At 44.0% G+C, this 72,089-nt stretch overlaps 1 protein-coding gene across 1 annotated transcript; it reads left to right on the plus strand.

The window, feature by feature from the left end:
• Positions 1-29,597: 29,597 nt before the first annotated feature.
• Positions 29,598-51,226, plus strand: LOC310795020 (methyltransferase-like protein 27; the record flags this gene model as incomplete). Its single annotated transcript, XM_083657042.1, has 4 exons — positions 29,598-29,714; positions 35,775-35,910; positions 40,337-40,429; positions 51,006-51,226. 4 exons carry the CDS (start codon positions 29,598-29,600, stop codon positions 51,224-51,226), a joined length of 567 nt encoding a protein of 188 aa, XP_083513168.1.
• Positions 51,227-72,089: the final 20,863 nt, after the last annotated feature.

The following is a 72,089-nucleotide window of genomic DNA, read 5'->3' on the forward strand; positions in this document are numbered from 1 at the left end:
ACACCGCTGTAGCCATGGAGGCTGTGCCACAGCCCGGTGAAGCTAGCCGGAGAACCGGAGACAAAGACGGGACACGGGTCGAGGAGACGAAGGACGGCGGGCGGCGAGGAAGAAAGGAAATCACCCCGCCTAAATTCAACGGTAAAGGCGAATGGGAGCCATTTTGCACAATGTTCAACGTAGCAGCGGGAATGAATGGCTGGTCGAGGGGAGAGAGAGCCAGTCATCTGGTAATGTCACTCGAGGGTGAAGCTATAACATGTGTAGCAGCAATGGCAGATACCAAAGACTTAGACGTGGTGATGGCGGCCCTGAGGAGGCGTTTCGGACGATGCAAAGAAGAAGGCATTATGGTCGCAGAACTGTGTAACAGGCGTAGACGACCAGGGGAGTCGCTGCGGGCGCTAGCCACAGACATTGAGATCCTCAGCCGGCGTGTATACAGCCGGCTGCCGCCAGAAGCACTGGACGAGCTAGCCCGAAACTACTTCGTCCAGGCTATCGCGCCGCGAGGGCTACGAGAGCAAGTAATGCTGCAACGGCCAAAGACACTAGAAATAGCGCTAGAGCTGGCGTTTGAAAGAGAGACAGTAGAGGGCTGGGCCATGAACAGCGAAGAGGGGAGAGCTGTCCCCGTAGTGAGAATGGCAGCGGAAAGCCCGATACAAGAAGAGCCAGCGTGGAAGACGGCTTTGGCAGAACAAGGCAACATGGTGAAAGAACTGTCCGAGTCAGTACAACAGCTCAAAGAACAACTGCTCCGCAGAGCGACCCTGCAGCCCAACCCCGCTCGACAGCCCACCCAGCGGAACAACAGCTGGGCTAGAGGGAGCATGATCTGCTGGGGATGTGGGCGTCCCGGTCATCGGGAAGCAGACTGCCGCCGGAGAACGTGGAACCAGGGAAACGGTACGGGGCCCGTCCAGATGGGGCGAGACGGGTCTACGATGCCACAGTCCCCGTAGCCACAGCGTCGCAGGAGGGAGCCCACCGACAGCAACAGAGAGGTGGGGCTCCGCCGTGCCCCGAAGTAGACGACATCGCCGGAGCTGTCAACATGCAGAGCGGGCCGCGCGCGATGAACGGCTGCCATGTTCCAGCCTACCTACAGGGGAGATACTGCGCCGCCCTGGTGGACACGGGGTGTACGGCGACGCTGGTGAACGTCAACATGATGCCCGAGGGGATGCGCCTGGAGCAGCCAGCAGCACAGCTGCTAAGAACAGTGTCCGGTGAGTTAATGCCAATGAGGGGGAGGGGACACGTAATGATAACAGTGGGGGGACAGACAGTGGACTTTCCGGTGTGGGTGGTAGAAATGGCGGAGCCTTGCATCCTGGGGGAAGACTACTTAACGATGAACAAATGCACAGTAGACCTAGGAAAAAGCACATTGACATTTGCAGAAGGAACGGTAGTCCAAATGAGCCACCCGCCCACCGTTCCAAGGGAACGGCCTAACGTTAACAACATCACCGTGTACCGCGTCACCGTAGAGCATGAACCCCACCTAGCAGGCCCAGCCCCCCCCCAAAACCACGCCCCTAGCCCACCTCCAAACACTTGCCCTCAGCCAATGCAACAGGCAGAGGGAGAGAGAGAGAGGTTAGAAATGCTCAGGACACTACACCAACGTCAGAGCGAGGGGTTAGAACCACAACAGAGCGACGAACTGTGGAGAGTACTAGAAGAGTACAAAGACATTTTCGCGATGACGGACGATGAACTAGGCTGCACTCACCTGGTAGAACACCAAATAGACACTGAAGGGGCGCGGCCCATCAGATCATATCCCCGTCGAATTCCAGCAGCAAGAAGAGATATAGCGAACGAAGCTGTAGAAAACATGCTGAGGGCAGGGATCATCGAGCCGTCAGTGAGCCCATGGGCATCGGGAGTAGTGCTGGTAAAAAAGAAAAATAGCGCAAAGATGCGATTTTGCGTAGACTATAGAGGGTTGAACAAAGTGACAAAAAAAGACGCGTACCCGATGCCCGTCATCGAGGAGCTACTAGACATAGTGGGGGAGTCAGCCTGGTTCTCCTCCCTAGACCTCCGCAGTGGGTACTGGCAGGTGCCCCTCTGCGACGATGCCAAGCCAAAGACCGCCTTCCGCACCGAGAGAGGACTGTGGCAGTTTCGAGTACTCAGTTTCGGGCTGTGTAACGCACCCGCAACGTTCGAGCGGTTAATGGAGAAACTGCTGGGGGACATTCCCCAAACAGAATGCGTCGTATACTTAGATGACATCTTGACACACGGGGGCTCGTTTCAGGCAGCGGTGGGAGCATTACGAAAGGTCCTACAGAAAATAGCAGCGGCGGGTCTAAAGCTACACCCAGATAAGTGCCACTTCCTGAAGAAGAGGGTAGAGTTCTTGGGACATGGCATCGGCGAGGGGGGCATCCGCACTCTAGAGGAAAAAACACGGGCAGTCTCAGAATGGCCCACCCCCAGAGACAAAAGTGAACTCGAGAGCTTCGTAGGGTTAGCATCCTACTACAGGAAGTTTGTAAAAGGATTTTCTGACATCGCAGAGCCACTGTTCCGGCTTAAAGAAAAGAACACAGACTTCGACTGGACAGCAAAATGCCACCTAGCGTTCGAAACCCTCAAGAAAGCGCTGACCGAGACCCCCGTGCTTAGAGCACCAGACCCCGCACTGCCGTTCCTACTAGACACTGATGCCAGCAATGGAGGTATGGGGGCCGTGCTGTCCCAGGCAGGGCCGGAGGGGGAGCAGGTGGTGGGGTATTTCAGTAAGACGTTTGATAAGACAGAAAGAAACTACTGCGTCACACGCCGGGAGCTCCTAGCAGTCGTAGAAGCACTGAGACACTTTAGATACTACCTCCTGGGACAGCCTCAGTTCACCATACGGACCGACCACTCAGCGCTGCAGTGGTTATGGTCCTTCCGGGAGCCGGAGGGACAGGTGTGCCGCTGGTTAGAGAGAATGGCGGACTATAACTTCACCATAGAGCACAGAGCAGGGAGACACCACGTAAATGCAGATGCCCTGTCACGACGACCCTGCGCGGAAAGGGGGTGTGTGTACTGTGAGAAGAGAGAGGGGAGAGAGAGGGAGCTCCAAGAAGACGCTAGAGTCTGCCCTAACCACACGGGAGATGGGCCAGTGTGCAAGACACTGCGGATGGCAGAAGCAGCAGATTGGAAGGGCCACCAGGAAAACGACAGGGAGCTGTCACCAGTGCTGCAGTGGGTAGAAGCGGGCCAGAAGCCGCAATGGGAGGAGGTGGCGGGGGCCACCGACACAACCAAAGGGCTGTGGGCAGGGTTTGACACCCTGAGATTGAACAGTGGAGTGCTGATGAAGTGCTGGAAAGAGCCAGCAACGGGAGAAAACAAGTGGCGAAAAGTAGTGCCAACGACACTGAGAGATGAGGTGTGCAGGAGCTGCCATGGGACAGTAGGGGCGGGCCACTTTGGGGTGAGCAAAACCCTCCGTCGCATCAGACAAGGCTTTTATTGGGGGAGGATGAGGAGAGACGTACAGGACTTCTGTCGGCGCTGCAACCTCTGCGCGGCGTACAAAGGGCCATTAGACCAGTCTCGCGCCCCGCTCCAACAGCTAGCAGCAGGAGCCCCCATGGAGAGGGTAGGGGTAGACGTGATGGGGCCGTTTCCACGCTCAGAGAGTGGAAATCGATACGTCCTAGTAGCTATGGACTACTTTACAAAATGGCCAGAGGCATACGCGCTGCCCGACCAGGAGGCGGGGACGGTGGTCGACGCACTAGTCACAGGCATGTTCAGTAGGTTCGGAGCACCAGAGACCCTACACAGTGACCAAGGAAGAAACTTCGAGTCACGAGTGTTCGCCACCATGTGCGAGAAACTGAACATTAGAAAGACACGGACCACAGCATTGCACCCCCAGAGCGATGGCCTAGTAGAAAGATTCAATAGGACACTGAAAAAGCAGTTGGCCATCCTCACGGAGGAGCACCAGAGGGACTGGGACACGCACCTGCCTCTTATCCTCATGGCCTACAGATCCGCAACACACGAGTCCACCTCCTGCACACCCGCCCTGCTCATGTTAGGTCGAGAACTGCGGACACCAGCAGAAATGGCGTTCGGCAAGCCACCGGATGCACTGGACGCTCCCCCGGGGAGAGAGTACGCCAGGAGGCTACAAGATCGATTAGAGTCCGCTCACAACTTCGCTCGGGACCAGCTAGAGAAAGCGGGCATGAGACAAAAAAGGAACTATGATGTGAGGGCAAAGGGAAACCATTTCCAGGGGGGGGAGTTGGTGTGGGTGTACACACCCCGGAGAAAAAAAGGGCGTAGCCCTAAACTGGACTGTCACTGGACAGGCCCATGCAGGGTGATGGAGAGAATGGGGGAGGTGGTGTACCGAGTGCAGATGCCACTTGGTGGCAAGAAGGTACTCCACAGAGACAGGTTGGCCCCATACCGGGGGGGGTGCACCCTTCCCCCAGATCTCGGCCGCCCAGCGGTTTCACTTAGACAGAGTGAAAGAAGGAATCTGTTTCCACAGAGAGGGGCGTCCGGCCATGACCGGGCGGGCCCCACTCAGAGACTTGAAGCACCAGAGACACTGCAGGTGGGGTCAGGCCCACCGGCAGATTCACAGAGACTAACACGGCCACGGAGAGAGCCAAGGGCTCCAGGACATTTGAGCAACTTCGAGTTGTACTAAAAAAAAAAAAAAAAAAAAAAAAGGAGGAGATGGTGGTTGGAAGTGTTATAATGGAAAGTGAATGATGTGTATGGCATGAGATATTGTGGGGAGGAGACGTGGGAAAAGCCTGAGATGGAAACATAAAAATGTGGTTAAAAAACAAAGAACTGTTAAAAAGAAAAAAAGATGCTGGGAGTGTTGGTACAGGGGAGGTGTGATGTGGTGTCAACGTGGGCGTTGACCTTATTGTTGGGCGGGGAGTATGTAGCGAATCAGCAGTACACACATAGTGGTGAGCAATGGTAGTGTCTCCACTACAGATAGGAACTGTGTGGGGGAGTGTTATGTTGGGGAGCACTATGCTGTGGGACCACTTCCTGACGGAGACTGAGCATGTGCATCAGTCTCCGCGCACTGCCTAAGGGGAAGCTGCTATCTATGAGCATGACAACAGCGGAGAGTTGTGAATATGAATAACTGTGAATAAAGAAGCTGTACCAGCAAGAAGCCTCTGCCTCGTGAAGTATCAGGAACGCTACAATAGTAAGCTGGTTGGGAATGGTACAGAGGTAGGGGAGAGCCGGGATGAACGGGGCGTTTTTTTCTATTTTCCTCTCTGCACAGAGAGGAACCCGCCTTCCGTAACGAGACTTAATTGTGAACAAGATACACTTGTCCTCTCCCACTAGCAACCTGTTTTTCTATTTTCGTTAAACGAGTCGGGCGCAATCAGGAAGTAAACTGATCTTGCGCGGATCTCCTCACAGCGCTGTCTGTCGGGGTGAACGATGCAGACGCGAGGGATGAACGGGGTGGCTTGATAAATCGTCCCTAAACCGATTACATAGGCTAAGCTACCTCATTTTTCTTGCATCTAACGATCATTTATGCTTCAGTTGAGCTCTCCGAGCAAATGACCATGCTTAGTGTCAAATCAATGTATCACGTTAATGTCAACTTTGTAATTAATTGAAATTGTTCTTAGTTAGTCTAATGCTCCAAACTCACCTTTGTGCAGGCCAGGGTTCCACATCACGTCCACTCCATCTCCAAATCATGCTGGAGCTAAGTTGATTCATTATCCTATCCATGTCAGTTGTAGCCTAGGATTCAATGGTTTTCAACATGAGGTCGGGGACCAGGAGGAGGCTCCAGCAAATTGATAATTAAACATCCTTATCTTAGTTAGAATAGCTTAAGTTAACACAATTAGACAAAGTAGGCCTAGGCTAGATTAGCATGACAGCTTTGATAATAGTTCTCTCTCTACCTACAATAGGCTAAAGGTAGGCTGGTCATTGACTTCTGGACAAAATCATATAGCCTAACAATAAAACATTCTCATAGGCTATTTGGGTCAGAGACAAAATGTAGGCTAATCAAATGGGGGTCCATGGCCTGAGGCTACTAGACTAATTTAGGGGTCATTGATATGGAAAAGGGAGAGAATCACTGCCCTAGGCCTAAACACAAAGGTGATCAATTAAAGAAATAGACCAGAAAGGCTTCACTTAAAGCACATTATTTCAGATACATTTTTTTAACCATTAACCTATTAATGTCAGTGGTATGCCTATAGACACAAAGACAATCAATTAAGTAGCCTAAAACTGATCAAGGGCATTTTCATTCAGTCACTTGTTTAGAACATCAGTCCATATTAAAGGCTACTGAAAGATGGTGCACAAATATTTATTTACAGTGTGATGTATTTGATTCAAAATCAGTGCAATAGCTCACGCCTGGAAGGCTTTAGATTAACTTTTCCTCTTGCATAGAGAACATGTAAACAGAAACACATGAAAACAAAACAATACCAGGCTGAAACTAATGTCTGTGGGAAATGTTTTGGTCTTCTAGCAGCATAACTTAGCCTTGGCCTATAGGCTATATTCAAGTTTCAAGTCGGCTATGAAAGGCGATAAAGAAAACATTTTCATAAACATTGTAAACATTTTAAAAGGTGCAACCATAAACTGGGAAGTTTCAAGTGGTAAAGGCGATTTGGAAAACATTCTTGTAAACATTGAGAACTTTCAAATATCAAAAATCAAGTGCAATTACAAACAGCTTATCAAAAATAAAGTGCAACCATAAACTGTAGAGTTTCAAGTGTGAAAGGCGATCCAGAAAACATTTTTATGAAAATTGTAGGTCTACAAATTTCAAACAGCTTATCAAAAATAAAGTGCAACCATAAACTGGAACGTTTCAAGTCTGAAAGGCGATTCAGAAAACATTCTTATAAACATTGGACATTTTTTCAAATATTACAAAGTGCAACCATAAACTGGAAAGTGTAACTACAATAGGCTACAGTTATGAGTTCTGGACATTCGAAAAACAACTAGGCTAGGCCTAATAACAATAACAATATCAGAATAGCGTTGATAAAAAAAAAAAATAGAGGGCATGACTCCTGCAGCTTATTCGGAATCATAACAGATGTGGCAGATATAACGCTGCTCTCCATCTGTGCATGCTTCATGTGCCCACTGCTGACAGAGAATGCACTGTACCCAACATTCACCAGGCCTGGTGAAATAGTCACTTTCACCACAGATGGGGCATTCTGTTTCCTCCTCATCACTGGCAGACTTGTTGGCAGGCTTGGATGCCCCGGCAGACTTGTTTGCAGGCTTGGATGCCCCGGCAGACTTGTTGGCAGGCTTGGATGCCCCGGCAGACTTGTTTGCAGGCTTGGATGCCCCGGCAGACTTGTTGGCAGGCTTGCTGGATTTTACAGACTTGTTGGCAGGCCCTACAGGTAACTTTCTTTTTACCTTTGACATCGACACCCTCTTTTCCTCTTCCAAGGCTTCTTTTACAGGGGTGTCCGTTAGGATGGCGGTTGATCTTATTCTCCCCCTTCTCTCTTGCTTCCTAGGTTCAGCCTTCGGGAAAGGCCGGAGCACCTCCGGACTGAAATCATCAGTGGCTTTAGGAGCAACGTGGGGTTGATCGGTGGCGCCCTGAGGAGTAGCGTGGAGTTGAGCGGTGGCGCCCTGAGGAGTAGCGTGGAGTTGAGCGGTGGCGGCCTGAAGAGTAGCGTGGAGTTGAGCGGTGATGGCCTGAAGAGTAGCGTGGAGTTGAGCAGTGGCGCCCTGAAGAGTAGCGTGGAGTTGAGCGGTGGCGTTGGCCTGCATATCGTCTGGTTGAGCGGTGGTGGCCTGAAGAGTAGCGTGGAGTTGAGCGGTGATGGCCTGCAGAGTAGCGTGGAGTTGAGCGGTGGCGTTGGCCTGCATATCGTGTGGTTGAGCGGTGGCGGCCTGAAGAGTAGCGTGGAGTTGAGCGGTGGCGTTGGCCTGCATATCGTGTGGTTGAGCGGTGGCGGCCTGCAGAGTAGCGTGGAGTTGAGCGGTGGCGTTGGCCTGCATATCGTGTGGTTGAGCGGTGGTGGCCTGAAGAGTAGCGTGGAGTTGAGCGGTGGCGTTGGCCTGCATATCGTGTGGTTGAGCGGTGATGGCCTGCAGAGTAGCGTGGAGTTGAGCGGTGGCGTTGGCCTGCATATCGTGTGGTTGAGCGGTGATGGCCTGCAGAGTAGCGTGGAGTTGAGCGGTGGCGTTGGCCTGCATATCGTGTGGTTGAGCGGTGGTGGCCTGCAGAGTAGCGTGGAGTTGAGCGGTGGCGTTGGCCTGCATATCGTGTGGTTGAGCGGTGGCGGCCTGCAGAGTAGCGTGGAGTTGAGCGGTGGCGTTGGCCTGCATATCGTGTGGTTGAGCGGTGGCGGCCTGCAGAGTAGCGTGGAGTTGAGCGGTGGCGTTGGCCTGCATATCGTGTGGTTGAGCGGTGGCGGCCTGAAGAGTAGCGTGGAGTTGAGCGGTGGCGTTGGCCTGCATATCGTGTGGTTGAGCGGTGGCGGCCTGCAGAGTAGCGTGGAGTTGAGCGGTGGCGTTGGCCTGCATATCGTGTGGTTGAGCGGTGGCGGCCTGAAGAGTAGCGTGGAGTTGAGCGGTGGCGTTGGCCTGCATATCGTGTGGTTGAGCGGTGGCGGCCTGAAGAGTAGCGTGGAGTTGAGCGGTGGCGTTGGCCTGCATATCGTGTGGTTGAGCGGTGGCGGCCTGCAGAGTAGCGTGGAGTTGAGCGGTGGCGTTGGCCTGCATATCGTGTGGTTGAGCGGTGGTGGCCTGCAGAGTAGCGTGGAGTTGAGCGGTGGCGTTGGCCTGCATATCGTGTGGTTGAGCGGTGGTGGCCTGAAGAGTAGCGTGGAGTTGAGCGGTGGCGTTGGCCTGCATATCGTGTGGTTGAGCGGTGGCGGCCTGCAGAGTAGCGTGGAGTTGAGCGGTGGCGTTGGCCTGCATATCGTGTGGTTGAGCGGTGGCGGCCTGCAGAGTAGCGTGGAGTTGAGCGGTGGCGTTGGCCTGCATATCGTGTGGTTGAGCGGTGGCGGCCTGAAGAGTAGCGTGGAGTTGAGCGGTGGCGTTGGCCTGCATATCGTGTGGTTGAGCGGTGGTGGCCTGCAGAGTAGCGTGGAGTTGAGCGGTGGCGTTGGCCTGCATATCGTGTGGTTGAGCGGTGGCGGCCTGAAGAGTAGCGTGGAGTTGAGCGGTGGCGTTGGCCTGCATATCGTGTGGTTGAGCGGTGGCGGCCTGCAGAGTAGCGTGGAGTTGAGCGGTGGCGTTGGCCTGCATATCGTGTGGTTGAGCGGTGGCGGCCTGAAGAGTAGCGTGGAGTTGAGCGGTGGCGTTGGCCTGCATATCGTGTGGTTGAGCGGTGGTGGCCTGAAGAGTAGCGTGGAGTTGAGCGGTGGCGTTGGCCTGCATATCGTGTGGTTGAGCGGTGGTGGCCTGCAGAGTAGCGTGGAGTTGAGCGGTGGCGTTGGCCTGCATATCGTGTGGTTGAGCGGTGGTGGCCTGAAGAGTAGCGTGGAGTTGAGCGGTGGCGTTGGCCTGCATATCGTGTGGTTGAGCGGTGGCGGCCTGAAGAGTAGCGTGGAGTTGAGCGGTGGCGTTGGCCTGCATATCGTGTGGTTGAGCGGTGGCGGCCTGAAGAGTAGCGTGGAGTTGAGCGGTGGCGTTGGCCTGCATATCGTGTGGTTGAGCGGTGGTGGCCTGCAGAGTAGCGTGGAGTTGAGCTGTGGCGCCCTGAAGAGTAGCGTGGAGTTGAGCGGTGGCGCCCTGAAGAGTAGCGTGGAGTTGAGTGGTGGCGGCATCAGGAGCAGCGTGGTCTTGAGCGGTGACGGTCCGAGCAGTAGCGTGGGGTTGAGCGGTGGCGTGGGCCTCAGCAGTGGAGTGGGAAGGACTGGCGGTTGGTGCAGACTCCTCTGGGGCAGGTGGTGCTGGTCTGTCTGTCACATAGGCAGGTGCAAAATCCCTCTCACCAAAGATGTTTGGGTTGTACGGCCAAACACCGGTGCACCTGAAGCCGCCAGTGATGTTTGACGGGGTAGCAGCAGATGGAAGAGCTGTTTTTACAATACCTAGGACAACATACAAACATACAGACAAAGAGAACAAAATTAGCATGGTGGCTACATCCGGCATATTTACATTTTACATGGCCCACTTCTTGGTAAGAGTGCAAATGTGTTGATATTTTTGAATAAATAAATCTTAAAAAATCCTACCTGGCAAATCATAAATGGACATAGTTTTCCCAGGATTTCCCATCATCCAGCGATCCATAGCGGTATTTATGTACCTTTTCAGGGGGCCGTAGACGCTCCGATCTAGAGGCTGGAGCTTGTGGGAGCAGTGGGGGGGGGGAAGACAGCAGCACAACACCGTTTGCTCTGCAGTAATCAATACCTTCCAGCGAGAGGTGAGAGACATGATTATCCAGCAGCAAAAGCACTTTTGATTGGCGGGATGCTCTGGTGTGATGTACAAAGTGCCTTAGGAAAACAACAAAGTCCTTCTCCTGCATCCACCCTGACCCGCTACAGGTGCCGATACAGCCTGTGGGCCCGTCCCGCACAAAGTGATCCTTGTAATTCTTTCGGGGAAAGACAAATTGTGGTGGGATACTGTTCCCTTGGGCATTAACCGCCAAAGCCATGGTGACCAAAGTCCCTCTCTCTGCAGACGTCATTGCTCCAACCTGCTTCCTTCCTCGGCTGGCAAGGATTTTATCTGGAACTTGGACAGTGACGGTGCTTGTCTCGTCGACATTCCAGATATCTTTGGCTTCGAAACGGTGATTGGCGAGGACTTTGGACAGGTTGGAGTAGAAATGTCCTACATTTGTAGGATTAAAGCTGGTGGCTCTGGAAAGGCTGGTGGCCTGAGGATGCCGGATGGACAGCGCCGGATTCCACTCCAGGAAACTGGTGAACCAGTCTTTCCCAGCCATCTCGCTGGCATCGCTGGGTTTGGGATAACCACACCCATGCATCTTGGCCAGCTGGAAGGCAAGCCTACGGACCTGGTGACATCAAAGGGCCATAAGAATTATTTAAAATATTAATCAATTAACTATATAGCCTAATATATCTAGCAGACATAGTTTTTAACACAATTATCTTTTAACTTATTTATGAATATATGAATATGAATAATATATGAATATGCTAAATTTTAACTCATGAACTGTAGCCTTATATCTCTATCATTAGCCTATATTAAATTATGCACTTTTGCAATTATGCAACTTTTAACATTTTTGTCTTGTGAACAGTTTTTTCTTTTTTACCTGATAAACTTACACCTATTATTTATTTATGAATAATTTATTTCATTTCATTTCTTCTTCTTTGAACATCATCTAATCTTACCACTTTAGGACTGAGACCATAATAAATCTCTGAAGCCTTAAGTAGGTAATCCCTCAGGACAGCCTCTTGTTCTGCAGAGAAGACCTTGTTGTGGCCCCTGTAGCCTGGTAATGCTGCATTGCTGTCGGTGGCTTTCCTTTGTATGTATCTCTCCAGAGTTGTTGGAGGAACACCGTGAGCTTTTGCAGCCCCACGAACGGATTGCCCACCTAGCACAGCCTGGTATGCTAAGGGAAAGGCATCAGGAGGGTAGAGACCTCTTGAGGTCGTTCTGATCCTCACCCTTGGTATTCTCTGCAAACAGCAGCAAAATAAATACATCTTTAATAACAGCAACAGACAGCCACAATGCCCCGTTCTCCCTCAACGTTTTGCTAGCTAACACAAAGGAGAAGTCTCCATTTGCCATGAAACCACCACTGGTAGATAGCCAACAGATTAGCCTAGCAGATGAAATACATTTACAATCGGTAACGAATAAACATAGCCGTACAAACGGAAATCAACAGAAAACACAATGTTTTACTTACCAAGTGAAAAAGCGTAAAAACGAAGTAAATTGAGGATATCTCCGTCAATACGGATCTGAATTGGGAAATAATTCAACTGTGTCGTTTTGGCGGCGTGATGGTGATGATGACGTCGCCGGAAATTCCGGAATACGTTGCGTAACGCGATAAAGGGTCCGTGCTGCAACCATCCCGCTGCCCCGTTGGTACCGGCTGTCCCCTACAGTGGAAACTATATACCTGGTGTGTTAAATGCTATAAAAGGTTAATGTAACTAAATGCTTTGTGTTGAATGCTATAATGTATTGATCTATAAGACTGATATTTGGAGACTATTTTATTTGGTTGTTTATTATTTAATTGACATGTTTATGTTGTGAATTCCTGTTTTTATACTGAATCACCGTGACAAGACGCAGCTCGGTTGAAAGCACACAGTAAAAGAGTATAAACCATATTTTCCAGATGTTGTGTCTTCATTGACCTTCGGACGGGCAACAGATAGTTAGGTTAAGTTAGTTAGTGCCTGGGTAGCAAGCAGACAGCGGTATTTGACAATTTAGCAGCTAAATCATAGATTATTGAAAGATATTCCATATTCCAACCCGTTCTCACTCCGAGCGCGCGTTGAGTTTAGTCCGGAAAGCCCAAGTCGTTTCATGGGTCGCTCAAGGGTACAATGTTAGTAACAAGTGACGCACAAGGGACGGGACAAAGCGTCAATATGCTACGTGCTCAGAGTGAGAACGTGTTGCATATTCCAGACTGAAATACTATAACAGAAGTGGAGTATTGGCCAGAATGACATGAACATTTGGACACTTATTCATCTTGCATGTTGCGTTCAGGTTTCCTGATTTTTTTTTTCATTTTTTTTTTCAATTCCATCACGGGCCACGCAGCCGCGGGCGGGCCGCGGGCTGGGCCGCAAGTTTGAGTATCACTGGTATAGAGGTAAGAATGAAACTATAACGAAAATAGCCATTCTTCTACATTGTCTAATTATTAGCTTCTTGTAAATGAATCATTTTCCCATCATTTGTTGGGGACCCCTTCTAAGCCCCTCAAAGACCCCTGTGGTCACCAGACCCCCGGATCATCTCTCCCCAAAGTCTATACACCCAGGTGCAAATAGCTTCTGCCTTATTAGTTTCTGACTCTGGAGATGTTGGGAAAATGTCCCCTACACTACTGTAGGCTATCTCGGAAGTCTGAACTATCTCTTTAACCAAATCACACACATACTGTAGACTATTCGGAATCTCATTTGTATACCTAATGTAATAATGTAATATGTTTTCACTTCCATTCACTTCAACTGTAGATCTTTCTCTGCTTAACCTGTTTCTGCTCCTTCAGCCAACCAGCATTCAGCAGCTCATCTCTCCTCCTCCTGTCTGCCTTATTTATCGGTTTGGTCAGGACATCTCTTCTACTTCTACTGAAGTCCTTCAGCAGTCACATACAGGTGAGTCCCAACAACTTTAATATGGTTATTTCCATCTACAGTAGTTATAGTAGTACACAGATTCAGTGAAGTGATAGAAATAGTTAGAAAATGTGGATGATAAACAGAGAAGCAAATTACTAACATGCAATTAATGCAAATTACTATGTGTGCAGGTGAGATACCTGAATGCATGTCTCTAGTAGACGAGTCAGCCCTCTGGCTGGGTGTCTCTAGTAGACGAGTCAGCCCTCTGGCTGTCTCTAGTAGACGAGTCAGCCCTCTGGCTGTGTCTCTAGTAGACCAACTGTATGTGTGTGCGGGCTGAACTGTGGGTTGAACGGACAGCCTCTCTTTCACTCTGGGGAGGGCTCGGTCGGTAGGTCGACCCCTTTCTCTCAAAACACCAGCTGCCGGTGAGGGCTAGTCTCAACACCAGACCCATGAGAGTTCTTACGCTGAAACACTATGTTTCTGCATGCTGCAGCGATTCAATGTAATATTTGAGTCTGGAGAGAAATAGGTGAAGGCTGATCTGAGGCCAGTGCTTAGTCACTTAGGGCTCGTCGCAAAGGCGGTAATTTTGCGTTAGGGGGCGTTCACACCGAGATATTTATTTTTCGCTCTGTCGCTCAAGTCAACCCTTTGGAATCGCTCTGTCGCTCTGTTTAAATCGCTCATCAACAGGCACACGAAATGACGGACATGTGGGGGATATAACGTTACGCAATGTCATGCTGTTTGTCCACTACGAGCCACCATCATTGTTTACAAGCTAAGCCTATCAGCGTGCTCCTAATGCGAGCTGCATACCGGTAGTACAGACTTCACTTCATGTCAGCTGTCAGCCTGTCAATGTGGTTTGTTGCCACACAATAAACCAGCGGTTTGTTCCAAGCCAGTGTGATCCTTGACTCGCTCTCACACGGCAGCCAATCAGCATTGAACAGCGAGCGACTGATGCCAGCGTATTTTCGCTCGAGTTGGGATATTTCATCTTGAGCGACGAGCGTATTTTCTCCCTGTCGCTCTGTCTCTGCCGCTCGGACGCCCAGCGATTATTCTCCCAGGCGAATATACGCTCAATCGCTCGTTTGCATTGACTTTGTATGTAAACTCGACGCCAGCGACACACTTTAATAGGTCGGTGTGAACGCAGCTTTAGCGACCGTTTTGCGCTGGAATAGCACCGTGTAAAGCCCTAATTGTGGGCGTGTCGGCCTGCTGTGCTTGGCGTCAACTCCTGCAAACCACCATATAAGCGTGTTCATGCCCAAAACAGTATTCACAGGTCATGGATCATATCCACCCGCCTTAAAAGCCACAGCATCAGCGTCACGTCTGTGACAGTAGCTTATTTCAAGATTCAAGATTCAAGATTTTTATTGTCACTCCATGGTACAAGTATCACGTGTGAAATTCTTGTGCTGTGGACTCTGTTTACAACATAGTACAAATGTGACAGGGCATATGAGTGCAAAAACAACAAGAGACACAACAAGCAATAAGGCAGTAGAGTGATAAGACAAGTCAGAGACAGTGGCATATTCACTGCACATAGGTGCACATGTCCTGTGCATACTTTAGCCGTGCTTAAACATTTTAAATTCGGCGTATTTGACATACAGGTGCAAATAGCATATTCCTTATTAAACATACAATTAAACTCGGCGTTTTAAATTCGGCGTATTTGACATATTTATTGCTGAGTGGGCAAGCAGAGGGACAGAGTGAGAGAGAGAGAGAAAGAGCAAGGGCGAGAGAGAAAAGAGAGATGGGGAGAGCAAGAGAGGGTGAGAGAACGAGAGAGGGGGGAGAGAGGGAGATAATTGGAGGATGAACCAGTTCGGATTCAGATAAACCATTAGAAACGAACGAAAATTGGTGCTGATGGAACGTTGCATTTGAAACACACCAAAGGCTGCCGCACAGTTACGCAGTGAATATCCACATGGTGTTATTATGTCCCAAAGCATGCGCTTACTGTAATTAGTCGTTTCGTTCATATATGCTATAACATACACATTTAAAAATATTTGTTTGTAGGGTAGGGATGTGTGAAATTTTAATTCTAGCCTATTTCAATAGCCTATCTCAGAATTGTCCACTTGGGTTAAGACCTGCTATTAGGTGGCGTTAAAATTGAGAGCACCCAAGGACATTTTTCCTAAGACATTGCGCCAGAACGCCTATTTTTGGCACGGGCAACGCCCAAACCTGTGTTTATGCTCAGAACATGGCGATGGTATCTTCGCCAGAGTGCAAAATGACACTTGCGGGAGGCAGATGATAGGCTAAGAGGCACGCAAAGGTCAGTATTTAGAATGGACACACCTGGACCACACCTACACCTGTGTCTGCGCTTAGATTCCAGTGCAAAACTGGATGGTGGTGGGAGACGATAGCTTAAGACGCAGGGAAGATAGCATAAGAGGTGCGCAAATGGCTGCAAATGATAGTGCCGTACGACGATAGGGCCCTTAGAGGTCTGCACTAGTGCTCTACTGAGCGGAGCTCAAATCTGCAGGACAAGAGGCAGCAGCGGCAGTGTCAGCACCGGCTATCTTCTCCTCTGATTGGTTGTGCTCATTAAAGGTCAGCAATAAGTAGGTCAGCATTGAGATATTTAGAACTTTGAGCAAGAGTGGCAAAATAAAGCTGTGCGCGTCGCCAAGGGTAGCGCTGCCGCCTAGTTGAGAAGCACCGCTCTCCCCCATAGGAAATATTTCAAATATTTCAAAGCCACCTACCTACGGCTTTGAAATATTTCTGTGACAGACTTGTGAGGCAGACTTGACTGAAGAATCTGAAATATTTTACTAAAACAAGTCGAGACAACGACATGGGGATATTTGGAACTTTTCCCCACGGGCATCCGTGACCCACTTGAAGTGGAAGTGAGGTGTCATGGGAGTATTTAATTGCTTTATAGCCAGAGGCTGTCTGCATACAGTAAAGAAAGACATGCTTGAAGTTCAGGCATGTCTTTCTTTATGGTTTATGAGTTCAGGCCCTGGTGCCGGTTGCACCAACTGGTCTTAACTATGCCTGGTCGTAACTCCTATGTCGGTCTTAGTTAAGACCATGGACTTACGCCTGTTGCACCAACACGGCTTACGTCTGGTCTTAACTATGCTGGTCGTAGCAATGCGCGTCCATGTGAATTGCCAGGGAATGCACCCTGATTGGATGATGTTGCAAAAAATGTGCCTCGCGACCTGCTTGGAGCACTGTGCCACTACGCTCTCTCAGCCACTACTGTAAAACACCCTCCCTCCTCTCACCCTCCCTCGCACCGGGGGGAAAATGGCGGCGATTGAGCCAGAAAGACAGTCTGAATGAAATTGAATGTAACGTTCCCAATTCTATGTATTACATTCTAAAAAATTAACGGCAACATTGTGGAAGGCTAAGCCACACAACTAGCTCGTTGTAATCTAACATCATGCTTCAAAAGATGGAGAACTGGCTGTGTTACGACGATGAGGGTAAGGACTCAAAACGGTCTCCGCTGATAAGACACGGAGATCTCTGTTACAGGCAGGCGCTACGCCTCCTCCTGACCAGGCGTAACTCTTATGCCTGGGCGTAGTGAAAAGAAGGCTTAAGCCGTCTTGGTGCAACCGGCGTAGCTGTTAGGTCGTAAAGTTACGACCAACTTAGCTTAAGACCAGTGTAAGACCAGTTTGTGCAACCGGCCCCAGAACTGTATGCGAATGTAACAGATTAATCTGGTTCACGTATGAATTTAACCAAAACACCACCATTTTCCTCGTTTTGTGTGCGAATGTAATTGAATGTGTTCTGTTGTTGATGTGTGTGAACGCACCCACGTTGGTGACGTCGCTTTGTGCACATGCGCACAGCTCCAGAGACAGTCGGATGGGAAGATGGCAATGAGACCAGGCGATATCTCCGCCTGAGTAACGCTATTATTTATTGTTTATAGTTTATTTTGTAACAGTTTTGTGGAGAACGTTTATTATTTATTGTTTTGTTTATTTTGTGAAACAGTAAAGAGCTTGAGACCCAGTTCTGCTGCCTCTTGACTCGTAAATGTCGCCACACCTGTCTCTTAGCCAGAACACAACGCAGAGGAAAAACACACCGGTTACACGAACATCCAGGATGTATTTGTGTGCATCACCACAGCAGCTGTAAAAGTAGTGCTTTTATTGAATCCCTTGAAGAGAACCATCACTGCTGCACTTTGCTTTATAGATTTGACAAAAGCCTTTGAGACAACAAGTACATATACAAATGTCAATTAGATGCTAATCGGCATGAGAAATAAATAAAAAGAAAACAAATCTGTTATAATGATCATCCGCTTATAGTGATCAATTTGACCTGTCCCAAGGTGATCACAATAAGAGGAGTGCACTGTATCCCTTTCAGACCTGCAGCGTGTTGTTTTCCCTTTAAGTCCGGCTGCGACGTAGATGCGTAGTGACGTATATCGTTGTTTCAAGACATGTGACCGATGAAATGCATCATGATTCGCTGAAATAGACGTGGCGGAGGTGAAATGCATTGTGGGTTTCATAGTTTTTTCTTTTTCTTTTTGCCTCGACACTGTGGAAAGTTGAACTACAAAATGACTGACACGGCAAGTCAAGGAAGACAATTCCCAACTGTAGTTATAGAGGATGAAATTAATGATGTTGAGAGTGGGGGAATACCTAGCCTCAAGGTTTTAGTGAACGTCGGAAATTCTGCACATTCTGCTGCATGGTGGCAATTCAACCAGAGAGACACATTTCTAGAATGACAGATGATTTATTAGATGATAAGATACATGAGCCTGTAGGCACATAAGATATAATTTATTCTTGGCGATTAGACTCCATCATAACGTCAGCTTGATTATGACGTCATGATCAGCAGGGGTAGTGCAGCCAGGAATAGGAATGAAGATCCCCCCCGTGGAGTCTAGACCTGGTAGTGGTGACAGATGAGGTCTTGGTCTCGATGGGGAAGCTTCTGAATCTGAGACCTCAGAGAGGACTGGAGGAGAATGGGGTGGAGGAGGGTCGCAGGAACCCACTGGAAAGCAACAGACCACACAGAGAAAACGGAGGGCTTTTAGCTTTGACAGCTTGATGGTGATAGGCTGAATGGGAAAAGGTGTCTTACTCTGATTGGCTTAAACTAAACGTTACCTCCCACAAACAGTGACGCTAGATAGAAGCGGGAAAAGGGTGATTGATGACAGAGTTTTATGAATGAGTGGGCGTGACAATTAGAGGGTTTCTCTTAAGCGGGAAAGAAGTGAATGACTGAAGAGCTGAATGAGTGCCCGTGACAACTAAAGGGATTCTCCTAGGAGAGTGAATAAATAAAAAGAGAGTGAATGATGATAATACAGTCTCTCTTAAAGAATTTTCGCTAAGGCTTCATTTCTGCATGGCCGCATTTCAGACAGTAAGATAAGTGACGACTTTGAGGACAAAGATTCAGACCCAGATTATGATGTGACTGTTGACATGCCAAGGCTCATTGGGTGAGTGACATTTTGGCAATTGGCCGTTGTATTTCAAGATGACTGCAAAACGACGATCGCTAAACTTGACTGTTGCTGCAGTAATTGTCCACGTTCACCAAAACCTATTTTCTCAGCTTAGCTATCAACATGAAATAAAAAGCATTTGAGACCTTAAACCCTTGGCTTTTCATTTGGAAGGGTTACATGTGCCGTAGTCTCGCTGGCCAGCCTCCTCTACCTTCCGTCCGAGGAGTCTGGTGCCGCAGGTCTCCATAACTGGGATAAACCCTCCCCTGCTCTACTCTGCTCTCCCATTGGAGCGACTGTTTCGGTGGCAGCCGGATGTCCTCTCCCGACTTATTACAAACTCTGTCATTGGTTCCGACCATGTCAATCAGAGCGGCCGCCTCAGTGAAAACAACAACGCTAACTAGCTAGCAAACTAACGGCAGAAACCTACATGCTAGCTCGTTGCTACATCATCGCAATCCCACTATGGAGACCTGCGGCGCCAGACTCCTCGGACGGAAGGGAGAGGAGGCTGGCCAGCAAGACTACATGTGCCGTAATGTTCATTAACATTTCTTAAAATGCGTTAGCATTTATTTGTTTAGATGTTTTGTGGGGTTAAAGATCCCCCAAAAAAGTTAATGAACATTAGGGCAAATATAATACGAAAACCCAAAGGGTTAAGCTCTCAAATGTTTTTTATTTTATGTTTCTAGGTGCTACAGAGCCTGAGATATGAAGGCTTTAGTGAACGCCAACCACTCTGACGTTCTAGAGCATACGCTTAGATATCAATGCATTAAAGTCTCCAATGGTATGCACAGGGATCGGTCCTTGGACCAGTTTTATTTACTATTAATATTAACAGTCTTGATCAACATGTATGCATTTCCACTTTTATGCAGATGACATTTACTGCTCGGCTCCTACACAGATTAGGGCTCTTTGTCAGCTACAGCTTGCTTTTAATACTGTTCAACACATTCTCGATTGAAGCTGGTTCTAAATGCATGTTCTCACTTCGAACTCATCTCATACAATCAGAATCAGAATCAGAATCAGAATCAGAATAATTTTTATTGCTACAGTATGCAAGTTACATAAGGAATTTGTCTTAGTGTCTGTATGCAGCGTAGCGGTCACATCACAGAGATAAGAGGTAGGAAAGATAACTAAAGACAATCACAAAGTTGCAAGTGCAATCAAATCGAGTAAATATATACAATATGTACATGAGTAGGGCTGGGTATCGCCACTGACTTCCCGATACGATACGATTCCGATACACAAGGTCCCAAGTCGATACGATTTCCAATACGATACGACTCGATATCGATATTTTAGTTACAATACCAGTTTTGCTTTGATAATGGAAGAGCTTCTCAAAGAACTAATGCTATAAATTGTACAAGGAACCCTCTAACCTGGTGCATTATTAAAAAATATTAATATTTACATTAAGAATTGACCATAAAGCAAGCAGTTACCTCATGTAATTATTTTTTATTTAAACATGACCAACATAGTCATTCAACATCTTATCTTTCTTTACAGTCTTCTGTCTCTTTCTTTACAGTCTTCTGTGAGAAGCCAAACAAATTTAGATTTCCACTATACAACAGAATCATTGAACAGCAGCATGTTGTAAACAGTGTTTCATAAAGTATAAATGCTTTGTAAATAAAATAAAATAAAATAAAATGCAGCTCATGAACATTTCCAGTTCACAAACATTATAGTGCAAACAGATTTGAGGTCTGTACATCTGGCTCACGGTGCATACACAATGCACATGTAGCCTACAGTATTTATGTTTTTGTTTCAAGTACAAACATAAATAAACATCAACTTGAAATTATGTTTTAACTACCACACACAGCCTATAATATTATAGCCTATGTTTATAATATATATATATATATATATATATATATATATATATATATATATATATATATATATATATTAGGGATGGGCATTTCTAGCAAAAACACTATTCGAAATTCGCTGGCCAAATTCGAATTTAATTCGAAATTCGAAAATAAAAATAAAAATGTAATTTTTTTTTTTTTTGTGAGTGAAATGTTGCATTGTCTTCCCTGATTCTAAGTCTACGGCTTTATTAATTAATATAAAAAGCTTCTGCTGTGGATTTTTAGCTCAAACAAGCATTGCACCACTGAAGTAAAGAACATGTTACATGACATTGACATTTTCGAAAATAAAAAACAGTTTTGACAATCATGAGTGGTTCATTAAATATTTAGTAGGCTCAGGTCTGAGTGCCAAAGGGGTGCCAAAGTCACCCCCTCTCCCTCTTCATGGGATTTCATCCGCCATTCATTTTTCCATAAACCTTGCTTAAAATGCTTATAAAAATTGTTTTACTTGCTCAAACCAAGCGATTTGACTATACTTAGAATCAGGGGAGACAATGCAACATTTTACTCTTTTTTTTTTTTTTTTCGAATTTCGAATTTCAATAATAAAAGTCGACCTTGATAATAACAACGATTATTCGAAAATTCGAAATTCGATGCCCATCCCTAATATATATATATATATATCGATACTGGAATTTATGTATCAATACTTGTTCCTTCACATGAATATCGATTCAATATCGATATATCAATTTTTTTAACCCAGCCCTATACATAACATGAGTGGAGAAGTGTTCCGTGGATAATAAATATGAATTTACATTGAATTTAGATGAGATTTACAGAGTTAAAGAGGAGTTAAATAGGCAGTGGATTTACATGAATTTACAGTCGGAGTTAAATAAGAGTTTACATTGAATGTACATGAAATGTACAGGCTAAGTTAAATAGGCATTAAATGTGCAGGGAATTTACATGAATTTACAGTCCCAGTTAAACAGGCATTAAATTATATATGAGTTACAATTTTATGGGAGGGGAGTTCAGCTGAGTTTAGGAGGAGGTAGTGAGTGTGTGTGTGTGTGTGTGTGTGGGGGGGGGGGGGCGGGGGTGTTGTTGGTGAGGTCCTTGGTGGAAGGGGTTTCCGGGCCTTGTTGGTGAGGCTGATGGTGGTTGGGAAGAAGCTGGTCTTGTGGCGAGTGGTTCTGGTGTTGGCAGACCTCCGTCTCTTGCCATGGGGGAGTGTCCTAAAGAGTGTGTGGCCAGGGTGGGAGGGGTCGGCCATGATCTTGCGAGACCACTTCAGTGTCCTGGCTGCATGCAGGTCCTGGAGGGATGGCAGGTTGCATCCGATTATCTTCTCAGCGCAGAGGATGATGCGCTGAAGTCTGTTAATGTCTTTGAGAGTGGCAGCAGCATACCAGACGGTGATGGAGGAGGTGAGGATGGACTCAACGAGAGAATGTTTTTACGACCTCTTGCATTTAGATAGGTAAATAATTCCATACAATATGCGCTTTACGCCGAAGAGGCGTGGCGCAGTGCCAGAATAGGCCAGAATGGGCGTTTCGGCCTTAAATACCGGCCTAACGCTATTTTCCCCTCTGGGATTAATTTAGTGCTTTTCAAAACCAGGCCTTATTCAGTGCGCGGGGGATATAGCCAGTAACCTAGGCCTATACTGCAAAAGTTAACTGTTGAAAATTTTATGTCTGGTTTTGAGTAGCATACACCTGAAGTCTCTCTCGCCATCAAGCAGACAGTGATGGAAGCATGTTTCTTTATGTGCGCCAAGGGGAAAATGACGGACTAAATTGGTGGGTACTGCGTGCGTAATTACGCAGCGGAGATGCATGAGAGATGCAGATACAGCGGTAACTGTCTGCCTTTCCGAAACCTTGCCTCTCCGAACGTTAACTTCCATTATTCGGACTGGCGGTCCTTCACCTTTTTTTCATAGGTCCCACCATTACGAAAATTCCTGCCTTCATTATTCGAAATGTTGGCCCTTCCTCTTTTTTCTAAAGGATCCGCCATTCTGAAGTTTGGATATTGTGGAATATGGCACAGCTGCAGTGCTGCATGTGCAGACATTTCAGTTGCACACTGCGCCAGGGATTCCGCTACGATTTTTTCTGGCCCAATGGAGCCGGCAACATTACAGAATTCCGGCCTTAGAATAGGCTATTTACCGGCCCAGTCAAAATGTAGCCTATTGAAAAAAGATAGATGTAGCCTATCATTTCTTAAATACATAACATATTATTGCATAATTTTTAGCAAACAAAATCTTAATTTTAAATCGTTTTTTGATTTCAAAATAATTATTTAACTATTCACTGCGGTCTGCGCTTGCAAGTGCAAAGGGAGCGAGCTGCACACCGCTCCTTATTTAATTAATTAATTCGGTTTGGGTTTGCAGCCCCATTAAGATGAATCAATAAAACACAAAAAACAAAAGCTATTATCCAATCGTCCAACAAATGTATTTTATTATAGTGAATTAACTCGTCACAAACTTTGAGAACTGAGTTTGTCATATAGGCTATTCCCGTTTAATTAAGCCTATACCTAAAGAAAGACACTGGCGGGCCTACATTAAATGTCTCTTTGCATCCAAGAACGTGAAATTAAATAACTTGAAAGATAATCTAAATTAAGAAGTTGCCTATACCTGCAACAAGCCAGAGATGAGACGTGCAGTCAGTCAAATTTTATAGCCTATATTTTCTGAAGCAGGTCTATATTGACAACGATGGACTGCAGCTGGTTGACATGCGGGCGGGGATCCAACTCGCTTTCAGAGCGGACTTATAGCCTACTTCACAAGATGAGAATATTTGCTTTACTTTAAACTGAAGGGCAAAGGTAAAAATATTAGCCTTGTGTTACCTGTAGCCTACATCTGAGAACGAAATCCCTTGTTGCGTGTTGTGAGCTTTGAGATGATGCGCGTTAAAGTTGGCAATTACCGGCTCAGAATCCCTGCACTGCACGTCTCAGCAGCGCAGAACTGATGCACTTTCTGAAGGCTATTTAGCCTACTTAATTAGACTTCTATTTTCGTATTTTTTTCGTTATTGTATAATTGTTTTCAGTTAATCAGGCAAGCTTATCCTATTGGAATTCATAATTATTTCGTATGACATTTTACACAGCTGCAGGGTGCAGCAAAGTAGAGGTTTATAAAGGTGTAAATGTGGGAGACGTTTTATTAAGAGTGTTTTCCTTTGGGGTGAAAGTGGATTGAATTTATTGCCGGTACTACTACTCCAACCTTCATCGCGTCATTGTTCTCCCGCTCCAGCTTCATGCGTCCCTGAACACTCATATTTTTTACATGTAATCTATAGCAAATTATTTATTTAATTATTTATTGTGCAAGTTAGTAGCCTACTTAATTAACCTGTATACAGGTGGCACAATTCTGCTTGTGCTTTAAGTAAAACAGTTGTCTAATGGTAAAGTAAAGGCGAAAAAGAATTATGCAAAGGAAAAATAATATGAAAATGAATAAGCAAGAATATGAAAATGGATTATAAAAGGCAGATTTTAAATTGCATTTTGCAATTTAAAATGTGCCAAACATCTTTGGACAACATGTCTTTATTTTAATTTTGCTGGGCTCCACAATCATTTCGAGGGATTCGAGGCAACCCATTTAGCAGCATCTGAGAGAGAGAGAGAGAGAGAAAGAATTGCGCACACAGCCTACAGAAGTTCAAACGAAAATATTTATTGACAAAAACGATTCTAATCAATTCCATAATTCAAAGTAGATTGTCGGAAATATGTAGCTTTCACGGTTTGGTTCATAGTTCAGGTTTGGTTAATATTTAGACACACCGGATATATTATATAGACACAAGAAATCACAGAGTGCAGCTGCAGGCCGCGGCTCCGCCCGAGTAGCCTACTTTATCTGACACCCGGTTCAGCACCCTGCAGCTGCCTGAACGTGAAATGGAAGTCAAATCAAGTTCGGAGTGGCGTACCTTATGAAAATCGGAGTGGCGAGATTTCTGAGTGCCAATATTTCTGAGTGCCGGAATGTCGGAATGGCGCCATATCGGAGTGGCGGCATGTAACCAGATACAGCGCGCCGGCCCCGGGGATGCACCCACAGCAGAATGACCGATGAAAAAAAAGTTGTTATACCGTAGTTTTGAGCCCCTGTCATTCAGAGGCTGTTGCATCATCCTACTGTGCAGTGGGGGAGAAGAAAAGGTAGCTAGAGAAAACGATATAATTCTGCCCAAACTTTCACCAATCTAATCTCATCATGACATCCAGGGATAGGCTATATTTTTCTCTAGCCGATGCGTTTAGAACATTCTTTTCACTTTGATCTTGCTATAGTGTCGTGTTTTTACATGCTTGCTGTATCTAAACTGCAGTGAGATTTGTTTGAGGAGCATAATATGGAATAATATATATGGAGACAGATGGGGATGAAAGAGGGAGGGGGGAGCTCGGGCTTTTCTGACTGGACTGGATCGCTCCGTGGAATTGGAGCTTGAAAGTGAAGATTGTGATTTGTTTACTGCAGTTCTCCAATGAGCACTTTGTGAATAATTGTACACTTAGACTGCGCCTGACCACGCCCACTAATAGTGCTGCGCCTGAGGTTAAACGCTATTTTAAGGCCAGGGGGAAGATAGGGCCCTATGGGCTCTATCTTCCCAAAAGCGCTAATTTAGCGTTTGCGCTCGTTTAACGCCGTGAGCAATGCAAATTGGGGGCGGACGCAAGCGCATGCCTGTGATAATTGTACTGGGCATTGGCTGCCACAAGCCAAAGCAGGCGTTTCAGCGCTAAAATGTGGTGATAGATGGCATTATGCTATCGTCAGCAGCGCACAATTACTTTGCGCTAAGAGCTTTGAAAAGGACCTCTTACGCGCAAATACCTCTCTGAGCTGGGTTGCGCACCATAATCTTCATGCAGCGGAGCACAGTGCAAGTAAAATCCCGTTTGGATATGTCATTACGCACAACCTGGCCATGCCAGGACATCAAATTATGCTGCTAAAATTGGGTATTAGTAGATAATTCAGTGAGGCAATCAACTATAACTCACTGAGAAACTTTTATCACATCACAAAGAGGGACATGAATTGAGAAAACTTGTTGGACAATCATGGACATAGGCTATTTACCGTCATAACCACCCGGAGGGTACACTCTATTAAGCATGGAGAGAATTACAGCATATTGCATGCCTCGTGCAAACAGCCATTGCGAGACGGGAATCTGATTGGTTTTGTTTGACGTAATGCTCAGCCTTGCCTGGCCCGTTTGCGCAGGCATTTTGGGGCGCAGATGATTTTGACACGGCTCTAATTTGCGTCTGCGACAGGTGCCGTGAACGTTTCCGCATCCCGGCCGAGAATTGCATCCCCAACATATTTCGGGGCTGTTTTAACTTAGAAATCAGGGAAGTCACGTCTACCAGACGATTATATCACTTTTAAACAGTTACATTTCTGTATAAAGCATTACAAGTAAGTTCCCGTGAGGTGGGGATGCTTTTTTTCCTGCTGGGCGGGGGAGCAAAACTCGGCAGAACACCTGGCGGACGGCGCAAGGCGGATTGCTATCTTCCCGTGCCTGAAGGCATGCGCAAACTGGTGCGCAAGCGCTATTAGGGGATAGCGCCTGTCGGAAGATATAGCCCTATATCTCCATGCTGGCCTGGGAATGCCTCGGGGTCCCCAGTCAGAGCTGGCAAGGGAAAGGGAGGTTTGGGATCCCCTGCTGGAACGGCTATACCTCCGCGACCCGACCTCGGATAAGCGGTTGAAGATAGATGGATGGATTAGATTTTGAGCAGCCGGTAGTCAAGTGATTGTAGCACATTAGGTCATAATTACATTTTCAATCTGAGTTCAAGCAGGATTCTCTGTTAATTGTGCATTTGTAGTCGTATTGATGGTAGCGTGTGTATGTGTGTGTGCGTGCGAGCGGCAGTATTGTCACCTGGGCAGCTCAGAGAGAGAGAGAGAGCCAGAGAGTGTCATCACATGGTGATATTGACATGGGGCCTGGGCCAGCCTGGGGCCAAAATTCCAGGCCCTTCCAGCTCTCTAAGTTGTGCATGCTTATGCTTGCAAGGGTAACCTCTGAGTTGAAGTATGATAATGATTTCAAAGCAGGCTTGTTTCTGCTTTTCAAGTTGTGTTTTTCCCTTTTGACAGTTTGGAAGCCCACCCCCACCCCCTGGCCCGACAGAGGCTTTTCATCATGTCCGATCACAGCAGACTTGACAAAGTGAGGGCTTTCCTTCAATCTTACAAAACCCCCGATCCCAAGGAGCGGATGAAATACTATGACGTCTGGGCAGAGAGATATGATGAGGTGAGTGTACAGATCCTCATCCTTGTTGAGGTTTGACGGGAAGTTAAGTCAAGAGTTCTCAGTTTCAAGGTGTTTGGTTAACAAAGGTTTATGAAACAGCAACGTTTACTCAAGGACAGATTTGGGAGGATTTGGGAAAAGTGGATTGAGTTTATAACACCTAAAAGACGAGACTTTGTATAAAACCTTGTACCTCTTATGTTTTTCTGTCAAACTAGTAGAGCATCCCCTCTGTCTTTTGTTCTTGTTTTTCTTTTGTTTCTTGTTAGTTTTACGACTAGTAAATAATATAAAACAGGAAAAGTTATGAGAGGAGTAGGAAACGTAGCAGAAATACTTTGATCGTGTTGGAACCAAGTTGTGATTATAAATCTATGCACAATCGCAAAATGTATGAATGTGTAATGTGTAATGTAAAAGAATGAATGGTTACTCTACTCTGGAAAAATGTTCCAATTGAAGTAAATATGGGTAACGCTTTAGAATACAGCCCGCAAATAAGCATGTAGTTATAGTATAACTAACTATACAAGGAGTGTAGTTATAGTATAACTACGGGGTACAAGGAGTGAATTTAGACTTTAACTAGAGGGGTAACAAGATCTGTACTTATAGTATAAATACGGGGTACAAGGAGTGAAGTTATAGTATAACTACGGGGTACAAGGAGTGAATTTAGACTTTAACTAGAGGGTAACAATATCTGTACTTATAGTATAACTACGGGGTACCACACTGTACTTACAGGGTAACTACGGGGTTGCGGGCTGTATTCTGAAGCAGGGGACCAATTCTGTACTTATAGGCTAATTACGAGGTACCACACTGTACTTACAGGGTAACTGCGGGGTCGCGGGCTGTATTCTAAAGCAGGGGACCAATTATGTACTTATAGGCTAATTACGGGGTACCACACTGTACTTATAATGTAACTACAGGGTACAAGGAGTGAATTTAGACTGTAACTACAGGGGAACAAGATCTGTACTTATAGTATAACTACGGGGTACCACACTGTAGTTATAGTATAACTACGGGGTACAAGGAGTGTAGTTATAGTATAACTACGGGGTACAAGGAGTGTAGTTATAGTCAGAGGTGTAGTGCTATCTAGAGAAGTGGGGGAACGCACATATGGGGAACACCTGCACACGCACAGGTCCCAACAACCACATGCACAAGGCATTGATCATCATTTGGCATGGCGGCCGGCATTTTTTGAATTTTGTGGCGAATTCTGGTGATGCAAATTGCAATGGGCTGATTAACGCTAACTTTTGATTCAACCGTGTTGAAAAGAAACACGCTTTTAACAGTTTCTTCATGCTTGTAAACGTACCTTTTTAACAGCTTGTCCAAAAAATGAAAGGATTTTTGGCTGCCTTTTCATCTTTACTTTTATTAAACTGAGGTTTCCCCCGCGCTGTAGCTAGTTAAGGTGGAATGTTTCCTTTTCCTTCAAGCCACGAGTTGATGCTGTGTGAGTCATTCAGCCCACCTTAAATATAGTTAAGGTGGAATGTTTCCTTCTTTCTTCAAGCCGCGAGTTGATGCTGTGTGAATAATTCAGCCCACCTTAAATATAGGACGAATGACAACGTTGCCAAGTTTCACTCGTTTTATTGGCTCGACATGCACACACACACTGACACACACAAAACACCCGTTGGAGAAGTATGGGAACGCCGTTCCCCCCCGTTCTACCTATGGTTATAGTATAACTACGGGGTACAAGGAGTGCAGTTATAGTGTAACTACGGGGTACAATGAGTGTAGTTATAGTATAACTACGGGGTACAAGGAGTGTAGTTATAGTATAACTACGGGGTACAAGGAGTGTAGTTATAGTATAACTACGGGGTACAAGGTGTGTAGTTATAGTATAACTACGGGGAACAAGAAGTGTAGTTATGGTTTAACTACGGAGTACAAGGAGTGTAGTTATAGTATAACTAAGGGGTAAAGAAGTATAGTTATGGTATAACTACGGGGTACAAGGAGTGTAGTTATGGTATAACTACGGGGTACAAGGAGTGTAGTTATAGTATAACTACGAGGTACAAGGAGTGTAGTTATAGTATAACTACGAGGTACAAGGAGTGTAGTTATGGTATAACTACGGGGTACAAGGAGTGTAGTTATAGTATACTACGGGGTACAAGGAGTGCAGTTATAGTATAACTACGGGGTACAAGGCGTGTAGTTATAGTATAAGTACGGGGTACAAGGAGTGTAGTTATGGTATAACTATGGGGTACAAGGAGTGTAGTTATGGTATAACTACGGGGTACAAGGAGTGTAGTTATGGTATAACTACGGGGTACAAGGAGTGTAGTTATAGTATGTTTATACCATCAGTTCATACAACCCAGTCTTAAAACATTTTGTTTTATGCTCATGCATGCTTTGTGGGGTTTGACTATTGAGATGACTAAACATCGATCTTCTTTGAACAGACTCTGCATAACTCCAGTCAAAGTAAGTCAAATCACTCCAATCCTCCCTTTAACAGGATTTGGATCTCATGGAATACACCGCACCGGATCTGGCACTAAACTGCCTGTCGTCCAACTTTCCTGGAAGTCGTGAGGCGGCTTTGGTTTTGGATGTTGCCTGCGGGTCTGGCCTGGTTGCTAAACTGGTAAGCCTGCAGCCAAGACTCTTTCTAGACTGTTGGTGGAGGTATCTTAACCTGACGCTGCCAGATGGACGGTTTAGCTTCACATTACGTTTCACTAAACCAGTGTATCTGGGAATGCAGTAATCCAACCCGCTGACGGAGGCGGGCACTTTTTCCAAGCTACTTGGCAGGTGATTGGATGACCCATCTGTCTATCACCGCTGGTGCGTGTTAACTTCAACCAATCAGATCGCCATGCCTCTGACGTAACGTTTGCGACCGGAGGACTAATAAACAAACCCAGCGACGAACTACAAGAGCTTTAGCATAGTAGTTAGCATGGAGTTAGGCGATTTGTGCCGTTTTTGCAAGGTAAATATGCGCTGTCCAGTTGAGAAATAACTGAAGTTATTGCTGCATCTACGATAGCCTCGCTAGCTTTCGCTTCCGTGGCGGCAGCCATGTTGACGAGTGAAAAGAACTACAAAGACCATGTACCCACTACTTGCCCAGACGCTTCTCAGTAGCGTCACACAGAAAGCCCGCCTAAGCCTGCCGCTGATTCGACGAGCCGGCCATGGTTCGGGTTTAACTACCCGATAAGCCAATCATCTTAACTACCTGTGCATATCAAGATGGATTACGTCGAGAGAATCTCTTTTGATCTCGTGAGGTTATCCATCTTGCAAGCAAGGTTAGAGGTATCTCCCCAATGACCCAATGCTGACACACATTTAGCTGGCGCTCCAGAGGGACTTCCAATAGAGAGCCGCAGGAACGAGTCCGGAAATCATCGATGCTACCACTCCTGGTTCTTCACTGTTTTCGCCTATGGGAGTTTTGAATGGGTTTTTGGCGCGATGCTTCTAATAATCTCTCTGGGCAACGCTGGCTTAATCAAACGCGAAACCAGTGTTTAGTAATATCATCTTCACACACGAGGACCACTTTTATGAGTTTTGAAGCATTTACATGCCGTTAAAAGGGCGGCTAGCTAGCAAACGGCTAAATGAGACTACACTGTTGAGTCGATGGGGATATATACATCAATAACGTCACCACTTCAAAGGACGAACACGGAAATTCTCTTTCCCTCACCTGGTTCAGCCCGTTCAGCCCGGGGTAATCAGTGCACACATCAACAACAGTCCAGGTTGAGTGCTGACGTGACGTGGAAGCCTATGCGACCGTGTGTAGTTCTGGATTAGCTTAGCTCTAGCTTTGAAGTTCTAGGGCTCGCATTTACGCTACAAAACTCATGAAAGTGGTCCTCGTGTGAAGATTATCCGACTGAACTCTGGTTCGCGTTTGATTAAGCTTGCGTTGCCCAGAGACCTTATTTGAAGCATCGCGGCAAAACCCATTCAAAAATCCCATAGACAGAAACAGTGAAGAACCAGGAAGTCCGGGACTTCCGCGTTCTGACTACAAAAATATGTCATCCCTGCGGCACTCTATAAGGTCAACAGTCATGGGCGAAGTTTGCGTTCATTCGGGGGGTTCACTGGACACCCACATTGGCCATAGCTAAAGATGCACGTAAGGATTTAAATATGTTTAATTATAACACAGAACTCATATGTTATTGTAATGCCTTGTTCTAGCTATAGTTATTGGGCTACTTAACATTTATTTGCTCCTCTCTCTCCCTCACTCCCTCTCTCTCCACGCATCCTCCAAGTCCATGCGGAGTCCAGAAACTAGTAAACTAGTAGTAGTGTATAAACAGATGACTTGCCCATGGTGTCCACAGCTGTCCATGTAGTGTAACGTTACGCCTCCGTGATCGGGAGTAGCCTATATGTAGAGGCACGTGCTTCTGCAGCTCACGCACGCCATAGAATTGACCTATAGGAATATCATGTCATTGTGTGCAATGGCCCCCAAGATCAAGCTGTGACATCTACACATCATAACATTCTGGCCTCCTATGAAATGATTTAATTTATTTATTTTACAGTTTGTGAGAGTATAGATTTCTAAGGTAATTCTCACAATTTCCATCACTCAATGGGCTTATTCGTCGGGATATGAATGCGCCTGGATATTTTGTGAACGCCCAACCTTAACCCTTGTGTGGTGTTCGGGTCTGTGGGACCCGTTTTCATTTTTTATTAAAAGAAAAATGATACAATTAATTAATTTTTCAAACTGAGACTCACTGACTTTGGCTCATTTTCTGTGAAGAACATATATCAGAATACATATTTAATGACCACACATCATACACCCCCCCTACACATTTCTATTACATATAAGATGTCCGGGTCCACTGGACCCGGACATCTTATATGTATGAATGAACCATTCTGTATTTTCTTGCGCTGCCTTCATTGCTTTGTGTGGCTCTGCATCTCAAGATGGCGGAAAGATTCTCTGCTCAGACGGCCTTAGAGATCATTTTTGAAGAGAGAGAAGCTTTTTTCCTTTTTTCCCATTTTATCATAAAAAACGGATAGCACTTTGATAAATGTGATCTAACAGAGGTAAATGATCAATATTAACCATATGCTCTCTTCATTGCTAGTAATTGGGATAAATTAAACATCTGGTAAGTATCTTTACATAAATTGTTATGGCTGTATTGATTTAAAAACCCAATAATGCGGTGGGTCCACCAGACCCGCAAACATTGGCTGAGTAACAAAAACATGAACACCACACAAGGGTTAAAGTTCAAACTTCGCCTATGTCAACAGTAGAATAAGCTTCACTTCCTAGATCACCAACATTACAAGAAAAGTAAAGACATCAAGGGTCAGTGATCACAGCACCCAGCATAGGCCCGAGTCTTAGGCCTCCAACATACTCCATGCAAGGAAAGCATGTGCAAATGTTCAGGCAGCGCACTGGACGTGTGTCACATCCTTGTGTAGCAAAATGTGCAGGAGTTATGGGCAGGGTCAATAGCTTGATCCATAACAATAACCAGGCTTATGTCTAGGGGATTTAGCTATTACCAATGTCTCTGTAACATATAACAAAGAGGCTGTCATTAGTCTCTTAAAACAGACGGTTTGCTCTCGCAATTTTCAGATGCTTCCGCAAAACATCTGTAATTCGAGCTCGGAAAACTTGGTCAAAACAGAATGGGAAACTTAGGGAAAATGAAGATCACTACCAATGAAGAAGTCACTTCCTGTCTAAACAAATGAAGTCTTGGACTATTTTCAATAATGAAGACTACTTAACAGCCAACGCCCAGTCTCGTCATATCACAGTGCACGCCCCCTTTCTTTGAGGATGTATAACCCATTCATTGTTAGGCTCGCCCCCTTTCTCTGATGCTGTCTCCTCACCCATTCACAGTTTACCACACATGTGGCAATAACCAATCAGCCCAAGGTATTCCTCTCCAGCTGATCCCAATCACCTAATCAGCGTAGTATATCAGGGTCCATGTTTACTCTGTTTGCTATGTGCTGTGTATGTGTCATTCTCAGTTGCTGATCATCATCGCTGAAGCAGTTGTTTTCGCCCCACCTCCTCCCCTGACCACCACCATCGGTCATGACTCCTGATCGAAGAATTCCCTATGGGGGATTTCCTATCCTATTCTTCACTGACGACGCCCTCTCATCATCTCAGGAGAGCGTCATCATATCATGGAGTCATACGCCAAAATTAATGTTGTATCATTAAAGCTTGTTATACTTTCTACTAGTCTCTCATTATTGAAATAACATTGTCGGCAGATTTTGAAGAACAGCTGACTGAATTGATCTGTGGCTATAGCGTCACATCATCACTGGATGCAGAGTCAGACAGGATCGAATGCAGTGCACCAGCATTTGTTTTCTTCAGTGAGTGCAAAAAGACACTACAAAAGATCCAAAATCTCCAGCATGAGATTGGCTTTGCGTCCCCTTGTGGATTGGCAATTTCTGACCTCAGACTACTCAGACTAGATGCGTTTATTATGTCAGCAGACAGCTTGCGTCGGCGGAGTACTCCCATTTGTACATACAGTACATTCCTTGCATGGACTATGCAGGAGGCCTAACTGTGACTATGAATGTAGTGAGGAGTCTATCATTTTAGAGACAACATTTCAATAACTTTATCCATACCTGTCCGCCAAATTCTAGTCAAATTTTGTTTTCTTGAGATATCTTGCTAACAAACCAGCCCTGCCTGGTAGGTTAAAACATAACCTCCTTCCAACTTCTTTGGCACAGTTAAAAAATTAAGTCTAGAAAGTTGTGTGTTAATGTAATGTGTGTTGTGTGTAGATGATGTGTGTTAATGCAGGGCTGTGGGAAGTGTTTTGTATTGGAATTGCAATGTCAATAAAATATATATATATGAGTCAGTGTTTTATATGTTTTATACTGCGATATTTGGAGTTTAGTTGAAGACTATGAGCAAAGCAAAGAGGGTGGAGATGTTATTTTTGACGTTTGGTTTATAATAATAAGATAATAAAATATAATAATAAGTTCAGTGTTTCTGACTGTGTTGCTCTCTGTTGTAGTATAAAATGACCTAAAGGCAGAGCAGGGGTGACATAAAAGTGAGTGAGAAAAGGAGAAAATACTGAATAATGACATCACAACAGTATAATCCTAATGTTAATTTAAAATTAGATATTCCTCTAAATATGGCAAAAAAACATCCAAACGTCCAAATAACATTAACAGAAAATGGGCTGGTGCCGCCGGGAAAGAAAGATTCCCTTCCTTGCAGCAGCCCCTACTTAAAAAGAGTTCCAGCGGCCCTTTAATGTGATGTGTGTTTGTGTGTGTGCTGTGTGTATCATGTGTGTTAATGTGATGTGTGCTGTGTGTAGATAATGTGTGTTAAGGCCATGGCACACCAATCAAACATTCTCCAACAAACATGAACAGACAATTGTCTGTGAATGTTGGCAGATGTTGGAGATTGTTTGAAAGCATGGCACACCGACCAAACATATTCAGCACAACCGTTGTTCTAATTTCAGCCAAATGGTGGCGGTAATGCAACAATAACTATGCCAACTGCCGTAAAACCACAAAGAAGAAGAAGCTGACCAAATGCGATTAGCGATTATGGTGGACAATATTGCGATTTGCGATTGTGATTGCGATATAATAAACAAGAGGTATCTAGGGATGTGCCGGCATGAGTTTTTTGACGGTATGATTGGACAAAAAGTTTATTTATTTTGTAGCGACAGATGGCCTTAAACGCCACACTCACGTGACGCTTCTTGAGAGAGTGGTGAGGTAACGTGCTTCTTTCTGCAGACTTTATCGAGGGACCATGAAGGCGTCATGTGACAGGCTACGCTAGTTGAAGCCTGGAGGTGCTGCTGATGGCAGCCGACAGTGTTTTGCTATCAACCTTGTTAATCTCGCTATATTCTTCATCACAGCGGGTCATTACCCACTGTGCACTTAATCGTGCACTAGTTCTGCATAAGCACCTGCAGCTCTCTCCTTATTTTACTGACGTTCACTAATCACACGGCTGTTTACATGCGTTTCTGAACGGCTAGCTAGTTATTAGCATAGCTCGCTGTTAGCGATCATGGATGTTCTCTCTCTCCCTCTCGGTAAGATATAATGACGTAACCGTGCTGCGCATAACATTACTTATTTGCGGGAGTGCATGGGATAAGTCTCCCGCTAGTGTTGATGCCCAGTGTGATGGCACATGGCAGAGAAACGTGTGTTTGCTGCGTCGCGTGTAACGTTAGTTTAGAGGAGGCTCTGACCAGACGACCGCGAACACCGAACAAGCACGGATTGAACATGTTGAATCCGGGCGAACATCACCGAACATCGTCAAACACGAACAGACAAGGACAGACAGCTATGGCACACCAAACGAACATTTGTCTTTGTTCGTGTTTGTTTGAGAATGTTCGTTTGGTGTGCCATGGGCTTTAATATGATGTGTTTGTGTGCTGTGTGGAGATGATGTGTGTTAATGTGATGTGTGTTTGTGTGCTGTGTGTAGATGATCTGTGTTAATGTGATGTGTGTTGTGTGTAGATGATGTGTGTTAATGTGATGTGTTTGTGTGTAGATGATGTGTGTTAATGTGATGTGTGTTTGTGTGCTGTGTAGTGTTAATGTGATGTGTGTTTGTGTGTAGATGAGTGAACTGGGCTTCAGACACTTTGTGGGAGTGGATGGTAGTAAAGGCATGTTGGAGCAGGCTGCTAAGACGGGCCTCTACCAGGACCTCCGACTGGCCTTACTGGGAACCCAACCGCTGCCTGCACAGACTGGTACAGTAGACTCATATCAACTCGGACTTTCAGCTTTCTCATCATATTACACTCGTTCTGATAACCATTGCAGCATGCAATCACCGTTAAATATGCGGGGGTGGGACCTCTGATAAGATGATCTGTTAGGATAGATCCATTCCCGCATTCCGTTTACAGGGCGGTGGCGGGGGGGGGGGGGGGGGGGGCACAATGTGACAGAAGTAAAAAAAAAAATGGTGTGGCTTTATATGGGGAACATCACCAGGTGTTTTGAAACTTCCATGATGTTTATGTAGCATGCCCAAGTCCTTTATAATCAAAGAACAAGGAAATCTTGTTTTACACGAAACATCAGCAACAAAGACTTGAAGAAAAGAAACAATACAGTACTGTACACCTGTAGACGTTTATACCAGAACAAAAGAAACAATACAGTACACCTGTAGACATTTATACCAGAATGTTTTTGTAAGGGTAATTTGATTTGACCAACTGGAAATGCTGAATTATGCTAAATGTTTTATTTGCAAATGTTGATTGCTAATGTTGAGATGACTAAAGAGAAAAAAGAGTATTTGTGGAACAAATTTTTTTTGTGACTACGTCCATTCTTTTTAGTATAAGGTGCAATCTTTTCAATGTTTGATTTCAAAGTAATCTGACCCAAATCTGTTGCTGCCACAGTTCATGTATTGGACGGCCAGCACATCATAAAAAGTTAATAAATGTAGCCTATAGAAACTGATCTAAGTAGCTCTGTAATGCATCTAATGTGCTTATCATCATGTCATTTCTGTCATTTTGTGATCCAGTAGCTCTGTACTCAACCAGAGACAGTCCATCTCCCGTTCTGAAAATGTTCGTAAAAATATATAAAACTCCACAATTTGTCCAAACTCGCATGTGTTTGTAAGGGACCGTTCGTTATCTATGGAAATTTAGGGCTCTATCGTTGCAAAGGCGGTAATTTTGCGTTAGCGCCCGTTTTGCGCTGGAATAGCACCGCGCAAAGCCCTAATTGTCGGCGTGTCGGCCCGCTGCGCTTGACGTCATCTTGTGCAAACCTCCATATAGGCGTGTTTATGCCCAAAACAGTATTCACACGTGTGAGCTCACTCCCCTTAAAAGCCACAGCGTCACCGCCGTCACGTCTGTGACAGCAGCTTCTTTCTTGCTGAGTACCGCAAGCAGAGGGACAGAGTGAGAGAGAGAGAAAAGAGAGAGTGGAGCGAGAGAGGGGGAGAGAGAGAGGGGAGAGAATGAGAGAGGGAGAGAATTGGAGGATGAACCAGTTAAACCATTAGAAACTAACGAAAATTGGTGCTGATGGTGTTATGTCCCAAAGCGTGCGCTTACTGTTATTAGTTTCGTTCATGGGCTATAACATACACATTTAAAAATATTTGTTTCTTTAATAGGGTAGGAATGTGTGAGATTTGAATTCTAGCCTATTTCAATAGCCTATATCAGAATTGTCCACTCGGGTTAAGTTATTGTTGCATGCTGCAATTGCAGGGAAAGAGGTTACTGTATAGCCTACTGGCCGGCACAACTTTCTCAAAAGCAATCTACTGTTACCTCACACCACAGACCTGTATGGTCGGGAATTACAATATGTAGCCTAATAAAACCATGACAAATGAATTCTCATTTTTAAATCAAGGTGTGCTTTTTCTGCAATCTAGGCTATAGTTGAAAATCAACGTGGCATTCTGAGGAGGGAAGAGTGTTGTGCGTGTTTGAGGTGTGAGAGAGAGACATCCATGTCGTGCGTTAGGCTATGTATCAAAGCGAGGATTTCCTGCACTGCGCGGAGAATACTGTGTGCGCTCAGGCGTACGCCTGGCGTAGTGTTTTTTTTGCGCTAAGACCAGCTATTAGGTGGTGTTCAAATTGAGAGCACCCAAGGCCCTTTTTTCTAACACATTGATTACGCTGGAATGCCTATTTTGGCACGGGCAACGCCCAAACCTGTGTTTACGCTCGGAACATGGTGATGGTATCTTCGCCAGAGCGCAAAATGACACGTGCGGGAGGCAGATGATAGGCTAAGAGGCGCACGGACACGCCTGGGCCACGCCTACACCTGTGTCTGCGCTTAGATTCCAGCGCAAAACTGGATGGTGGAGGCAGATGATAGCTTAAGACGCAGGGAAGATAGCATAAGAGGTGCGCAAACGATAGTGCCCTACGACCATAGGGCCCTTAGTCTCAGTCAGTACACTGTTTAATTTGAGTTCAGAGGAGGGTCTTACCAATTTGAATTGGTCATATATATATATATATATATATATATATATATATATATATATATATATATACACACATACATACAGTACATACATATAGTTGAAACCAGAAATGACACAGCTGAAGAAGACTTAGCTTTGGGTCTGGCATCAATAAAGGCTCGGTATTGTAAAACTACGTAATATTTCGGAATACTCTTGGTCCCTATCGTTGGTTGTGATTGATAACGTGTATGTCGCTTGAGACCATTCCAACCAATGCGTGCATTTGACTGAGGACTTGCTACGGCGAGACTCAACCTGAAGAATGAAGGCTGAGTCTCACGTTGAGGCTATTAGCCTCTGTCAGAGGAAAAACAAAGAAGTGCAGAAACTACTCGAGAATAAACTTGGTTGTGACACAGTAGGCTACGATACGTGCACCAACTTCATTGTAGGTTGTTATTCATGCCATGTTGAGGTTTTCCATATCTGCAATCTACAAAATCTTTGGAAAACCCACAATATTCACTACACTTCAATTCACTACAAGGCCAAACTATAAAACACCTGTTGCATCAGTGGAGGTTAGGTAATTTGGCGACCATATCAAATGGCAATTTTGATGATATTTCAAGGTTCAAGTTTATTAATTGTCCCAAAAGGGTGATTTGGGTTGCAGCAAACATAAAGCCCCATAATATCACACATAAGAAACATAAAAACAATACAAAACAAAATAGAATACAAAACATTTTTGTTTTTTTACAGGTTTACACCTGTAAAAAATGCAGGCCATAAACCTGGGTAGCAGTTTACAGTACAAGTAGGCTAAGTGAACACCATAACCCCTCAGCACATCAAGCTAATTGATGCTACAATACTGCTGTACTGCAAACTGCCCTTTAAAGCCCTGGGTCTCCTGTGCGCAATTACGCAGCTGAGCCTCAAGTTCAGCTCACATGATCGAGGATTTTATCCCTGTTAGAGCCCCGAATCGCACACTACAAGCCTGGAATATGGACGTGTAACTATACTACTGTAATGCTTGCAGTGTGTTGAAATACATTCAGCAACTTCACAATAAAACTGCTTCGGGGCATTATGGAACTAATCTGTACCAGTGGACCATAATTATGCCACAACGACAACTGGGCCAAGTTAGAAAAAAGTGTGTTATAAACCAGAATCTATAGGACTATCTAGTGGAGAGACAGAAAAAAAATCTGAGCTGGAGTCGAGAGGTTGGTTTGTTGTGCAGTGCATGAGAGCTGACAACATGTGCACTGCCTGCCTTGACCAGAATAGACGTGAGCATTGCTTCTGTGTAAAGAAGGAATGGAATTATTGTAATGCATTGATCCTAATTTTTTATTTCATAGAAAGTTGTTGCCTTTCTTTGCCTAATTTTGTCCCATGAAACTCCTGAGAATTTTTGCTTCCTCATGCGTGATGCTCTCACGCTGCCTGTGACTTTATTGGCACTAAACATTGTTTTGCCAGCGAAAATAATATGACCTTTGTTGGGGGAAGGACAATCATCTTTTCTCAATCATTCAATCACAGCCAAAGAAAAATATATTTTTACAGCTGTTTTATTTCGGAGCACTCTAAATCCCTCCAGTGACTCTGTTTCTAATTAACAAACAGTCCCTAACCCTAACGGTAAAGAGTAACTTGATACTTTTCAATCTTATTCGAACACTGCTCAACACTCACTTCTCAAAGCTAACCTGAGTGCAGTGCAGAGACTTGCATATTCCTCCAATTGGGTTCTGTTGGACAGTTTAAAGTAATTAACCCTATTTCAGCCTGTGGGAAACTGACCATGCGTTGTCAACTTGTCGGGAGTCCTGACGAGTGTAACTGCATCGCCCGAAATATTTGCATGTCCACCTGTTTCCATCACAGCCAATTGGAGCTGGCGCTGATCAATACCTGTGACCTCTGGAGAGTCATGTGACCTGGGAGTTAATACCGTGTCAAAAGCTAGATGTTAGCAGGTGTTCACATTTTCTTTCTCTTTTTTGTGTGATAGGGGCTTCAGAAAGCTTTGGACTGACAGGGGAAGTTATTAGTAATTAAATGACTGATGCTCTATGTCACTGCTGCTCAGTTCTTTTTGCATATTGCCACTTTTACTCATCCATTCTTGTCTCGCCCACGTTCCTTCTTTTCCTCTGTACTTCCTTGACTCCTCTCCTGTCCTGATTCAGACATGTTTGATGTGGTGATGATGGTCGGCGCTTTGCGTGTTGGCTTTGCACCAGTCAGCGTTGTCAGGGAGCTTTGCCACAGCACCAAACCAGGTAACTAAGATTGGTAATTCCATGGTCATATATGTAACGTTAGCTACGAAGAGCTAACGTTAGGCAGAGCTGGGTTATCTCTGCAACCAGACAATGTTGCAAAAGCGTAATGTTACCAATATTTGCGATTGTATACAATCACAAATAGAAATATGTATATTAAAGACATATATGTTAGGATTAATACTCCTGTCAGTGCCTCTGACCAAGGCAATGACAAAAAGAACTGGAGTTGGTCCCCGGGCGCTGCACTGCGGCTACCCACTGCTAGTTCTAGGAAGGTTCCTAGTAGAGGATGGGTCAAATGCAGAGGATTCATTTCCCCATGGGAATAAATAAAGGATAACTTAATTAATATTTTGATATATAAATGTGTGTGTGTGTGTGTGTGTGTGTGTGTGTGTGTGTGTGTGTGTGTGTGTGTGTGTGTGTGTGTGTGTGTGTACTGTATATATATATATATATATATATATATATATATATATATATATATATATATATAATAACATCATATATATAACATATATATATATAACATCAGTGGCAGCTCCTAAGCTCGAAAACAAGGGAGGACTCTCGGTGGTGCCGCCGAATTTTTTTTGGCTGTTTTTTCTCAGTGGAGCTTTTTCTAGTGAGGCAGGGGAGGAGCCCCCTCCCTTGTTTATTTGCAAAGGAGAGGGAGATTTTATATATAATATATGTTTAATAAAATATCAATCAAATGTGTTTTTTCTTCATAAAATTCATGGCTGATCTTCTTAAAATGCTTCAACAGTGACACCTGTAGGGCACTGATGGAAAGGAGAGGCATGCAGACAGAGTCTGTGCCACTGGGTCTTTCTGTGCCCTCAGGGGTATGCTACATTAACATTACCCCCTTGGGCATTTAATTTCCTTTGTAATTTATCTCATGCTAATCTATGATTGGTCGAAAAACACATGCAATTCACAGCGAACAGTGAAGCCTCAACCGCCCTCACCAATCACTACGTTGATTGGATAGATTGGTATGATTGACATTGTATTGTCCAATGATGAATGAGTCTCAAAATCTAATCTTCAATGCTGAATCCAGCTCCACTTGTCCTCTACTAAGTGATGCCATCAAGATTCCACTTTGCTGTGATGACCTGACAGTAACACCTTGGTCTCACCAGGCCCGTCCGGGCAGCATTTTTCGGCTGCGCCGCGGCTTTGCTCCGTCCTCTGCACGTCAGCATGTCCCACAGCATGCGTTTCAGAAGCGGAGCACTTCCGAACGCTGCCTGGCAGCTGATGCAAGATCGCGCGGGATTTACGAGATTGCGCGATACTGTGTGTACAATGGGGTGGATGTAAAGAGCACAACACACAAACAACACAGTCTGTCATTGACTTGCTTTTGATTTGGTCATGTTCCCTTGATTGTTGTGCTTCTACCATGGGTAAGTAGGCTGAAATGATTTATTTATTTGTCATACAGTGCCTGTTAGCAGGAGGAGAACTCTTGCATTTCTTCATCTACTACAGAGGGAGGGGGGGAGAAGGAGAAGGAGTCGGTATTGGGTCTGTGTTTTATTATGAAAATCGACCGGATTCTCGTGCAGTTGCTGTGTCTGACTTCCGGGCTCAACACTCTGTGCAGCTTGACGCAGCTTCCAGGCGTCATCCGTGAAAAATAGAACTGCCGCGTATCTTTAGCGGAGCGGGGTGCTGAGCCGCTTCTGGGACGCTTCTGATATGCGTCGTTGCGTGCCTGGTGGGACGCGTTGATTCAAATGCCCGCGAGCAGCTCGTACGTGACGTGCCAGGTGGGACTTTGCCATAATAGATATATTTACACGACAGTAGCAGCATATTCTATTTTCCCCTTCTTCTTCTTTTTTTTTATTTTTTTATCAAGCAGTAAGTTAGGTCACAAGCCAGACAGTTGCATTGCATTACGCTAGCCAACACGACTTTCCACACGAGTTTGGGGTGGTGCGCAAGGAGACTGAAATCTCTGCAAACACTGGAATACTGCAACGTCTACGCTGCACGCGGTTACAGATGGCATGGATGTGCAAATAGGCTAAGTCGATTAAGTTCAAGTTATCCGGGTCTTCTAGTAAATTTGGCGTGCAAATGGTCCACCAAGCAGCGCTATTTTTTCGTATTAATATGTTTCATGCTGCATAGCCTGCGATTTTGCTAATAAAAACGGCAACCCTAAACTCCCACATTTTTAAACTGAATTTGGCCCGTACATCCACGGCTGACAGCGAGCTCATTTTTAAAGCTAGAGTGATGATCTTTATACCATATGAAAGTAGAAGAAATAAGGGTAACACTTTACAATACTGTAACACAAAAAATGGGTAGTTATTGAGGAACTAGTCAGGAACTAACAATTAGTTCATGAATAGTTCATGATTAGTTCATGAATAGTTAATAGGTAGTTGCTTAATGGTAGTTACTTAAGAACTGACCATTAGTTACCATGTTAACGAACCAGTAAGTAATGATTAGGCTACTTCCTTAAAAAATATTTTTTATTTTTTATTTCGCTAGTTCATGAGTAGTTAATGGGTAGTTCCTTAATGACCCTTAATGGTAGTTCCTTAAAGATCCTTAATGGTAGTTACTTAAGAACTGACCATTAGTTACCATGTTAACGAACCAGTAAGTAATGATTAAGAACTGACCATTAGTTACCATGTTAACGAACCAGTAAGTAATGATTACTTCCTTAAAAAATAAAAATTCCCGCTAGTTCATAAGTAGTTAATGGGTAGTTACTTAAGAACAGACTATTGGTTACCATAGTTGTTACTAGGGAATTAATCATTAGTTCATGATTACTTCACAATTAGTTACCATGTTTGTGCCCCTCAAGTAAAGCAGGGCTTCATACTTAGTTGTTACTAGGAAATGCATCATTACTTCATGATTATCTTACCATTAGTTACCATCACCCTACCTATAACACATAAATACAAGAGTTGTTCCAGGTGAGGTTTGAACCCTTGGCCCCAAGAGCGCAAGATTATTAATCTGACTCTCTGCCAACTGAGCTATCCAGACTGCTGAATTGTGACAGTTGGTAGAGCCTATACCAGTGATACTCAACTTGTGGCCTGCAATCATCATGAACTAATGATTAATTCCCTACTAACAACTATGGTAACTAATAGTCTGTTCTTAAGTAACTACCCATTTCCTACTCATGAACTAGCGGGAAAAAAGTAAGGAAGTAATCATTACTTACTGGTTTGTTAACATGGTAACTAATGGTCAGTTCTTAAGTAACTACCATTAAGGATCTTTAAGGCAGTGGATCTCAAATGGGGGTCCGCGGACCCCCAGGGGTCCGTGGCACTTTGCCAGGGGGTCCGCGAAAAGTTTTCAGGTAAAAAAAAATTTGTCAATTAAAAATAAAATGCTACATGTTACTTATTCCTTCTCAAACTACTTCCTACATGGTGCTAGTCTATCAAAATATCAATATAACAAATATTGATGGTTAAAACTGAATAATGACATCACAACAGTCTAATCCTAATGCTAAATTGAAATGAGATATTCTTCTAAATCTGTCTTCAAACTGCAAAAGAAAAAGAAAAAACGCCCGCCAGAGTCCTCCCTTGCTTTCGAGCTTAGGAGGTGCCTCTGATATATATATATATATATATATAAACAATTGTTCCTTTTCTCATTATTTCATTTCTCAGAGTAAATACTGTATATTTATTTCGAGACTTTTGTCAATTATTTGTGCTGTTATGGTTATTAGCTTAGTTACTCACTTCTACACTAGCTTAGATTGTGTTACTTATGGATGGCATGGAATTATAGTGAAAATAGATTAATCCCCCCTTTTTGCTGGGGACCCCACTTTGAAAACCACTGGCTTAGGCTACAACTGTTGCGAGAAGATGAATTTTCACACATTTTCAATGTAGATTGAGGACAAATAAGATGGATGTCATCTGGTGCATTTTAACGTTAGGCCCAGGAGAAAGAGAGTTGAAGTGGGAATAATTTCTGGCTGAGCAATGTAATGCACCTCAAAATAAAGTAAGATATTTACAGATAGTCTGTCAGTAAAAGGTTTGATGGATGAATAAATCAATCAAAAACACTTCACTACTTCCAACATAGGCTACAAGGTTTGTTTCATTCCATTGTATGGAGGGGGTGAGTTGCGTGTTGCCAAATTCAGTTTAAAAATCTGGGAGTTTAAGATCGCCATTTTTATTAGGAAATGGCGGGCTATTCAGCATAAAACAGTATAATACGAAAAAGTTGGGCTGCTTGGTGGACCATTTGCACGCCGAATTTACTAGAAGACCCGGATAACTCAAACTTAATCGACTTACTTGCACATCCATGCCGTCTGTAACCGGTGCGCGTGCAGCCGATGACGTTGCAGTATCCCAGTGTTTGCTTTGTTGAAATTTCAGCCTCCGTGTACCGCGCTGCTCTCTCTCTAAACTCGTGTAAGTCGTGTTGGGCCGCTCGCGCAATACAATGCAACGAACGACTGTCTGGCTTGTGAGCTAACTTACTGCTTGATAATAAAAAAAATAGGAAAAGAGAAAGGGGAAAGTATAGGTGCTCCTGTCTGTAAATCTATAGCATTCAGCATTGGAGAATACAATGTCAATCTTAGCAATCTATCCAATCAACAACCAATTAGGTTGAATAAATTAATTGTTTGGTATTGATTGGTGAGGGCGGGTTAGGCTCCAGCTAAATATGATTGGATGAAAAACATAATTTCACTGTTCCTTGTGAAATGCATATGTTTTCAACCAATAATATTTAGCATGAGATAAATTACCATGGGAATCAATCGCCCTAGGGGAGAATGTTTTTCTCCTCTACCCCCCGAGGGCATGACCAGGGCATGACAGACTGGCACAGACTGTGTCTGCATGCCGCTCCATCAGTGCCCGACAGGTGTCACTGTTGTTGAAGCATTTTAAGAATAGCATGATTTTTATTAAGAAAATACACATTTGATTGATATTTTATTAAAAATATATATAAAATCCCCCATCTCTTCTAACAAAATAAGGGAGGACCATCCTCCCTTGCCTCACCAGAAAAAAAAACTGATATGTATGTATGTATATATATATATATATATATATATATATATATATATATATTTTATATATCTAAAAACATTTTTATATATTAAAATAGCATGAAATTAAATGTTCACATGTCTTTCTATCAGCGTCATTACGGTTGTGTGGACACATTGGGCCCTATCTTCCCACAGGCCTTAGGCGCAAAAACTGACGTTAAATGCAAAAAAACGTGCCTTGCGCCTGCCTCGGGAAGATAGCAACATGGTTTTAGGCCCCGAAATGCGCTTTATGCCAAAGAGGCGTGGCGCAGTGCCAGAATAGGCCAGAATGGGCATTTCGGCCTTAAATACCGGCCTAACGATATCTTCCCCCCTGGCGTTAATTTAGCACTTGGCACTTTTCAAAACCAGGCCTTATTCAGTGCGCCGCGGATATTGTGCGTATTTACGCACAGCTCTCCTCTGCCGATCTCACACTCTCTCCCTCTCTTTCTCTCTCTCTCTCCCTTTCTCTCGCGCGATGGAAAAAAAGGTTATATCGTAGTTTTGAGCCCCTGTCATTCAGAGGCTGTTGAGCCACATGTGAAATCTCCCAGCATGCATTGAGGCTAATACATTTCGAGAATACATATCAACCAAATCAGCCTAAATTGCCTAAAGTGGTAGATAGAAATAATGTTTCTGTTCACACAACATGCAATTCCCGAACATTTCAATATTGGCCAAAATAAAACATAGAAATCCAAACACAACCCTATGTGAAACATATAACCCAGTTGGTATATATGTGACACCGGCGGTCGGAAGGTACCGTAATTCGGAGATCTGTGCAGCAGAGCTCAAAAGTATTTTCTTGAAAAAATGTGGTTTTGCTTTTTTTTCAATAGTACAAAATATATTATTTGAACTATCCATTCCACATAAAATGGAGTCGTTTTAGAATCAGTAAATAGGTATATTTAGCGATATAAAAAAATCAAGATTTCAGGCTTGAGTCGCATAGCTGAGGGTTTTTTTTCATTAATTTGCATGCAGCGTTTCACTGGCTGCAGTCTGCTATTGTTCCGAGTTTCGGCCAATGAGGCCACATCAATAGAATTCAGCGTGTTGCATGGGGGCGGGGTGCAAAGCTCTGTTTACAAGTCTGAGATTAGGGGAAAATCTGAGCTGGCGTTACGCTGATGGATTGGATTATAAGAAGATTCTTTAAACGTTATCTGCGAGTGCGGTCCGGCGCAGAACGCAGCACAACACACAACATTATGGGACTTTTACTAATAGCCTAATGGCTATTGCTGCATGTAGCCTAATGGCTACATGCAGCAGTGTGGGAGCTCTGGAAACCTGGAAAATCTTCCTGGATTTTCCTCCTCGGTGAGTTTGTATTTAATCATGAGCCCTAACGTTACGTTTTGTTTCTGTTTTAGGACTGTGCGAACATATAGTTATGGATAGATGTGTGTTTTAGCCATAGACTGTATAAATGTTTTAGCACGTTTTGACGTCTGGAGTAGTCGAAGAGTACACAAAGAAAGAAGCGAGTCTTAGCTCAGCGCTGCCGCCATTTTGGCCCGAAAATCGTCTCCTTTTGCGTGGTGTCATCGCCATGGGTGTCTCCAAAATGGCGGGTTTCTTGTGTGCGATTGTCCCTCTCCTGCGTTTCTTATCAATAAGTTCTTTGGCGGGACATAAACCATAGATTCGCCTATTTTCAGGTCAACTGTAACAATCAATGAGGGGAAACACGGGAAACACACACATCTCTTGTTGAGAACAAAGGCAAACTTTAGCGTGCTAGCGAGGCCTGCTAGCCACGGTGTGTGTGTGTGTGTTTTATTTTTGTTCAGCAGCTCCTGTCTCTTATCAAATCTTTATTCATATTATATCCTATTATTATTATTATATAAATGAAACCTTTATTGCCCCTCAGGGAATTTTCTCTGCACAAGGAGCCCAAAAAGAACATAATAGGCACACATGTAATAATAATTACAATAATCCAGATGAGAAGTGATAAAAGCATGGATACCTCAAAATTAGACCGTGCGTACCCCATTTGATAAGATTTTTGCTTTCAGATGTTTTATTACAGAAAGTTTATGAAACCCATCACCTAAACAGTAGGCTATTACATTCTATCATTGTCTTACTTGTGGCCACATAGGGATAGGCTATATTTTTCTAGCCAATGCATTTAGAACATTCTTTTTACTTTGATCTTGCTATAGTGTAGCCTATTTACATGCTTGCAGTATTTAAACTGCAGTTAGATTGGTTTGAGAAGCATAATAATATGGAATAATATATATGAGACAGACGGGATGAAAGGGAGAGGGGGAGCTCAGAGCGCTTGGCTTTTCTGACCGGACTGGATCACTCCGTGGAATTGGAGCTTAAAAGGGAAGCTTGTGATTCCTTTACTGCACTTCTCCAATGAGCAGATTGTGCATAATTTTATGCTTAAAAGGCGTGGTTATAATGCTTAAGGCTGTAGCGCCTGTAGCGCCGACACCAAAATATCGAGTGCGCTGGTCCACACCCACTAATCTGCGCTTCGCCAGGCACTAAGCGCAGTTTTTAGGCCGTTGCAACGATAGAGACCATTGGGCTCTACGTCCCGACGGCCTTAAAACAGTGCTTAGCGCCAGGCGCAGCTCATAGGCCAACGTTCCTTTCATAGAATTATTCACAACTGTGAACTGCAGTTACTCAATGACATTCTTCCTTTCAAAGCTCAGATCCACTCGATCCATGTCCGGGTTTTGGCTGCATGCTGTCATCTCTTCATGCCAATTTGGATATCTCAGCACATCACAGATCATAGCCTGAATAAAACAATTGAACCTACAGCCAGGCAAATACAGCTCTGTTCAGCAGGGCTGATGCTGTCTCCCTGTAGCCTACAATATAGAACGTTAACTATCTGTGACATTCCTGATAGCATCCAATTCCATGATCTTTATGTTGTAAACATAACTTTCACAATAGTGAACAAGCACCCCCACTCGGCTCATTCAGGGCAGGTAGTTTTATAACTTGTAGACGACCTGCTGCACAGGCTAAATAATGCACATAAATATAGCCTACATTATGTAAAGTCATTGCATAAATGTGTTTTTATTGTAAAAGTACATGTGAAGTAAGCCAAGTCTTATTGGAGCAGACATCACAGTAGAACCGTGTTACGGCTATCACTCATCTATATCACGTTAACTTTGCGAGGGATATATACAGTATACCAGCTGGATTACATATCATCGCCGTCGTTCCAGGACCTCGAATCTCCAAAACAGCAACTTTTCAGGAAGTAAAAAAAACCTGTTTGCTCTTAAAATACTGAACCAAACGTCGTCAAAGTTGGCACATGTCTTAATTATAGTTAGTTTCCCGCTGAATGTGTCATTACTTTATTAATATATTACCTGGATAAGCTCAAATGATGTTGTTTACATTATCAGTCTGACTTGGAAGCACTCTCTCCCGGCCAGTCAGGCGGGAGAGAGTCGTATGCTCATGCACGAGCCCCAAGCTCCGGGCCGCGGGGGCGCATGGTTTATTGTCCTGCGTGGGGGGGTACAGACGGAGGTAGGGGACGAATTTCGAGGTTTGACTGACAGATTGAGGGCGAATGGCGTTACGAGATTTACTCACAAGCTCGTTTTAATGCTTTTCCATTGGTTGCATTTGTTAAAAACCACACAGAGACGTGAAGGGTGACCAATGGCACTGATTTATGACCAAAAGTAAAAAAGTGAAAAAAGGGACATTCGAGGTCCTGGCACAACAGCGACGATATATGTTTCACATAGGGTTGTGTTTTCATTTTTATGTTTTATTTTGTCCAATATTGAAATGTTCCAGAATTGCATCTTGTGTTAACATACATATTATTTATATCTACCACTTAGCCTATTTAGGCTGATTTAGTTGCTATTTCTTGTCGAAATGTATTAGCCTCAATGCATGCTGGGAGATTTCACGTGTGGCTTTGGTAGGGGAGCCGGCGCTCTGAGCCCCCCCCTCCCTCTTTTCATCCCCATCTGTCTCCATATAGCCTCTTTCATCCCTGTCTGTCTCCATATAGCCTATATTATTCCATATTATGCTCTCAAACAAATCATATTGCAGTTTAAATACAGCAAGCATGTAAATACGCTACACACGCAAGATAAAAGGGAAAATAATGTTCTAAACGCATTGGCTAGAAAAATATAGCCTATCCCTGGATGTCATGATGAGATTAGATTGGTGAAAGTTTGGGCAGAATGATATCGTTTTCTCTCTCTACCTTTTATTTTCCCCCGCTGCACAGGTAGGATGATGCAACAGCCTCTGAATGATAGGGGCTCAAAACTACGGTATAACAACTTTTTTTCATCGGTCATTGTGCCTGTCTGATGCGCGAGAGAGAGAGAGGGGGAGACAGAGTGAGATGGCAGAGGAGAGCTCTGCCCAATTACGCACAGTAATATAACCGGCGCACTGAATAAGGCCTGGTTTTGAAAAGCGATAAGTGCTAAATTAACGCCAGGGGGGAAGATAGCGTTAGGCCGGTATTTAAGGCCAGAACGCCCATTCTGGCCTATTCTGGCATTGCGCCACGCCTCTTCGGCGTAAAGCGCATTTCGGGGCCTAAAACCATGATGCTATCTTCCCGAGGCAGGCGCAAGGCGCGTTTTTTTGCGTTTAACGCCAGTTTTTGCGCCTAGGCCAGTGGGAAGATAGGGGCCATTGTTGATAGCGTTGCAGCAGGGTGGGAATTACACGGAGGCCATGGCCTCCGTTGATACCCTGAGAATGCCTAAGGCCACCTTGGCAGTGCCCTCACTACCCTGCTGCTGTCAGTTGCTTTAAAAGCATCAGAGGCCTCAGTTTAATGTAACCTGCCCTATGCAAAGGATGTGTAATTGGCTCATTTTAACACACATTTCAGGAAAAATCACTCTTCACGATGTCAATAGAGCAATGGCCTTCGTGACCTGGCATGTGACCTTGTGTCATAAAGAAATTGTGACACCAAAGGCCAGATGGACTTGCCGCTAAAATGATTAAATTCCCACCCTGGTTGCAACTGTCAGTCACAGTAATGTTGCGTTTGCGCGTTTGGGTTTTGTTTTATTGTTTAATTAGGTGAGCCAAATTACTGCTTGTTAATGCACATCAGCTCGACTTTTGCATTGAGGGTCGCAGTCTTTGACTGACAGGTGCGAATAGCATGTTTGGTACATGGAAATGTCGGTTATGGCTCTTGTGGATACAGAGCAAGTGGAATGACATAATCGGTTCAGATATGGGGATTTGAGAGCGGTTTATGATAACACACACACACACTAGCTGATCCTGTCACCACATGCATACGCACAACAGTGGGGCGGGGAAACGACAAAACGAAGTAGGCTACAACATTGACCAACCCACACACATTATAATTTCAGGCAAAAAAAAATCTCTGTGAATTTATATTTTCCATCCTGGGAGACTACCAGAGTCGCTATGACATGAACGTTCTGTTCTCTCCAGGAGGCTTTGTTTGTATGACTAGAGTCGACCACAAGGGGGAGTCCGACTACAAAGCCGCTCTGGAGAGGGAGTTGGAGCTGATGGAGGAGGAGGGACTCTGGACTCGGGTCGACGCCACAGAGATTGACCGATACATGATCGATGTGTATCAGAAGCAGGATATGCAGGATAAGGTCTACCTCAGCGGGAGTGTCTACCTGTACAAGAAGACCCTCAAATAACCTGGGGCCAGATTCACAAAACCTTAACTCATTGAGTGCCAGCCACTTTTGGAGAACGGACGCTCCCAGTGCCAGAGTTTCAGAGCGTTTTCAGTGATTTCTCGAGGCCCACAGAATATTGTGTGATATTACTATGTAAACACCGAACAGGCACAAAGAACGATGAGACTCTCTTCTATCATCTGCAAAAAAATGTTTATTGATCCCATTTTCCGTTCTTTAGTTATGAGCCGGAGAAGATAGGCTGTTTTGAGCAAAAAGACACTTTTCAAATTAGAAGCTGAGTTATTCCGCCTTTTGTGAAATGCAGCATTTCAAGCACATTCACTGAGTCTGAAGATAATATTTTCTGCACAGAGAACGACGAGACTCTATTGTATCAGCAGCAAAAAAAAGTTTATTGATATCATTTTCCGTTCTTTAGTTATCAGCCGGAGAAGATAGGTCAAAAACAGCAAAATCAGGCGTTTCCATCTAGAAGCTGAGTTATTGAGCCTTTTGTGAAATATAGCATTTCAAGCAAATCACTGACTCTGAAACTAATATTTTCTGACCTGAAATATCTGAACAGTAATTTCCTTCAATATAACAGCACCCCCACCCCCCTCTACTGCAAACTCCTCCTCCGTGGGTGTGTCTCTGGTGGCTTTGCTCGCTCTGCTGCTTGTCAGGCGAGTCTCTGCTGCTTGCGGATCCACGTACGGATGGCCACCGCTCGTCGGGGGAGTCTGGATCGGGCTCGCCTCGCTCGTTTCTGGGGTTTCGGTTGTGAGCTGGGATGAAGCTGCGTCCGATTCTGGGCTTTCTGGGCTTTCTGCTGCGCGTTTCAAAGTGTGCTGCACCCAGAGTCTATTTTCGGAGCCCCCCACCGTTGTGCACCGGCTCCCAGCGCGACAGCGAAAAGCCTATGAGAATGGTTTCATCACGGCTTTTTCTGCTGTTTTTACTTAACTTTCTCTAATCTGGAGAGCACTGTCGCCACCTAATGGGTCGGTAAAATAGGTTATACACATTCAACATGCCCCAAAATTTTACAGGAGATGTATTAGGCATTGATCCACGTCCCACCGTCAAAAAACGCAATTGACGAACATACTCGTCCTTGGCACTCAATGAGTTAAGAAAGAAAATCTTCTCAAGTGCCATTTTTTTCTTAACTTTGGTCTTAAGGAAAAAAATTGGATAAAATGCTATTCTCAAAAAAAATTCGTATGTATTTTCTTAACTTTCTTCTTATGTTTCTTCCTAAGAAAAAACTTAAGAATAAATGGTATTCTTGAAATAAAAGTTCTCAGATTTGTTCTTGATTTTTTTCTTAACTTTAAGACAGTCCTTCCCCTGTCTTAAAATTCCTACAGTGAAAAGTTAAGCCTCTAATATCATATTTAAACACATTTTAGACAAGATAGGTTCTAGTTCAAAGTCTACACAGCTACACCTAACATTAAGATGAACATGTGTTGTACATCTTTATTTGGTGTTGGGTCACTGCCTGTTGTATTTGTTTTTATCTAAAAGCGGCCACTAGGCGGCAGTATTTCTTAAATTAACGTCAGAATGCCTACATGTTCAGTAGAAGAAGAATAAAACCAACGAAGAAGAACAACGTTAAGATGAGACAGCAAGCCTCTGTTACTGCTATAATGCTGGAATGACTGAGAACATTCAGTAAAGACCATTTAAGTTTTAGAATAGTTTTCGTTTGTTTATTTATGTTGTAGAAGTTGTAGTTACGGTTGAGAAATAGAATACTGCCTATCTAGCTAATTGTCTTTGCTAGCAATAAGCTAGCAAAGACAATTAGCGAGAGGCTTATTTACAACAGACATGACAGACAACAACAAACACCAGCCAATGTTTAAATCTTTGCCCTATAGTTGTCCTACTCTACCTGTAAATAGGTTTTGTAGATGGAAGCACTTTGTGTTGCCTCCTATGCCTCATCTCCTAGCCTCAAAAAGTTTATTAAGTTAGACCCTATCTTAAGAAGTTCTTAAAGCCCCAATCAGTAAGATTTTTGACATTTTTTACTGTAATATAAGAGCTTTTTAGTCACAGGACATGGTAGATTGACTTGTAATAGGGAGACCCTCGTCTTTATTTATCCCACACCGCCCTCCATTGGCCAGCCCTGGGTCTAAGCAGTTTGCTGTCTGCGTCCCGTAGCAAGAAAAAAGAAAAGGACGTGCGCATGCGCTGTACAGCGGAAGCGCTGTGTTCATGAAAACAAGGAAGTAACTCGATTCGGATTTGCTACAAAATGATGTTTCACGGAACTATGGATTATTATTTCATCACGTGGTGAGTACCCGATGTCACAACATGTACATAGAGCTTTCTGGCGCTGTGTTTTGTTGACTTTGAACGGCGATATCGTTATCGATACTATTGGACCCAGAGGGCGCAGTTTCTCCAACAGTAAAACTTGGAAAACTTACTGAATGGGGCTTTAAGTAGGAAAATGTAAGAAGTTCGTAAGAAATGAGACTGTTCCTAAGAAAATATTGAGGAATTGCACTTAAGAGCCTTCTTAGGAACTTCCTAAATATTCCTCTTATATAATTTCTTAAGATCTATCTTAAGAACACATTGGTGAATCCGGCCCCTGAATGAAGCGTGAAGTTTTATTTGGAAAATTGTGGGCACTTAATAGAGTACCACGGGAATTAGTCCAGAACACCTGTGGCCAAATATATAAACCATATATAACCATGTATAAAGGAAAAGTGTGCTGCACCACTTTCCACACAGGTACACATCTCTCAGTGCTCACACCATGCATACTGTATGCAGTCTTCTGAGTCTGACTAGCGTGATGTGGCAAAAAAGAATGATGTAAGTGTGAATTTGGGTGTCATTTTATTTAGAGCTTTTTTTTCTGTACACAGATTACTACACCTAAATATACAGTTTTATACATTTGGCCCCTGGATGCTAACACTCCCGGTTCCCTCATCTCAAAGTCAATGGGATTTTTGAATGAGGATTTTGGTTAAATGCTTAAAATAAGGTCGGTAGTTAACACAAAGTTTATGAAACAGCGAAGTTTGTGTTCAGCAAGATACTCTTCACAAATGAGGACCACTTTCATGATTTTTGAAGCATAAATGCGATTTTCAGAAAATGCTTCAGAAGTCCTCAAGTGGTCCTCATTATTTGTGAAGATGATCTTGCTGAACATGAATTTCACTCTTTCACAAACTTTTGTTAACCACATACCTTATTTATAGCATTTACCCAAAATCCCCATACAAAAATCCCATTGATTTCGGTGTCCACCCGCTATGCCGACCACCCACAATGCCAACCTTAGGTTTAGGCGTGGGGGTGGGAGAGTTTAGGGTTAGGGTCTGGGGGAGGTTAGGTTTAGGCGTGGGGGGTGGGAGAGGTTAGGTTTAACTTATTGGCTAATATTCAGACAAGATAATAATATACTGTAAGCCCTAAAGCAGGAGTTTGCAGTCAACTATAGTTGAAATTAATATGTGGCAGTATTTGTGGTTGTCAAAATCTATTTGGGGTGTACCGCCACAAATCAGTGTATGGGAAACATTGACTATTAAATTGTGTGACTAGAAAGACACCAACAAATCTGAGAAAATGTACTTTAATGTTGAGCAACAAAGCCATCACTTCATTTACAAAGGTGTCATTACGGTATTGGCACCAAATTAAAAGATATAATAAATAAAGCTTGTTTTAACATTGGCTCAACCAGCCCATCTTAGCAACCACCAGGGGTCTTTGAGTGGTTTCTAGGGGTCTCCAGCAAAATGTAGAATTACACTTCACCATTATGTAATGTACAAGAACTTAACACTGTTAGATAATGCAGAAAAATACTATTTTGAGTCAGAGTCTCATGTTAACTGTGATACAATACAGATACTCATGGAATTGAAAATCAAATCTGACAATAAAGATATTCTGGGTCTTGACTACTTCTCGGGGGGCAACCTCCATTCCGACATACCCCTATTACGACAATCCTCTATTGCGACATCCCCCTATTACGACATGCCTCTATTACGACATGACCGACGTGCCCCTATTACGACACATTTTAGTACCTCCATTCCGACAGTTTAGGTTCGCCAACATAGCGCTCATATGCGGGGCGAGTCGGCGAGTGCAAACAGCAAAATCTCGAGGTTGTGAGACTTCATTGAAAGACTGCATGAGGGAAAGCTCGAGTCTAATAGGCTCAGATATATGCACACATTCGAGTCTGACAGTAAAAATAAATTATAAGTTGGTGACTGCGCAGCAGCAGCAGCAACATATTAGCCTACATTTTTCAGAGAGAGAGAGAGATCAATGAGACGGGAGGATGAGCTCACAGCAGTTCACAATGCCCTCTGAAAACCACATACAGTACATAGGCTACACAGACGTGGCTTCGTTCACCCTCTCCCCTCCCCACACACGCACACACTAGGCTACTATTATAATATAAAAAGGAAATAAATTGAAGGACAGTATAGCCTATTCCCCGGTGGTCTCTCTGCTTCTCTCTCGCTCTGTGTGTGTGTGTGTGTGTGTGTCCTATTCTATTTATTTATAGACACACACACACACACACACACACACACACACACGCACACACGGATAGCGGGTTTCCGCTATAAGAGAGAGAGAGAGAGAGAGATCAATATTTGCAACATTCACGCAGCACAAATCGCCTCTGCCTATATAACCCACAGCCATGCACAAGTTCTGTAATGCCATTCAAATATATTGTTTAATTTCGCTTGATATGTAGCCTAGCCGCAGGGAAAGTATAGACTAAGTAAGAACTGGTGAGAAACTGCTGGCCGCCACCTATTAGCTGTCGGTGGAGGTGATTTCTCCGCTAAAGAAAGCCATTAATTAATTATTAAAGCAGGCCTATTTGTTTTCGTTGCCTATATATTTAGCAGCATGTAACCCTATTTCTCACCTGTTTCTTGCTCTCTCTCTTTCTGTGCCAACTCCATCCTGCTCTCTCCTCCTCTCCCTCACTATCCTCTTCTCTCCCTCTTTGTGCTGTCAACCAAAAAGTAAATATAACAACCAACCAGAGTATTTATAGTCTAATAAGAGGTATAGATCCATCCACATCAATTTAATGTGTATGTAAAAAGTGTACTGAAAAAAAAATTACCCTCAATTTTATAGGGTGGGCTGAGATTATTTTTGGGTGGGCTTCAGCCCACCCAAAAAGGGTCTAAAACCGCCCCTGGAGGGGGGTATGGTGGTCCTCGCCCAGAAACGAAGGGTTGAAGTTGGAAGTTTACTTACACTTGGGTTGAAGTCATTTACAATGTTAATAAAGCAAAATACATTTATTGCACCAAGCCAAACATAAGACAATTAAACATTAACTTTTCCAATTGGTTCTCCTGATATTCCATTGTAGATTGTAGTTGTAGTTCCACAAACATAGGAGCACCCGACACCAGCGTCTTTCTGAAAAGTTACAATATTTTCAGATGGGAGCGCTAGGAGCCGGCGCACAAAAACGCCGGAGCGCTCTGAAAATAGACGCTGGGCGCAGCGCCCTTTCTCTAGTCGTCCGTGTGCGCCCGCATACGCTCTCTCCTCATTGGAAAGAACTGAAAAAAGACGCTGGAGCTTAGGAAAAGAAGCTAGATGGACACCCGGCCCCAGTCAATAAGCCCCTACAACTCATTTAAATCATCAGTAAAGAGCTGGATCAGGAGAAACAGAAGCTGGGTTTAAATAGTCTTATATTAGTTCTTATTCATCTTATTGATTTCATTGTATTTGATTGGTTTGGGTTTTATTCGATTTTGAGCAGTATATTTCAATTGTTATTTTTTAATACTAATTTCATTGATTTTTGATTGTATTTATTTTCCCTATATGTCCTCCCCCCTCCTGCGTGGTAGGCACACCCACGCTGTACCCAATGGCTCTGACAAGTGCACTTTCACCATGCACCTGTACTATTACACTCTTACACGCACACATGCATCCGCTCACCAGTACATATTCCACTCAGACATGTTCCTAAAGGACCGCAATGGAAACAAGCTGTCAGCTTTATTGCGTTCATTCTTTTGATAATGGTGGGCCTATGTATGTTTGTATGACATGTATGTGTTCATTTTCAATAAAGTCTTCAATCAATCAAGCCGTCTGTAACTGCGTGCAGCCAAGACTTTACAGTAGCCCTGTGTCTGCGGAGATTTCAGTCTCCATGCGCACCCCGCTCCAAATCCGTGTGGTCCACGATTTCCACACGGTGTGGAAACATGTTTTGTGTTTTTGTGTTGGCTAATGCAACTACTGCCTGGCTTGTGAGCTAAATTACTGCTTGATAAAAAATAAAAAGAAGAAGGGGAAAATATAATATGCAACTGTCGTGTAAATCTATCTATTTTACTGTCAGGTGACAGGTCATCACAGTAAAGTGGAGTCATCACTTCCTAGTAGGGGACAGGTTGGAGGAATCATGATTCAAGTGTTGAAGATGACATTTTGAGACTACAGTATCATCCATCATTGGACAAACACAATGTCAATCTTATGGTTGGTTGTTGATTGGTAGGGCAGGCTAAGGCTTAACTGTTGTGAAATGCGTTTTTTGACCAATCATAGATTAGCATGCGATAAATTAAGAAGGGAAAAGAAACGCCCAAGGGGATAATTTTATGCATTATGGCTCTGAGAGCACAGACAGAATAGACGCTCCATGTCACCACTGCCCTTTCCTTCCCTGCCCTACAGGTGTCACTGTTGAAGCATTTTAAGAGGATCAACCATGAATTTTACAAAGAAAAAACGTATAAAAAATATAAATAAATTGAATAAAAAATATTTTATTAAATATATTATTATAAAATCTCCCTCCTCTTCTCAGAAAGTATGGGAGGTTGTTCCTCTTGTGCCTCACAGGAATAACCTCCTGTGTTCATTGGCCTCATCAATCCGGTGGGAAGACCGGATTGATGAGGCCAATGAGCGTAAGAGGGCCAAATACGCTGAGCTTGTGACGGAGTGCAGGAACAAAGGCTGGAAAGCCTTTATATATATATAAATATTATATATTATATTATATTATTATATATATATTATATTATTATTATTATTATATTATATTATATATATATAAATATGCTGAGCTTGTGACGGAGTGCAGGAACAAAGGCTGGAAAGCCCGCGGCGAACCAGTATATAATATATATATACTGTATACAGGGCCGCTGCTGGCCATTTGGGTGCCCTAAGCGTAATTGTTTTGTGGTCCGAAGGGCGGCGGCGAAAAATTTGGGCTGTTTGAAGCCCAATTTGGGCCGTTTGAAGCCCGATTTGGGTCGTTTGAAGCCCGATTTGGGCCGGTTGAAGCCAGATTTGGGCCGGTTGAAGCCAGATTTGGGCCAGTTGAAGCCAGATTTGGGCCAGTTGAAGCCAGATTTGGGCCGGTTGAAGCCCAATTTGGGCCGAGTCCAATTTTACAATGAGATGCACCCACTTTAACCCTGAATAAAGTAATAAAACCACTAGTAAACCAGTAGGCGGTGCCTGGCCTGCTGTTCAGTGAGTGGCCTGACTGAGGGCACCAAAAAGATTTTTTTTTTTTTTTTTTTTTTTTTTTTTGGTGCCCTCAGTCACATGATGCCCTACGCGTATAGGGTGCGGCGGCCCTGGCTGTATATATATATAATAATATAATAATAATATATATATAATATGCTGAGCTTGTGACGGAGTGCAGGAACAAAGGCTGGAAAGCCCGCGCCGAACCAGTATATAATATATATATATATATAATAATATAATAATAATATATATATAATATGCTGAGCTTGTGACGGAGTGCAGGAACAAAGGCTGGAAAGCCCGCGGCGAACCAGTATATAATATATATATATAATAATATAATAATAATATATATATAATACGCTGAGCTTGTGACGGAGTGCAGGAACAAAGGCTGGAAAGCCCGCGGCGAACCAGTATATAATATATATATATATATAATAATATAATAATAATATATATATAATATGCTGAGCTTGTGACGGAGTGCAGGAACAAAGGCTGGAAAGCCCGCGGCGAACCAGTATATAATATATATATAATATAATAATAATATATATATAATATGCTGAGCTTGTGACGGAGTGCAGGAACAAAGGCTGGAAAGCCTGCGGCGAACCAGTATATAATATATATATAATATAATAATAATATATATATAATATGCTGAGCTTGTGACGGAGTGCAGGAACAAAGGCTGGAAAGCCCGCGGCGAACCAGTATATAATATATATATATATATATAATAATATAATAATAATATATATATAATATGCTGAGCTTGTGACGGAGTGCAGGAACAAAGGCTGGAAAGCCTGCGGCGAACCAGTATATAATATATATATAATATAATAATAATATATATATAATATGCTGAGCTTGTGACGGAGTGCAGGAACAAAGGCTGGAAAGCCCGCGGCGAACCAGTATATAATATATATATATATATATAATAATATAATAATAATATATATATAATATGCTGAGCTTGTGACGGAGTGCAGGAACAAAGGCTGGAAAGCCCGCGGCGAACCAGTATATAATATATATATATATATATAATAATATAATAATAATATATATATAATACGCTGAGCTTGTGACGGAGTGCAGGAACAAAGGCTGGAAAGCCCGCGGCGAACCAGTATATAATATATATATATATATAATAATATAATAATAATATATATATAATATGCTGAGCTTGTGACGGAGTGCAGGAACAAAGGCTGGAAAGCCTGCGGCGAACCAGTCCAAGTAGGGTGCCGGGGTTTCGCTGGCCAGTCATTACACAGAACCCTCAAACTTCTTGGAGTAAAAGGTCAGCTGTGCAAAAGAGCCATCAAAAACATCACAGAGGCTGCGGAAAAGGCTTCAAGATGGCTGTGGATCTGAAGGGGGGATCCGTGGAGTAGTGGGCCACTTGGACACACGTCTGGGGCTGATCACCCCTGACTAGGGTCGCCCGGGCGAGGGTGTCTGATGATCAAAGACCCGAAACACCCTATGACCCCGGGTTCATCACTGATGATGTGTCCAAGTAGCACCAAGAGGCGTATTCTAGAACTATATATATATATATATATATATATATATATATGTGTGTGTATATATGCACTGTGACTGCATTAATGATAACAATTTGTGAATCAGATGTTGCAACAAGAGACAGGCACACGCGCGAGCACGCACACACACACACACATGCACACAGTATGGAGAGAGAGAAAGAGAGCTACTCTCCTCCCATCCATCAATGTTGAAGTCTTTGAGTCAACATGTGGAGCTACATACATTTACTAGGGAGAGAGAGAGAGAGAGAGAGAAAGGGAGAGAGGGAGTGATGGAGAGAGAGAACACAGAAAGAGAAAAATAGAGATAGAGCATGGCACAGGGAGAACGAGTGAGCGCGAGGGAGAGATGTCTCCTAAAGGCAAATTCCCTCACCTGACCTTGAGCTGACACACACACGCGCACACACACACACACACAGACACACACACACACACACACAGAGCCGCCAAAAAAGTGACTGATCAAGCTAGCCATTATCGTCCTCCTCTCATCCCTCCTTCCCTCTCTCCTTCCCTACCTCCTTTCTCTTCCTCTCCTGTCCTTCCTTCTCTTCTCCGCCCTCCATCCTTTCACCCACTCCTGCTTCTCTTTGTCCTCCCTCCCTCTCTCCCCTTCTCTCCTTCCTCCTCTCCTCTCCTCTAGCTGCTGAGACGCTCTGAAGGCATTTTGACTGCAGAGCTTGTTTCACTCAAGGCTGTCAGTTTGGATTCCTATTCTGCTCGGCTCCCACCTCACACACACACACACACACACACACACACACACACACACACACACACCTCATCCGTCTCTGTCTCTCCGTCCCTCTTGTCTATTTTTCTCCATCTTGTAGCTGTTACAAACTGCCATTCCTTCTGGAGCTCATTCAGTTTGACTCATGAGCCACCCATGTGACTCATTGAGTTTGAGAGCGACGACATTCAGTCCAAACCTAAGTTAAGCCTTACAAGGTTAGGCAGTGGGGCTAGCAGTTCTAGAGAACCATTGTTTATTATAGATTGTGGGTTTAAGGAGACGAGCTGTGTGAGGAGATTCATTTAGCCTGCTATTACCCCTCCCTGTAGGCAGGGGGCACTACACTGCAGTATCAGTGCCCTTGTACCAGCAGGGGTTGTAGCCATTTCAGTGGTCTGTACAGACCATTGGTCTGTACCACTAGGGGGTGCTAAAGCGAATGGTCCGGACCAGTTGGTGTGGTCGGTCAGGTGGTCAGTGTGGTCTGTCACGTGGTCTGCCAGTGTTCCTTCTCCCCTTAATGCATCGTCAGTCAGCATACAGACGCTCTGACCATGGTCCGGACCACTTAGTGTGTGGTCAGTCAGATGGTCAGTGTGGTCTGACACGTGGTCCGTCCGTGTTCCTTCTCGTCATAATGCATCGTCAGTCAGTGTACAGTGGTCGTGACCATGGTCACGACCACTTGATGTGTGGTCGGTCATGTGTGCGTGTGGTCTGTCACGTAGCCTACGTGGTCCATGTTCCTTCTCGTCTTAATGCATGTGTCAATGACCATCATTGTTGGGCAGTTACTAAATTAATAATATCAATATAATAATAATAATAATAATAATAATAATAATAATAATAATAATAATAAATAAAAATAGTGAATTATATAGATTAGGCTATATGACCACTGTGATATGACAATATTAAGCTTTGATGTTTGATTATTTAAGCTACATACAGAACACACAAGTTAAAGCAAAAGACATCCTTATGACTATGAGCCAAATACATGCCAGTTGTTGTTATGGAAATCACTCTCATGTTGACTTTGTTGTCTGCTGAGATTATGTATCATAGGCTTATCAACCAATATAATGGTAATTTATGATCAATTTCACGATCAAAAGGATATTGGTGTTGTAAGTATCCCACTCTGAGTTAGATTTTTAAGGCAGTTTTATTTAATGAAAACAAGACTTCCACAGATGCTTCCCTGTTATTTCTTCAAGGCCATGGTCCAAGGCCTTACACCAGCATAAATTAATTTCCCTTACACATCTTAGCACTAATGACGAACAGGAAATGGAAAATCTTGTTGTACATGAAAATGGACCTTTAAAACATCAGAAAGAATTGAACAAAAGAAAGAACAGTAGCATACACCTTTATGGTTTATTGGGTAACGGGGGGGGGTTGATTTCTAGTGTAAAAGCTGATTATGAAAAATATTTTATTTGCAAATGTTGATTGGAAATGTTAAGATGATTAAAGAGAAAAAATAGTAGCCTACTTGTGGAACTCAATTTTTGTTGACTGTCCATTTTTGAAATATGTGGGTGTAAACAGCAAGGCATGATGTAGGCTACCAATCAAATTTGACAGTAAAGGCCTATGCATTGCTCCACACTGCCATCGCAAGGCTGTTATATGTGGCTATGTGTATAATAAGTTAATTGAAGCAGAAAAGTAAGTAGCAGATAAGTAACGCAAAAGTTACTTTCCTAGTAACTAATTACTGTATGCAGTCAATTGAGAAGTAATCAAAGTACTTTTGAAGATAAATTGGTTTAACTAACTGAACTAATTAGTTAATGTATATAATTTGACAAACTGGCTATTATAATGCATTGGTGTTGACTGAGACCAAAAAGCACTACAAATCCTGATTTGTCTCTCAATGTTATTGTATTATTCTTATTGCTATAATAGCCTACTCTATTTTGAAGTTTGCATGATTGATAGATAGAGAGAGATAGATAGATAGATAGATAGATAGATAGATAGATAGATAGATAGATAGATAGATAGATAGATAGATAGATAGATAGATAGATAGCAGGCAGGCAGGCAATAGTGTGGAGAATTGCGTGCGCGCTGCATGGACCCTTCACCGGCCCTTGATTAGCTCCTAAAATCTGCTGTGTAGGCGCGCGCTGCATGGACCCAGCACCTGCCCTTGATTAGGTCCTAAAATCTGCTGCGATTGTTTGTCGACTCTACGATGCTGGCTGGGGATATCATCGCTGTGGATTGTGCCATCAAGTAAGTTAAGCTTAATTGTATGATGATTAAACCGTTCTAAACTGTTGCCAATCGTCGCTGCTGAAGCCAGTGTAACACATGTAAGCTGATATGAATGAATGACATGACATCACTTATCAAGTGTTCAACAATCAGAGCAGAACAATATAGCTATAGGTAGCCTTCCCTTTGACGAGAAGTCTATCTTATTATGCTTTGTAGTAGATTGTTTCTATGTAGACCTGTTATTTATATGCATTCTCAATGTAGGCTACACTATCTATAGGCTCTTTTCACAGTAACCATTTGATGTGGTAAAGCAGGAAGTAAAGCAGAAGTAACCAATAACATTAACGAGGAGGGCCCGGACACTGGAACACCTAATGGAATGGAACCACAACTAATGGTATTGGTTACACCTGCTTCACTTCCTGGTTTTATCACCTTTATGTGAATGGCCCTTCCATGTGGTCGCTACAACTAGGGGCGCTGCAGTTTCTTCTCAATCTCCTCGTGCACCAGATCATGCTGCTGCTCGATCAAGCAGCATTGCGGTCACAGGTGAGTCACTCATTTCGTGTGCTATTTTGGAGGCTAAACGGACTGGTTGTTGAGATTGTGACATAAATTCGACGATAACAGTAGACTTGTGAAAATGGGTTCGAAAAATAGTTTTGCAGACTCTTAACTCCGAAGACCGTTTTAAGCTAGCTAGCTTAATGCGTCCGGCAACGTGCACGGCACTAATGTTATTTTCCAATTGACTTTGCCGACCACACCTGCACTAATCAACCCAAGTGTTCCTCTGTTGCCACAATCATTTACGGCATAGGCTGCTATTTTCTGTGAATTTGTTGATGTTGTAGCCATTCGCCAAATTCCCATCTCTGGGGGGCAGCTCAATGTTCCTACAGTTCGTAATGGAACAGGCCTAAATATGTGCTCTCCCAGGTATCAATGTTCACAGGGTTTCGTCAGCTCTGTATCTAAGTATACCGTACACACTTGGCAAATCCTGAAAAGAACCTCCCCAGGTCGAATCTAGTTGAAAATAGAAACTATACACAAATAGAAACTATATACAAAACTAACAGTTATATTAGGCTAATTTCATCTTGGTGCCAAAAATGTGTCTGCTAGTACATAAGAATCATAATAACTAGGCCTTGATCCTGCCTATAGGCTATTCTAAATTGTCATTATTTCCTAGTACCCTTTACCTTGGATTTTTACATGGAAATGTAGCCTACAGTAATTGGAACCACCAAATCATGCACTAACATAATCACAGATATTAACTTGGCTCAGAAAATCAGAAAGAGTCTTTGTATGTGTGGACATATTAAGAGAACATGCATGGTGTTGAACTTGGAGCCCTGGGAAAATTAGTCACATGACAACCTGAAATCTCTAGAAACATTTACTTAACCCTCATATTTGCAGTCATATAGTTAGAATAATACTATGCTTAAAGAATTGTTATACATTAACACATTTAAATATTTTTCTCAATGGACAGGGCTCACACTTCTGGAAACAAGATTCCCCCAAGGTATGTTGTAAGATTAGATGAATTGATCCACAAAAGGTAATTTTGCCCTAAGACAAAGACCAGCAGGAATGCAGTCAATTGAATCAAAAAGCCACACAAGACGGAACAACATGCGTCTATCCAGTCTTTTTTGAGGAACATGGCTACTCAGGCCGTATAGTAAACTTTTCAGTTTATACAGCAAAAAGTAGACAGTTGGTGCTTTTTTGGAAGGACAAGAGTTACATTGGACACTGGAAGATGGAAGATGGACATGCCGTTGCAAAAGCAATCAAAAAAGAATGTGTGCCCACATTTATGTTGCAATGTTGTGGACCTTCCAGGAGAAACAACACCTCTTACATGACAACAGGGATATTCAGGATTTGAGCAGTGACACTGACGATGGTCTTTATGGTGAAGAAGATGAGGGGACAGGGCAGGGCAAGGGAGATCACGTCAGTTCGGTGCAAATAAGAATACATGTGCAAGTCCAAACGTCTGTCCCTAAAACTGCCAGATGACATGCAGAACACTGCACCAGATATCCCCCAGAAGTTCTCCCCAGAGGAAACAAAGTGCCCTTACTGTCCAGGTAAGAAAAGACACTCACATCCTAACCAAAACTGGCAGGTACTGAGAGGAAAGCGAACCACCATGAAAATTTGAACACCACACTGCAGGCCTCCAAAGGTGACTTTATGAGCAGCAACACTGCACAAAATGTCACCCTGGTGCAGTAAATTGGTGTCCACCCGCTATGCCGACCACCCGCAATGCCGACCTTAGGTTTAGGCGTGGGGGGGGGGGGGGGGTGGGAGAGGTTAGGTTTTGGGTTAGGGTCTGGGGGAGGTTAGGTTTAGGCGTGGGGGTGGGAGAGGTTAGGTTTTGGGTTAGGGTCTGGGGGAGGTTAGGTTTAGGCATGGGGGCTGGGAGAGGGGAGGTCGGAACAGCGAGAGGTCGGAACAGCGACATGGAACCCAGTAAATTAACTGAACATTGGAGCCCTGAAAGTGTGAAAGTTATTTTATTCTCCACACCCAACGTGTTATTTTATTGTCCAGGTCCTACCCCACCAGCTCTGTCAGAAGAGAAGCTTGTTACCAAAAAGGGAACAGTTTATGGGATTCTTACAGTTCACAAAGGTTTGTCTGCCTGGATTACTTTTTTGTACTGTCTTTTACTATTTTTTCTAACTGGAAAAGGGGGATGGAAAAATGTCATTCCTGAGGTGATAAATAGCAGCTTGACTAAAGATAATTGTGCATGCATGTTGGGTGGGCGATGGCTCATGCTATATTGTGACAAAAGTAAAAAAGAAAAAAAAAGGTCCAACTCTGGATATAAAAAGGATATCTATCCTGCATGTTACAAAATTTCAATATAGCTTCTAACTGTCTACAATTTTCCTTTGTAGATATCCATGTCTGTCAAAAGTTGCCCTGTCTGCAAAACTCCTGTCAGATTTCAGAATTACCTCACAGGATTCCATAACTACAACAACAAAGGCCTCTATCTTCCGACAGGCGCTATCCCTAAATAGCGCTTTGCGCACTGTTTGCGCGTGCCTTAAAGCACGGACGATAGCATTCCGCCTTGCGCCATCCGCCGGTGCTCCCCCGCCGAGCAGCAAAAAAAAGCATCCCCACCTCACGGAAGCATACTTGTAATGATTTATACAGAAATGTAACTGATTCAAAGTGATATAATTGTCTGGTAGACGTGACCTCCCTGATTTCTAAGTTAAAACAGCCCGAAATATGTTGGGGATGCAATTCTCGGCGGGCATGCGGAAACGTTCATGGCACCTGTCGCAAGCGCAAATTAGAGCCGTGCCAATTCTGCCAAAAATCATCTGCGCCGCAAAATGCCTGCGCAAATGGGATTTGGGCGGTCTTAACTACCAGAATTATTCACAGGCGTGGCCAGGCAAGGCTGGGCATTACGTCAATCAAAACCAATCAGATCCGTCTCGCAATGGTTGTTTGCGCGAGGTTGCCTCGCCGAGGCATGCAATATGCTGTAATTCTCTCCATGCGTAATAGAGTGTACTCACTCGTGCGAGGACAGAGGGAGCTTATTGACAGATCGCCTGTGGTGCCAATGACTGCGTTTATGTAACCCTCGGTAGATTTACAGGCATAATTGCAGACGCTCCCTAAACGTTTTTTTCTTTGTTAGTAATTGGGAGACACTCCCTAGAATCACCACACGGAGGTGTGGTGTGAGACGTTCTTTCTCTTCCGCCTGACCACACACTGCCAACACAGCAGAGTGGGCTCCGTCTAAAGAAAGGCAAATAAAAGAGATTAATAAGAATTGAAGCAAGATAACTAAACAGTTTTGACAAGATAACTTGAGGAAAGTTGATGGGATCAACGTGGGAAACCATATGATTTCGACTGACTGTTTTATTTTTGTTTGCTGATCGTCCTGGTGAGTCGACATGAGTTGCCTCGAGTTGATTTCCTGCTAGCATGATTTCACATGCGTGAAATGATTGCAAAAGAGATGTATTCTGATGTAAAACCAGCCAGGATATTGAAATATTGCACTTTATGTTAATATGTTTATGGTGGAAGCCACAGTGGTTACCGAAGTGTTTACAGTTGGCTAATTAACCGTCTAGTAGTGTAAACAACACTGTCGGCTTGTTCATAGCTGCTCACTGAGTAAAGCTACGTTACGTGGTGCATTGTGTGTACCAGTTGACCAAACTTTTGTTGCTGCTGTAGAGCATTGTGGTTGAAGCATGTTTAGATAACAGCTTGTGAATGAGTTCATGTGTAATGAAAACTAATTTGTTTAAAGAAGAAATGCAAAACCAGTTGGGAATTGTAACCATTGCTGTGATATCTGTGTTAAATCTAGTTGACAGTATAAAAAAAAGAACTAGACCATTGATGACTGTCTTGCACACTTGTGTGCAGGCTGGTTTTTTCTGTGGATTCTCTCCTGGAAGGATTCTGTTAGAGGGCTCCGCCGTTCCATTCATCTGGACCAAGATCGCTGTCCTCGCTGTCGTTGCTGTCCTCACAGTTGTGAACATCGCCAGTGGATTCATAGTAACCTACCATTCCAACGGGAGGGGTAGGACCTACCTGGAGCATTGAACTATTTATTTTACTGAGATCTCAGGGTTTCTTATTTTCTTTTATTTTTATACTGGTTTATTTGTTGGATCCAACCGTACCGATTGTGAACTAATCTGATTCAGAGACTGAACCAAGTCCATTGTCTTGAACGAACAGTAACAGTGTTTATTTTGAATGAATCACAATTGATGAATACAGTTTATTTTTCTATTATTACTATAAATTGGTGTCCTGTGTCTCATTGTGGGGTGAAGGTCTTAAGTGTCTTTAACAATTATAAGGGCATCCACTACCGCCAAACTTGTCCCAGAACTTATAGACTACTGAGAACAAGGTAAACAGTAGGCACATTGCCTCCTCTCCTAGTAGAAGGTTACAAAATTGGCGCCCAACGTGGGGCTTTGGCTCGTTGGTAGCTATTTGACCTTCCATCCCACAATAGACAATTTCAACTCGATATGGATATCTGCAACCGTTTTAATGTAGACGGTCAACGTTCCCTGTATGTAACGGGTGTGGATGATGTTTACGAAGATGCTGATATAGCTAGTGTATTTAAGGCTAATGGGGAAATTTCCAACATAGTCAGAGTTCCAGATGAACCCAAGCAGCCAGAGGGTAGGGTCCTGGTAGAGTATAAATATGATCAAGCGATTTCCAAAATTGACCCCGCTATCCTAGGAAACATCCCAAGCCCTCATGTTCCCAGTGAAATGTGGTGTGTGAGGACCATACGTGACATCTGTCAAGAAGAATTTGGTAGAGAGTTAGCTCGTAAATATCTGAGTGAACTGAGTTCTGTTGCAGGGCCAGGGAGTAGTAGAGCAGGCTTTTTGAGCATACTTCAGAGTGAGCTGCAACATAGCCAAGAATCTGTGCGCCAAGTGCAGATCAGTGATTCACAACTGCAGCCAGCTCAAAGTAGTGACCTGCCAGAGACTGGAATTGATGGCCACAGTGAACATAACCATACTCAGTATGCCCATAGTGCCCATTCACCCCCCGCTCAGGTCCCCGCAGGCCATACTCACATTGATGAGAGCATTTTCAATCCCCCACATATCCAGAAAGTAGTTGTCGAGCACATCATTCGTAATGAGTCAACTCCTGTACAGTCCACCCAAACCCGAATCCGTACATTTTCAGGCCGGCTACCGAGGCCTAATGGTGAGGTTGACTACGAGACCTGGCGCACCCAAGTTGACCTCCTCCTCAGTGACTCTTCCTTAGCTGATGCTCAAAAGGTGAGAAAGGTCCTAGAAAGCTTATTAAGTCCAGCCACAGATGTAGTAAAAGCCCTTGGCATATCCTCACCACCAAGTGCCTATGTTATTCAGCTTGATTCAGCATTTGGGGTTGTTGAGGATGGAGAGGAGTTATTTGCTGCGTTTCTGAGCTCAAACCAAAACACTGGAGAAAAACCCTCTGCATATCTTAACAGATTACATGTTCTTCTCACCAGAGTGATTTCGAGAGGGGGAGCCTCCCCTGAAAATTCAAATGAGCAGCTACTCAAACAGTTTTGTCGGGGCTGTTGGGACCAGAGTCTCATAATTGGCCTACAGCTAGAGCATAAAAAGAACCGCCCACCCTCATTTCCTGACCTACTCCTCATGGTTAGAACAGAAGAGGACCGTCGCTCCGCAAAGTTAGACAGGATGAAAAAACATTTAGGAACAACTAAAGCAGCTGCGCACGCCCATTCCGTTTTTGGTATGTCTACTTGTGATGATGTACCTGACCCCGCACCTAAAGCCAAACAGGATGACACTGCTAAGCTTGAAAAGAAAATAGCTGAGTTGACTAAACAAGTAGAACGATTAGCTCAAAATCAAAACGCGTCCAGAGAAAGCGGGAGCACTGAGAAAAGTGACTGTCTGGCAATTAGCAGCACAAGTGCGTGGAAAGCACCCAAGGTCCCTGGGATGCCGAGGGCCTGGTTCTGCTTCAAATGCGGTGAAGACAATCACATTGCCGCTCACTGTTCAAATGACGCAAATCCTACACTCCGCAAGAAAAATGCAGAACTCAAAGAGAAGCAGGAGAGGTTTCAGAGTAGGCAGGATGTCTCACAGCTGACTTTAAACTTGTAGCAGCTCCTGCTGAGGGACGTCCAGGAGCTGAAAGTGAGGATTGTTTCAGTCCCAAAAGAACAGTAACTTGTTTCAAAGCACAAAAGAGAATCACGACACAAGAAATGAATAGTACACATAGACCCATACCTCCTGGACTTATAGGCCCTCGCTGTTCAGCTGACGTCTTCCTTGAAGGTGTGCCATGTGAGTCCATTCTGGACACTGGCTCACAAGTCACGACCATTTCTGAGTCTTTTCATAAAGAGTATCTATCTTCTCTTCCCATTCAGCCGATTCATACACTTCTTGAAGTGGAGGGTGCCGGGGGGCAGAATGTTCCTTATCTCGGCTATATAGAAACCCGCATCTCTTTCCCCCACGGCGTCACTGGCGAGACAGAAGAGCTGTCTACTTTAGCACTTGTAGTCCCCGAATGCCACTTTAACAGCAGAATTCCTCTGTTGATTGGTACTAATGTTCTAGGCAGGCTTTATGATCAATGTAGCGAACGAGATGGTCTCGAGTTCACGCACAGGCTTGCCTCCAGTGATGGTTATGCACAGCTCTTTCAGCATATTGCCCGGACCCTCGAGACTAGTTGTCGGACGTGCCCCGTCAAATTACATGGCCGCACCCCCATCACTATCCCGGCCCAACAAAAATTCTGCATTCTTGGTGATGTCAGAGTGGGGAAGAACATTCATGAAACCAGCTTTGTGCTTGAGTCACACACAGACCACACATTGCCTGGTGGTGTGCTTCTTGAGACTGCTTTGATAACCATCCCTTGTAAAGCTAGCAGCAAAGTCCCTGTTGTCTTGCGTAACATGACTGACCAGAGTGTTACACTACGGCCGAAATGTGTTGTTGCCCAAATAAGCGTCGCTCATTCCATCACACCACTCAAATCTGAGCAAAATGGTTCTTGCCACGCTAAGCCACACAGTGACGGGCTCAAGTTCAATCTTGATGACTCACCAATCACAGAGCAATGGAAGAAACATATCACTGATAGGCTCAACTCTATTCCAGAGGTGTTTGCGAGTGATGATCTGTCGTACGGCTGTACTACTACTGTAAAACACCACATCAGACTACAGGATGAGACACCCTTTAAAGAGAGGCCGCGGCCTATCTCTCCCTGTGACAGAGAGGCTGTCAAACAACATCTCAGAGAACTGCTTGATGCTGGAATCATTAGAGAATCCGAAAGCCCTTTTGCATCCGCCATTGTGTTGGTAAAAAAGAAAAATGGAGCAATCAGGCTTTGCATTGATTACAGAAAGTTAAACGCACGCACCATTAAAGATGCATACGCCCTCCCACACATCGAGGAGACGTTGACAGCACTGAATGGTGCAAAGTGGTTCTCTGTAATGGACCTCAAATCTGGATATTATCAGGTTGAGATGGCCGAAGAGGACAAGCCCAAAACTGCGTTTGTATGTCCTCTGGGCTTCTTTGAATTCAACCGGATGCCACAAGGTGTCACTAACGCACCAAGCACTTTCCAACGGCTGATGGAAAGGTGCGTTGGTGACCTGCACCTTAGTGAAGTACTCGTATTCTTAGACGATTTAATTGTCTTTTCCGAGACTCTAGAAGAACATGAGATCAGACTCATGAAAGTCCTGAACCGTCTCAAAGAATTTGGATTAAAGCTGTCTCCTGAAAAATGTCATTTTTTCAAGACCTCAGTTAAGTACCTTGGTCATGTGGTGGACGCTCAAGGAGTTCACACTGACCCGGACAAAACCTCTGCTCTGAGAGACTGGCCACGCCCTTCAAACAGGGAAGAGCTGAAGTGTTTTTTAGGCTTTGCTGGATACTATCGGCGTTTTGTCGAGGGGTACTCTCAGATAGCTAAACCACTTAACAGCCTGACAGCTGGTTATTGTCCACCAAAAAAGAGAGGAAAGGTGTACAAAAGGAAAAAAAGCCACACACACCATGTTGTGAGCCCCACTTTACCTTTTGGTGAAGAGTGGACTGCTGAATGCGAGACTGCGTTCCAAACTCTAATCGAAAAGTTGACCTCTGCACCTATCCTTGCCTTTGCAAACCCCCAACTA

The sequence above is a fragment of the Poromitra crassiceps genome (genome assembly GCF_964638095.1).
Source record: "Poromitra crassiceps genome assembly, chromosome: 20".
Lineage (NCBI taxonomy): Eukaryota > Metazoa > Chordata > Actinopteri > Beryciformes > Melamphaidae > Poromitra > Poromitra crassiceps.